The sequence below is a fragment of the Ovis canadensis genome, chromosome 13 (assembly GCF_042477335.2).
Source record: "Ovis canadensis isolate MfBH-ARS-UI-01 breed Bighorn chromosome 13, ARS-UI_OviCan_v2, whole genome shotgun sequence".
Lineage (NCBI taxonomy): Eukaryota > Metazoa > Chordata > Mammalia > Artiodactyla > Bovidae > Ovis > Ovis canadensis.
In genome coordinates this window covers 73,060,878-73,132,966 of record NC_091257.1, presented here as the reverse complement: position 1 = coordinate 73,132,966, position 72,089 = coordinate 73,060,878, and the positions used below count along the sequence as shown (strand labels likewise).

Sequence of the window (72,089 nt, the reverse complement as noted above, 5' to 3'; positions counted from 1 at the left end):
CAATATGAAAGAACATGCTTATGATCTTCCGGTAGAGGAAGACATTTTAAGGACACTTCAAAGTGCATTAAGGATAAAAGAAAACAATAAATTTAACTACATTAAAAGGAATAACCTCTGGTCACCAACAGAACACCATAATGAAAGCTAAAACACAAGTCACAGAATGAGAGAGGATGTCTGCCATACACAACTGAGAGAGGGTTGAAATCTAGAAGACACGAAAAACTCCTTTGTCCATTCACTAGATGACAGTACTATATCAAACTTAAATTTTCTGATTTTGATAACTGTCCTGGGATTATGTAAGTGAGTGATGAATGTCCGTGTTGGAAAATTCACACTGAAGGATCTAAAGGAGAAGCAACGCAAAGTGTACAACTTACTCTTACATAGCTGAGAAACAGAAAGGAAGGCTAGAGATATGCATCAAATGTGGCCAAGTGTTAACAGCTGACAAATCTGGGTAAAAGTTACACAAGAATTCTTTCTACTGTTCGTGAAACTTTCCTAAAAGTGTGAGGTTATCCTTGAAACTTTAAAAATAATCTCCTGGCAAAACAGGAATATAAAGAGACACAAATCAGAAATACAAATTTTCTTAAGCTGATGAAAGGCAGCTAATAAAGAAATAAAACAAGATAGGAAAGGAAGAAATAAAACCATCATTTTTCACAAACATCACTGTAATGTGTAAAAAACCCAGAGAATCCACAGGGAAGTTCTTAAAGTTAATAAGTGAACTTAACATAATCAACGGAGACAAAATCAGAATATAAAAATCAACTCCATGTTCATAGGTCAGCAACAAGTATATCTTCTAAGAAAGGATACAATTTATATTAGCATAAAAGACCAAACACCTAGAACTGAATTGAACAAGATATGAAAGATCTCTACAACAGAAAACTATGTATTATAGTTTTATAGTTGTTTATGTGGATGTGTTATACATATGCATATATACATGTATATACACACAGAGCAAGAGATTGAAGAAGAGCTTAAAAAATGGAAGGAATAGAAAACTAAGTATGGGAAAGATGCTAATTCTCTACATACTGATTTACAGATGCAATGCAATGAGATGAAAATTGAAGCACATTTTTTGTTTTGTTTTCTAAAATTGACAAACTGGTACTAAGATACATTTGGAGATGCCAAGGGCCAAGAGCAGTCAGGATAACCTTGTCCTTCCATGAAGCACTTCCTCTACCTGATACCAAGCCTGGGATGACACAGCTGCAGTGATGAAGGCAGAGTGCTCCCGGTGCAACCACAGATAAACGGCCCGATGCAACTGACAAGGGAGTCCAGAAAGGGACACCTGACGGAAGGCGAAGGGGGCAAGCAGCAGGGCTCAGTGAGCAAAGCACTTTCAATAAAGGGCACTGGATTAACCAGAGACTGTAGAGGGAAACGAAACTTGGCTCCCTCCTCGCATCAGACAGGAACAAGAAGAGCAACTAAAGGTGGACGGTGGATCCGGTGGTGAAAGGGAAACGATAAAATTTCAGGGTGAGAAAATACGCTAGTGCCTTACACGGGATGTGAAGAGCAGCAACGCTAAAAGAAAAAGCTGTTGAATCGTGGACCACATTTCAGTGAAGAGCGGCTCATCAAGGACACGGCTCAGAGTACCCTCATTTTCCCATCTGTAAAACTGGGATAATAATTGTGGCAATTGCTGCGAGCCTTCTATCATTTAATAGATGTAAAGCAGAGAATATAATTTTTTTAAAGAGTAGCAGAAATAAGAAAAGACACTCAGTGAACAGAGTAGGAACCAGTCTTGACAGAACCTGTCCTTCAGGGAAGATGCGGGAGGCCCAGGTGGACCCAGAGGACGGTTCCGAGTGAGAGAAGTGGAAGGAAAGGGCTGGTAGAAGGGTGAGAAGGAGGAGACAGGAGCCGGGGGACAGAGCTGATGCCAGGAACCTGAGCACACCCTCCTCTCTGAGGCAGGGGCAGTGCTGGCAGACGTAGGTTTGGGCGGACGGTGAACTGACAAGCCATGTCTCAGCTTTCTGATACAACAGTCAGGGTCAGCTGCTGAAGGGAAGAGGCATGGGCTGAGCCCGGGGGACAGTCCTGCCAGCACCATGAAGAGTGACAATGGAGCGTACAGGACAAGCAGCACGAGGGTCCCAGAAGCCTGGTGCCATCAGGACACGAGGCAGGTGAGCGGCAGGCCCACCGATGCATCCCCCTTCCTGGTTGTTTAAACCCCATTACATTCCATCACTATCTCCTTTCCTGGCTTACCGGGTGGTCAGTAAGACAGTGACAAGAATAATCAGAAAGCCTAATAACAAGAATCCCAGCATCCAGGGAAGAGCCTGTAGCCTTCTTCCTCCACATGCTCGCATGAGACTGTCACAGACACATGGCCACCAGTGGCCACCTAACCGTGCGGAGGCCGGGTGCAGCTTACCAGTTGAAGATGTGACTGCTGAAAAAGCATACTTTTGCAGATGAGCGAGGGGAAGCAGATTGTCCTGGCCTGGAATGTCCAAGAAAGCTGTCACCCTCATGCCATTGCAGTTTTTGAGGGCCATACTCCTCAAATCCATCTGGAGGAGAAGAAGGGGACCACACTGTAAGTTCGCATGACTGGACGGGTCACACCTGGGTAAGATGTGGCCACTCGCATGCCTTCTGCTCTCGCAGGTCTTTCCAGCTGAAGCTGCTGACAATTCGTTGGTGATGACATGGGCAGGTGTCTAACAAGAAGAAGGTGATAAGACCAGAGCCATGGCACAGGGCCGGACGCCACCCCTCTGGGCTGCGGGTCTGATGTCAAGTCACCTGTCACCACCGTGGAGGGGACCCTCCCCGCCATCTGGGATGCAGAGGATGTTCATTCACAAAGTATTCGCCCCCGTGAAAACTGGCCACGGAGCTCTACACAAACATGATGGTTTAAAACAGTCAAAAGAGAAAGAAGTCTGACACCTGAGCAAGAATCTGACGGCAAGTCCACAGCACCATATCTTCTCTCAGTCTGAAAGTCCCACCACGCAGCTTCTCCCACCCTGTGACGTCGATCCCCATCAAGCAAGCCCTGGCCTGGCAGCCCCCAACCAGACCCCCCTACATGGATGTCAACGGTGCCTCCAGCTCACCCTGGTCAAAAAGGAGCCTATGCATGCATGCTCAGTCGCTCAGTTGTGTCTGACTCTTTGCGACCCCATAGACTGTAGCCTGACAGGTTCCTCTGTCCACGGGGATTCTCCAGGCAAGAATACTAAAGTGGGTTGCCATACCCTCCTCCAGGAGAAGCCCACTGTCACGCTGACTCTTCCTCTTCAACCCCACTTCCCCTTGTCCCCACAGCGAGGCAGGCACCCCCTCCCTCCAATGTAGCGGGGTGGCTGAGCTCAGGGGCTCTTGAACCAAACGTTCCTGGAATGGAATGGATCCGCCAACTTCTATGCATCGGCAGTGTGACCAGAGTGACAGCCTGTCTACATTCCCATGTTCTAATATGCAGGGTGGGTGTTACACCCTACCTGGCCCTGTCCGGACGCTGGAACAAGTGAGTTCATGTGTGTCAAGATGGTGAGATCTGGCCCCTAAGGGTCCAGCCTTGAGCCTGGCCACCAACCTCTACGAACCCACGCTTCAGGGGTGGAAAGGCTTCCTTCCCTTCCCCAGTACAGCAGCAGCTAAGCAAGAAGCACCACTGGAGCAGAAAAGCAGGGGATTCCTACCCAGAAGACAGAGAAACCCTTAGGCAATAACTGATCAGACTTGAGAACAAGAAATGACAAGTTTGTGCCTAGGTGCTTACTGTTCTTTGAAACATTTTTTTTTCTTAAAGATTTTTATATGTGGACCATTTCCAAAGTCTTTAATTTGTTATAGTACTATTTCTGTTTTATGCTTTGGTTTTTTTGACGGGGAGGTACAGGGGATCTTAGCTCCCTTGACCAGGGATCAAACTCATACAACCTGCATTGGCAGGCAAAGTGCTAACCACTGGACCAACAGGGAAGTCCCTCTTTGAAACATTAATCACATTTTTTTCTGAACTAATTCTTTTAGGCTAGCAGTTAGAGCCTATTAAAAATTCACACTGTGTAACAGTGACCCTGAGCACTCTATTAAAGAATTACAGGTTTGGATAAATAATGTGTGTGACACCACCAACTCTGTCATTTCTCTGCAGGATCCCTGATGGGGAGGACCAGCCCCTCAACCTCAGGTGCTTTGCATGAGCTTTTTTCAGTGCATTTCAGGGACCAGGAGGAACATGCCAGCCTGTGTCCCGGGACACAGGCGTTTACAGAGCATTGCGGACTTGGCCTGGAGTGGGATTCAAGACACTGAGTTTAAAGCAGAAAGCTTTGGGACCGGATGATGTTCACAGACACACACACTCTTTTCAAACACAACTTTTCATAAGGATCAAGTTTCAAAAGATTCTCTAAGGCCCAATTGTGTACTTAATGGGTTAAGAACTCCTGTTTTAAAAGTAACAAACAATATCTAGGCTTTCTTCAGAAAACTCTATTTATCAGAGAACTAGAGAACCTAGCAATTAGTTCCACAAAAGAATAGTTGTTATTAGAGAATATTAATGATTCTACTAAACTAACTATATAAAACTACACAAATTATATACATGGAAGTAAAAGCCATAAGCCATAAAATATCAGATAATAACTAAACTTTATTGGTTACTTCCTGTAAGCCAGGAACTGTGCTAAGAGCTTTCTGCAGAGCAGTAGTTCACTGAACCCTGACAATACCATATTAGTTTTGTTAAGGGAACTGAAGCTCAGCGAGGCTAAGAAAGTTGCCAAAGGTCACACAGCTAGAAAGTGACAGAGTCAGAATTTGAACTCAGTCAGACCCTAGACACTGCACTGTGTTGTACTACCAGAGAGGAAACCAAAATTTTAATTTTCATTTTCAAAGAAGTCCCTCCCTTCTCCCTATTTGGGATTCAGCTAATGAGGCGTTCCCTTAGTTCTTCAAATGCACCGAAGGCTTCATCTCAATGATTTTGTCCCACTGCCTGAGAAACTATTGCTTCTTAATCCCTACGCCCTACCCAAGCCTGGGCAGTGCTGTCCAAAAGAGCCTTTCCCCGGCCTCTAGGGGAAGGCCAGTCTCTGGCATCAGCCCCTCCTGGAGCTGCAGCTCTCCTGTCCTGACCCCTCATCCCAAGAAAGCTGCTGCACCAGGATCTGTGACTGCTTGTGTTCATCCTCCAGCAGCTGTGCCCGCTCCAGGGAGGGGCTGTCAATCCGGCACCTAGTATGGGACCTGACAACTAACAGGTGCTCAATAAAAAGTACTGAAATGAAGAAACACCAAAAGAAACTTGAATGAAAACAAATATTAAATTTAAAAACAAAGAATGTTATAATATGGAATCATAAAGAAGCAAGAAGGGACCTTAGAACATACCTTGATAAATTCCCTCATTTAAGATTCAGGGCCCCCATTGCCAGCAGCAAAAACTGGGATTCTTAGAACCTAAATGTTTTCCATTCCAGCCCAGTGTTATTTCAAGAGATGAGCAGAAAAACCTACAGAGATGAAGGCTGACAGAACAACAAAGCCAAAGGGAAGGGTCACGGCTTCTGGGGAGACTGAAGCAAGGAAAGAAAAGACTTTGCTTCCAGCAGGAAGGTAAAAAGACCTGCCAGGTTAACACAAGCAGAAAGCGGGGGGGGGGGGGGGGGGGGTGATCAACGAAAGGAAAGTTTTCAGGTGCTGGACAGCAAGCAGCCCAGTTTGAGGATACCTGAGAGAAGGTCTCTCTCTCTCCTAGTTTGTGCCCGGGGCGGCAGCAGCTGACCGCCTAAAGGGTTTCCAGCCACCGAGCAGGAAGTGAGAGGAGGCTGGGGAAGGGAGGGAGCCACAGAGATCAGCAAAGCAGCCCCCTGGAAGATAACTATTTGTGTGTTGCTAGGAAACAACTGCTTAGCAGAAGCTGACACCCTACGGTCAACATTTAAGACCTACACACAGGTAGGTCTAAGGCAGTAGACTTCTGGGGATAAAAGAGAGGGGTGGTCAATTTGAAGCCAAGCCTCCTGTAGAAGACAGCTGTGGAAAGAGGATACAGTTAAGGTGGGAACAAGGTAAAGGACAGTCGCTCCTGAGAAATCAAAACCATAGCCTCGCACGACCCATGGGAGCAGAGACCAGACCGACACAGCCTACAGAGCATAGGAGCCTCTCTCACTGAGCAATTGGGAGGCTCATTGTCCAGAATTATTCCAACACCAAGTATGTCTGCAGAAGCACCCAAGCTGTTCTAAAGAGACTTTCACAATTCAGTAAGCATGTGCCTTCATCACATGATTCTTGCTGAAGATAAATATGCAATAAAAAAAAAAACCTTCAAACTATCACCCAGAGGAAGACAGAGCAGACACAACGAATGAGAACTTGCACCCCAAGATGAGAAATATGAGGAAAAAAAATCTGAAATAGACTATCAAAATAATTATGCATAGAATGAACAGAATTTTGAAGTAGATATCATAACGGAAAAAGAGGAGAGCGAGGGGTGGGAGGAGCAGGTGCGTTTGAAAAAGAACCAAGTGGAGATGAAAAATAGACAATTTAATTAAAAATTCAGTAGCTGGCTTAAATAGCAGTTTAGACACAGCTCAAGAGAGAGTTAGTGAGCTGGAAGATTGAGCTGACAAATCACCCAGAACTCTGCACAGAGAACTAAAGGCTTGGAAATCTGGGACAGCAATTAAGGCACCTGAAGAATGGAATGCTCAGGTCTAAGATAAGCCCAAGAGGAATTCCAGGAGGGATTAGTGAAAATAGGGAGAGGCAATAGTCAAAGAGGTAATGGCTAACAACCTTCCAGAATGGGGGAGGGGGGAGGGGAAGTGAATATTCAATTTGAAGAACTACAGATCCTGAACTGAATGATTAATAACAAGTCCTTATTTAGAAGCCATGTAGAACACCAATGGCCAAGAAAGCCATCTGAAGAAAACAGAGAAAAAATTAAAGATTAAATCCTGGGCCTCAATAGACATCAGAGGCATAACGTATGTTCAATAGGAGAATGAGTCAAAATACCTTATCTGAAACCCAGCTCTGCCTCTTAGAAGGTCCATACTCCAGCTAAACAGCTCACCTCTCTGATGCACAGTTTCTCACTCTAATAAAATGTATGCCTACCAGTGATGACTATTGTAGTGTAGATTAAAAGACAGTAGTAGACAGTTAGATACAGTTATATAGCATATGACATATATACACACTTTGAAAATGTCAGCTGCTATTATTACTAAATCACTGCATACGCTATATTATTGACATTGTGTATGCGTCTACCTCCACAGTTCAGGGCAACCACAGCCACCAGAAAGTGTGTGTGTGTGTGTGTGGTGGGAGTTGGGGGTGGGGAGAACCAGAAAGGAAAACATCATAAAGGGGAAGTCCTCGCATTAAACTCTGGCCTGGCCCCTAAACCATGCATTTGTGTGGCAAGCTCCAGCACAGCTAAGACTAAGGGAATCGAACTGAGATTGGGGGTACTCTCCATTACTGGAGAGGCAATGGGAACAGGTGGAACTGTCAATCTGAATGCCTAATGAAATAAAACAAAACAAAGAAATCAACACCCTTTGGAGGCATACAGCAGAATCCAGGGACCTTTTGACAGTACAGGCTATTCACTATACCTAGGGTACAATCCAAAGTTACTCAATAAAAAAAGAAAACATAAACTAGCTAACAGAGAAAAAAGTCAAAGCAGACTCAAAGGATCCAAATATTGGAATTATAAATATTTTAAAACAACTATTATAAAATGCTTATGGATGTAAAAGAAAATATGCCTTTAAGGATGTCCCTGGTGGTCCAGTGGTCAAGATTCGGGCTCCCAATGCAGCAAAACCAGGTTCAATCCCTGGTCAGGGAGCTAGATTTTGCATGCCACAACTAAAGAACGAGCCCTCGTGCCACCACTAAGACCTGAAGCAGCCAAATAAATACAATTTTTTTTTTAAATGAGAAGAAAATATGCCTATAATGACTGAAAAAGCAGTAAGTCTCAGCAAAGAAATGTCAACTATAAAAAGACACCAAATAAAATTCTTAAAATTGAAACAGTATCTCAAATTCAAAAATTCACTGAGCAGACTTAACAGGATAAAGATGACTAAATAATGTCCAAGAATTCCCCAAATTCAATGAAATAAATAAGTACATAAATTCAAGGATCTCAGCAACATCAAGAAGATAAATACAGTTGGCCCCTGAACACGTCGGGGTTAATCCAAATAGAACTTGCGAGTCTGTCCTCCAAATGAGAGGTTCCTCTGCATCCACAGATTCAACCAGCCACAGACCATGGAGCCCTGGAGTATTTACTACTGAGAAAAACCTGCCTATAAGTGCACCTGAACAGTTCCAATCCAAGTTCTTCAAGGGTCAATTGTACTCGGAAAACTCCAGCTAGACACATCACACTCAAAATGCTGATAACCAAAGAGAATCTAGAAAGCAGCCAAGAGAAAAACAAAAAATGACATACAAGGAGCAATGGTCGGGGTGTCTCCTGACTCCTCAACCAGAAATAGTGGAGGGAGAAGACCATGGAAGTAAACCGCTGAGGCACCAAGAGAGAAAACATCAATCCAGAACTCGACATCCAGTGACACGGCCTTCAGGGAGGAAGATGAAACAAAGACGCCATCAGACAAGAAACTGAAAAAAGCACACACACCAAGAATTTATTTAATACATCCTCTTAAACATTGCCAGCTAATGCAGACTGCAAGAAACACTTGAGGAAGTTCTGTAGGCTGAAGAAGAACAGGATCACCTGGAAACTTTACCTTCAGAAGGTAAAGAGTGCTGGAAACGGTATATATATGGGTAAAAGTTTTAAAAACTATTCTTCTGCCTAATTTCTTCAAAATATACATGATGGTTTAAAAGCAATACGAACCAAACCGTATAACTTGGTATTGTAGAATTTATAATTTACACAATGCTATCCTTTAAATGGATAACCAACAAGGTCCTACTGTATAGCACAGGGAACTCTGCTTAATGTCATATGGCAGCCTGGATGGGAGAGGAGTTTGAGGGAGAATGGATATATGTATGGCTGAGTCCCTTTGCTGTCCACTTGAAACTATCACAACACTGTTAGTCGGCCATACTCCAATATAAAACAAAAAGCTTTCTTTTAGAAAAGAAAGAGAAATAAAGAGATTATCAGACCAAAAAAAAAAAAAAAGACTCTGCCTTAATGCAGAGGGTGCGGGTTCAATCCCTGGTCAGGAAACTAGGATCCCGTCTCACGATATGGCAAAGAACAATTTAAAAAAAGAAAAGAAAGAAAGAAAGCTTTCTTTCACACTGGTCTGTTTTAAACTGGCTCATCTTCCTTTCGAATACAGAGCAGACCTCACACTTAGATCTTTACCAGACAACTGTGTCTATCTAGAGTTTTATCATGTCATTTTACTTCTGTCTTATTCCCTGATGGCTCAGTTGGTAAAGAATTACCTGCAGTGCAGGAGATGCAGGCTTGATCTCTGAGTAGGAAAGATCCCCTGGAGAAGAAACTGGCAACCCACTCCAGTATTCTTGCCTGGAAAATCCTGTGGACAGAGCCTGGCAGGCTACAGTCCATGGGGTCACAAAGAGTAGGACTCATACAAGTTTCTCAACATGTTTTTAAACAAAATAAATTAGTTGATATAAAGACAATTACAGGCAGTATATAGATGAAGCAGAAATAAGAAAAGTGGTACATAAATGACTGACTCCTGAAAATTACTGGATTTGTGTAATCCAGGGAAAATATTCCCACTAATAGGATCACATTAGTATGCAAACAATAGTATCTTTTATTCCAAATTCCAAATGTAGGTGAACATTTTCTTTTGTGTGGATCAACATGCTGGCCCTTTTCAAAAATCCTACTTGAAACCGTATCAATGAGAGTATTACTATTTACTTGTAAATAAAGTATTTAAATTGTTTAACTACTCCATAAAAGCAGCAGAGTTTACTGAGAAGAACATGCAAGGCCGATGTGGAACCCCTTCCCATAAAGGGAATGAAAAGAGCCAGCAAGTTCAGTGTCAACTCTGATGGCATTCTGACCAGACACTGGGATTAATAACTTCTCCCTATGACATTTTAGGGCTTCCCTGGTGGCTCAGAGGGTAAAGAATCTGCCTACAATGCAGGAAACCTGGGTTTGATCCCTGGGTTGGGAAGATGCCCTGGAGAAGGAAATGGCTACCCACTCCAGTATTCTGGCCTGAAGAATTCCATGGACAGAGGAGCCTGGTGGGCTACAGTGCATGGGGTCGCAAAGAGTCAAACATGACTGAGTGACCTTCACACTAAGACATTTTAATTTTTTTCTAATTAAGTCTTCAAAGACAAACAAAATCAACCAATAGCGGATGACCTATGTGATAACAGAGCAGGGTTTCTCAGCCCCGGCAGGAGTTGGCGTGGTCAGTCTCGGTTGTGGGGCTACTCTGTACGTCACAGGACACCCCGCAGCTTTCCTGGCCTCAACTCACAGGTGCCCAGGAGCACCCTGTCCCCACTCTGAAAATAAGAACATCTCCAGACATTGCCACAGGTCCCTAGTTAAGAACCACTTTGAAAAAGAAAGACGTGTCAGGTGTCGTTACCTGGGCAGCCCCTGGTTGAGTGGATGGTCCCATAAGGGAAGCGGCTTCAGGTCAGCAGGAATGCCCCCTTGGCTCTCCTTGGCCTCTCAGACCTCACCTCCCACTACTCCTGCCCCCACCCCCACGCACCCTGTCCTCCAACCACGCAGCTCCTCACTGTTCCCCAACTCTGGTCACTTCCCTGGTGTGGGGGGGTCGTTACACGCCCTGGGGCTTCCCTCTGCCCAGAGGTCTGCTTCCCAAGGTGTCCTCTTTGATAAAGTCCTTCTTCTCAGTTAAATCTCTGCTCCCTCATCTTCTCACTGGGGTCCGCCCTGACCACCTGATTTTGAAACTGCACGCCTCCCGCCTATGCCCCACCCTACCCCGATCCACTTCTCTATTTTTTCAGGGACTGGATCATCTCCTGACACAGAGAACATTCTCCTCCTACATCTGCTGCTTACGGCGGGTCCACCCCCACACCCCCGCCGCTGCACCCAGGGCAAAAGTCTGTCACTGACTCTTTGACATGCCTGGCACACAGCTGGCAATCGGTAGAAGCTGCTGAATGAACGAATGGATACATGGTAAAGAACTGTCGAGCTAACCTGCTGTGCCTTCCTGACAGTGCCAGTAACACACAAAATGGCCCCTGCTCAGAAAGAATTTTCTAGGATGTACATTTCTAGCCACTGCCCATGGAGCAAACTGTCTGGCAACTGTTCACGGGAATAAGAAGTAAAGGTCTAATGGACACGGTGACACCAGGAGCAGCTGATTATTCTGAAGCTCCACGAGTCCAGGTCACCCAGAAACATCAGGAATCTCAAGCATTCAAGCTAGAAATGAAATATGAAGTCGGGTATGAATTTGTTCAAATTTATACTTTCTCACATTTGAAAAAAAAAAAAAATTACCTACCCCATTCATGAGAGCTTAAAATAGTATGGAAAAGCAAAGACTTCTTAAGAAAATAGACTCTAATAACTTCAAGGCTTCTTGGTCCCATGTAAAACATTTAAAAAACAATACTGATCATGACTGGCTTCATTTGCCATCTATGCAATGACTTTCAAGCAGCAGCTGCTAAGTTTGTGCCATGTGTTAGATTCATTGGCAAGTCTACACAGGACCACATTGACTTCTTGGGCTCTGATTCCTGGTGGCTCAGACAGAAAAGAGTCTGCTGCAATGCAGGAGACGCAGGTTCAATCCCTGGGTCAGGAAGATCCCCTGGAGGGATTGGCAACCCGCTCCAGTATTCCTGACTGCAGAATCCCATGGACAGAGGAGCCTGGTGGGCTACAGTCCACAGGGGTTACACGGAGTTGGACACAACTGAGCGGCTAACACCTTCACCTTCACTGATTTCTTACCAAAAAATGACAAATAATGACAAAGGCTGAAGAGCTAAGAAGTGGCTCTTTGCCTTGTAGGGGTGAGGGCCCCCTCCCACCACACCTTCTGCTCAGCACCCTGTCCCCCACTGCACATCTCCATATCCACATGGTTCCTGAACTATAGGGTCCTTGTTCCCATGACTGGTGCATATCAGGCAGTAGCTGTGGTGGCTACCTGCCCTCCAGTGGAATGGTCCAAGTTTGAAAACCCAGCTGACCAACTAAGAGATATAATGCTCATCCAACCAAAGCCAGAGTGGCTGTGGAGCAGTAGTCTTAAGCTCACAACAACCAAAGATGAGGTTGGCTTCTCTTCAGTGAGGTCCCGGTCAGTTCACGAATTATAATAGCACTATTACCCTTTGACCCTGATGCTAGGTGGCTAAGTAGAAATAACAAACAAAACTCTTTTCTCATTAACTATATTTCTGAAAGTTATAAACCTGGGGGGTGGGGTGGGAAAAGGGGTTTATAGCCTCTTCTATACTAACTGGTTACTCAAGGGTCATCTACCAAAAATAATGCACACTGTCAGTATATTCATCTTTTAAAACAGGCTGGGGCAAAGAATACATTGGATGAGGCTGCTCTGGCCAAAACACACAGTGGACATCTGCGTGTGCATCAGTGCTTTTCATAAGACACGAATCTGTCTTAAAACAGGCTGAGTGTGAACTAACACCTCACATATAATGTTAGGTGGATATGACGTACAGGTTCAAAGTACATTAGATACAAGCTAATAAAAAGAGAGAAAGAAAAGCAATGTTACACATCATTTCCCATCAAGAAAAGGATTAGAGGATCTAGTACAAAAAAAACAGAAGGTGTATTCACAGCAGACCCATTGCAAGCACCCTGTTCTCTATCCACTGTGGTTGACTTCAGGAGACGACAGTAAACCATAATTCAACAGAGTACTGGAGATTCAGAGATGGCAAAGGCATGGTCCCCAGACTCCAGAGGCCCCCCAGGGAACAAAGACCTTCCCACACATAACAACACACAATCCCCCTGTGACAAGAGCCATGGAGTCCAGGTATAAACAAAGCAGGGAGGAGACTGGTTCTGCTTACAGAAGGAGGTGGAAGGAAGTGTTTCCCTAGGACAGAAGGGTATTTGAGTTGGACTTTGAAGATTCAGTATGAGTCCACCACAGAGGAAGAGAGAGGGGATCTGGGAAAGGGAAAGAGATGATTCTGGATGAACGGAAGAGCACAGCAGGGGGAAAAGGAAGGCTGCTGCTGCCTCGGAGTGGCTTGGGAAGCCAGAGACCTCCCTCGAAGCCACCAAACCCTGGCTGAGCAGCTACCCCAGAACTGGTTGGAAGCAGAAAGGTGAGAAAAAATAAAGACAGTAAAACATGCCCAGAGAGATAACTTTATTGGCCCAGAAAGGAACAGGAGTAGAAATGGAGGCAGGATATTAGAGCATGACTAGCCCAGTAAGTGTTTTCATTAAGCGTTCCTTCTCCAGACATGCCCAGAATTTAGGGTTCTCCATTCAGCATGCCATCTTGTCACTATGACTCAGTGAGACAGGCCACCCTGGGCCAGCCCAATTAGCCACCCAATCTCAATTTTCCATTCTTTAACACAGCACTCGGGGACACTGGTTGAGAGAAGATGACAGATGGGCCCCCATCGGTGTCCATTTCAAAATGTGAGAAGACTGGTTGATGACAGCCGACAAGGAGTCTAGCCTTATTTGCCAAATGTGCACTTAAAAAAAAGGGGGGAGAGAGTGATAAAACTGAATTAATGTAGAACTTACATAATTGATAATTCTTGTGCTTCTCATTAGCCACTCTTCAATGAACAATAACTAAGTCTCTGCAAGGCCTTAAATGATTTGGGGGGAGACAAGAGTAAACCATCCATTAATGTATTATTTAAAGTGGCTTCATCCTTCTTGCTAACAGGCTTATAAATACTAATGCGAATTCTTAAATTGGGACTATTTCTAAAAGCTAGACTAGACAAACCCAACCCATCTGAAAAAGAAAGAGCATTCTTGATTCTTCACTGGCTTTGGGGGAGGCGGGAGAAGGATCGACCCCTGAACACTGCAGGTCCTTGTTGACTTAACTAAATTTCAACAGCAAGTTGCTCAGGCAAACTTTCTCTGTATAAATGCCATTCTCTAACAAGACCCACACAGATTTATTAGCTCCTGTACGAGCAGATCCGTCTAATGCATAATATTCTCAATCACAAATCTTGGAGGGCTACTGATGGTTGTTACTACTAGCACTATGGGTTGGCTGAACAGACCAACCCAATTCACAAGACGCTGGCCTTTCTACACCTTGCATACATGGAAATTCCTCTTTGATTTGTGGCTTTAATCACAGCTTCCAAAACTTGGCCATTATTTATGAGTCTGACTTTTACAGTGACGGTCAAGGGGACACACTGACTCAGGTTACCTGACAGGCAAGCCCTCTTTAGCTCCCAGCTGCCATGGGCTCTACGGTGATATTACACATCTCAATTTTCCTGCCGACCCACCTGGCTGGGGATAGAACTGGAGGAGGTGGGGGTGAGGGGGCCAGAGTCTACACAGCGTTAATGAGTGCAAGAGTGCTGCTATAAAATGCAGTGATTTTCCCCCCAGACATGAGGCAGATTCAAAAAGGAAAAAAGGTTGGAAAAGAAAACCAACAACCTCAGGGGTGAGTGTTATGGGTGGGTGCATGTGTGTGCCGAGTTAGTTCAGTCATGTCCAACTCTTTGTGACTCTATGAACTGCAGCCCGCCGGGCTCCTCTGTCCATGGGATTCTCCAGGCAAGAACACCAGAGAGGGTTGCCATGCCCTCCCCCAGGGGATCTTCCTGATCCAGGGATCCAACCCGATTCTCTTATGTCTCCTGCACTGGCAGGTGGAGTCTTGGCTCTATTTTCTTGCTGCTCAAGATACTTGATGCAATCAAGCAATGCAGGCCGACATTATACCACTTTCCTAACGGTCACCTTGGCCAAGTTGCCAGGAGGGTCACCTTCCTCCTTGTGGAAAGAAGCACACTCCTCTGAGGATGTGCTACTTTGGATGCGCGTTTGGATGCACGAGTTCCATGCCCAGCTCACGCATCCTGCCCTGCCCTCACCTGCCCCGCTTGCTCTCCACCATCTTCCTCTTTGCACTGACCCCCTCCCCCCAACCCATGGCTATGCTCTCCCCTGTGCCTTTCATTAAAAAGCAATGCTTTTCAGAAAAGTGTAGAGCTAGTAAGTGATCCACATGACAAACTTTTAAACTGAATATACTCAGCTCAAGAAAGAATCCTTCCAGCTTCTCCAACCTGCCCTCCCCATCCCATTCTCCCTCCCACTTTCTGCCTTACGTGTGTTGGGGGGTGGGGGCACACTCTCCTGCCTTCTTCATCAGATTACAGAGATTGCCGTGCCATTTCTGTGCTCTGTGTAAATAGTCACGCAGTCTCTACCTTTTGTGTATGGCTTCCTTCACCGACCACTATATGATGTTCATCCATCTTACTGGGTGGAGCTGGAGATCACTCTCTTACAGCGGCATTGTTTCCATCGTGTGAACATAACTACACTTTATAATCCATTGTACTCAATGAGGACATGTGGATGGGTTCTAGTTTTTAACTACTAAGAACAGTGCAACTATGACCCTGTCTTCTTTCCTTTATTGGCTGTGCTGGGTCATTTTGGCATGTAGAATCTTGTTTCAGCATGTGAACTCTTAGCTGTGGCATGTGGGATCTAGGTCCCTGATTAGGGATTGAACAGGGATCCCCTGCATTGGGAAAGCGGAGTCTTAGCCATTGGACCACCAGGGAAGTTCTGACAGTGACTTTTTGAAAACGTGTTCACATTTTGTTGGGCAAATAACCAGGCATGGAACTGTTGATTTTTTTTTTTTTTTTAAGATTCTCAGAATAGATACAAATAACACAAATCTGTTCTGGGCTCTTCTATCTAAGAAGAAAAGCAAATAATTTCAACCTCTCTAACCTCTCCAACTGCTTCTTCTGGAAAGGGTCTGTTTTCCCTGCTAGACTGGGAGCTCTCCAAAGCAGTGACTATTCCTCAAAATGCCCAAAGGCCAGCCAGCATCTGGAATACAGTGGGTGCTCAATGCATGATCACTGAGCTACAGGACTGCAGGCCAACACTGCCTCAACCCCTGGAGCCTTCCCAACTCATTCTGGCCTGGCTTCTGCTCCTTGGCTTCATTGGGAAGTTCTCACTGAGGTCATTTGCCCATGGCCCTCCTGGGCTTGAGCCAAATCAACCGGCACCTCCCGTCTGCGCCATCGCTACTCTTGCCTGCCCTCTAGGTGGGAGCAGCTCTGGGATGGAGCCCAGGGATACTTTATCCCTCTTCCCCCAGCACCTCCCGCAGGCTGGTGCCTGGGAGGCGCTGGAGGAACTCTATTACCCAGATGATTTTCCACACAGGGAAAGTGAGCACCTGCCCTCATCTCTGATTTTTTTTTCCCCTGATTGGTTAAGGCTAAGTGATGTTCTGAAGCTCAGAATTGCTTCCTCTTTCATTAGCTAGACTTTGTTGCAGAAATTTCTGCTTTAAAAAAAATCTTAATTTGCGGTGTAGAAAGCCATATAAAACTCTCTTTTTAAACAGAGACGATTCCAGGGAATCTCTGGGGTTCATCTGTTTTTCTCACAGGAAATGGAAAATACAACTGGAGTAAAATGCATTATGATTATCAGACAGGAAGCAAGGCTGACTTGGCTCCCACCACACTGACTCTTACAATAGCCTATGACGGGAAAGAATCTGAAAAAGAATATCTATAAGATAAATATATAAAAGATTTATATACATACATAATATATATATAAAACTGAATCACTTTGCTGTACACCTGAACCTAAGGCAACATTGTAAATTACACTTCAATTAAACCACCCCCTCAAAAAAGGGGGGTAAAAATAGAATCAAGTTTGATTTAGAGCAGAAGGCCAAATCCAGCCCACTGCCTGTGTTTGTAAATAAAACTTTATTAGCAAACAACTATGTCCATTACTGAACTGAACTGTGGGTGCTACTTGGAGAAGGAAATGGCAACCCACTCCAGTATTCTTGCCTAGAGAACCCCATGGACAGAGGAGCTTGGTGGGCTGCTGTCCATAGGGTCGCACAGAGTCAGACACGACTGAAGTGACTTAGAAGCAGCAGCAGCAGCAGTGGGTGCTACTAGACTACAATGGCAGACTTGAGTGATTGCATTAGGACTTCAGGCCAGCAAAGTCTAAAATGTTTACTGTCTGATCCTTTATGGGAAAAAAAGTGCCCATCTCTGATTTAGAGAACAATCTAATGCTTGGATTTCATTCTATTTCCCAACTGTTAATACACTCGAGTTCCTATTCAAACTAGTTCACTCAACAGGGAGGTTTTTACTTAAAAAAATTTTTGACAATCTTTTATTCAAGTTTATGTAATAGTTCGAGAAAAAGTTCAGTGGTTTGGTTTGGGGCTCAAATTAATATAGTTTCTCCGCCTGGTTGTGGTCCTTGAGCACAACGTTGTTACAAACCTGACCAAAGTGGGCAGGTGAAACAGAATGCTTCCTTCCTGCTCTAGAGGGTGTCTTTTATTCAAGCTTGAACATACTCCACTCCTTCTATTCCAAGAGTCTACCTGTATTCCTCAAACTTAGCTAATCCTATTTCCAACAAAGAAACACACACCATTTGTTGGCATCTAGTTTTCTTCATCAATAGGAGTATACCTTTTTCCAACTTCTTTCATAGCTACCTCTTAAAACCTGAACATTGGGAAAGAAATACACTGTCCTGCAAATACTAATACATTTTCCAAGTCTGTCTTTTGAAGCTAAATATATCTTACAATAACATGGCAGGTGACTTCAGAACTGAAATCCAGCATTAAACTCTTCATATAGATGTTTGATCATGTATGAAACTTTCACCTAATTTTTTTAAACTTTTTATTAAGAAAGTTTTCAAACATATGCAAAAATATACTAATATAATAAATCCCCACACCCTTAACCAGCCAGTTTCAACAAGATAAATAGTCTGCCTATTTTTCCCACTCATCTTTCTTTCCAACTTGTTGATTATTTATTGTTTGCTGCAGTATTTTAAAGCAGACCTCACAGATCATATTGTTTTACCCACAAATGCCTATTTGCTTCTGTTAAATAAGGTCTTTCTCCTTCAAACAAAACTATGACACCACTATCACATTTGACAAGATTAATAATAATTCTTAATATAACCTAATACCTGGGTCAAGTTTAATTTTCCCCACTGTCTCAATAATGTCTTTGTATAGCTCATTTGTTCGACTAAGGATCCAAATATGACCATATATTATATTTTATTGATAGGTCTCTTTATATCTACAATAGAGTCCCCTCACTTTTTTTCACCCACCACCAGTACACATTTAAATTCTAGTTGTTCGAGCAAGCCTTACCTGGAGTGACACCTCTTTAGTCCCCACATGCTTTAATCAACCCAGCCGCTGACAGGCTATAAGCCCTTGAGGGAGAGATGCGTCCAGCTCCACCTTCCACGTGCAATCTACCACCAGGACCACTGTGTCTGGCCATCTCACACATTTTTTGCTCTCAAGAGAAGGAATTTGGGTTGCTTCAGCAGGCTAATTCATTAAAATTAAGTCTTTTTTGTGCTCCAATGGCCTGGAGACTGAATGATTTTGAAAAAACATGGCAACCTTTCCTGATGGCTTCTTTTTGAAGTGAGCCAATTTAATCAAGAAATCACAAAGTAAATCAGACAAGCCTTGTAATCCATCTTGGTTACCAGTAATGACATTAATTGAACGCCTAGATCATGGAGGACACTAGGTTATAAAAAGGATGAGCAGTGTCCCTGCCCAAGGAGACTTACAGCCTAGATGGAACGGCTATCCCATCATTTAGACCCAAAAAAGTCCAAGGAGGACAACAGATGCAGAACCCACCCAAACCAACAAACTGCGCCCTACCATTAGCTTAAGAATATTTGTGAGATTGATATCTGTGATGGAATAAAAAAAGGAAGAGTCAGGACTAGTCAAAGCAGTCTGATTGCTAGTTTTGCTAGTTCTATCATTTATGACCTATGCCGTACTGAATAAGTTACTTAACCTCTCTGATTCTGTTTCATCATTTATAAAACAGGAACAATCCCGCCTACCACACAGTAGCAACCCTTAACAAAGGAACAGAAAATCTTACATGAATGCCTAGCAGTAAATGATGACAGTTAAAATAATAACAGTAATAATCACTGAATGTAATACTCTATGCCAGGCACAGGGCTGTCTTTTTTTTTTTAAATACTTAATTAATTAATTATTTATCTGCTGGGTCTTAGTTGCAGCTCTTGGGATCTTCAATCTTTGAGGCATGTGTGATTTTTTTAGGTGCAGCATACAAACTCTTAGTTGGGTAATGTGAGACCTAGTTCCCTGACCAAGGATGGAACCCAGGCCCTCTGCTTTGGGGGTGTGAGTCTTAGCCACTGGACCACCAAGGAAGTCCCTAAAACATTTTGTGTCTTCTGTTTCATCTAATCCTCGTATCAGTCCTATGAAGCATTTCCAGTTGTCACGTCTTCCAGATGAAGAAAGTGAACAAAGGTGAGTGATCGGCTTATGCTGACTCAGCTAAAGACAGGAATGGGTCACTGGACCTCAGGGGTTTTGCCGTAATCACAGTGTAATAATGCCTCCCTAATACCACCACAGTAAAGTGTAAAGGTGGGACCTAGGGCAGCGTAAGTTACTGGGGGGAAAAGGCCCTCTTATTACGGCTATTAATTAGACCAATTATATTGTAATTTCATAGACACAGCATCCTGAAGCCTCCACCTCTGCACAATAAGGAAGCCTCGGGAGGCGCCCCGAGTGGCCCTACCCATGGGCTGGGTGTGTTCAGAGCCACGATGCTGGTTTCCTTCCTTACCAGGACAAGTCTTCAGCAGTCTCCTAAACAGTATTGAATGCATTCTTTATTACAAGTGTCACCTAAGATATGTACAAACAGAGCCAAAATCAGAGTTATTTTCCTATATAATCTCTTAATCCCTTTCTGTACACATATACAGAAAAGACAAAAGGAAGTTAGCTGCCAGAAGAGATCCAATTGCCTGCCACCATCACCCTTTGGGCTGGAAGAAGCACAAGCTGGAATCAAGATTGCTGGGAGAAATATCAATAACCTCAGATATGCAGATAACACCACCCTTATGGTGGAAAGTGAAGAGGAACTAAAAAGCCTCTTGATGAAAGGGAAAGAGGAGAGCGAAAAAGTTGGCTTAAAGCTCAACATTCAGAAAACTAACATCATGGCATCTGGTCCCATCACTTCATGGGAAATACATGGGGAAACAGTAGAAACAGTGTCAGACTTTATTTTTTGGGCTCCAAAATCACTGTAGATGGTGAATGCAGCCATGAGATTAAAAGACACTCCTTGGAAGGAAAGTTATGACCAACCTAGATGGCATATTGAAAAGCAGAGACATTACTTTGCCAAAAGGTCCGTCTAGTCAAGGCTATGGTTTTTCCAGTGGTCATGTATGGATGTGAGAGTTGGACTATGAAGAAAGCTGAGCACCGAAGAAGTGATGCTTTTGAAGTGTGGTGTTGGAGAAGACTCTTGAGTCCCTTGGACTGCAAGGAGATCCAACCAGTCCATTCTAAAGGAGATCAGCCCTGGGATTTCTTTGGAAGGAATGATGCTAAAGCTGAAACTCCAGTACTTTAGCCACCTCATGCAAAGAGTTGACTCCTTGGAAAAAACTCTGATGCTGGGAGGGATTGGGGGCAGGAGGAAAAGGGGACGACAGAGGATGAGATGGCTGGATGGCATCACTGACTCGATGGACGTGAGTTTGAGTGAACCCCGGGAGTTGGTGATGGACAGGGAGGCCTCGCGTGCTGCAATTCATGAGGTCACAAAGAGTCCGACACGACTGAGCAACTAAACTGAACTGAACTGAACTGAACTGAACCACCCTTTGAAAGCCCAAGCTAGCCAAGTGGAAGAAGCAACTGTGGAACTGAGGCCCCGATCTACAGTTCCAGCAGATATCCTTGCCAACAGCCAGGTGAGGAAAGCCATTTTGAACCCTCCTATCTCCCCAGAGTTCCAGAGAACACATGAGGCTTCTATATCACCCAGTCAATGCACAGAATTGTTATGCTGTTGATTTAAACCACTAAGTGTTCAGGTAGTTTGTTAGATAACTGAAATAGCCTAAAACCAGCTTTCCCAGCCAGGCCAAATGTTAAATCTGTGAATGAGAGGTGCCTTAATAGCACCTTCTGTTGCTTATCAAGAGCAATGCTACATTCCTTTCATTCAAAGACACCCATTGGCTGAAACATTTTGTAAACCCACAGCCCACATTGTACCTGGCTCCACAGTAGTCAATAATTATGAATAACGATCACATCAATAATAATGGCAGGTAATATTTACTGTTTCTTATGAACAAGACTTCATGTTAAACCTTTTATTTTTTATGTATTTATTTGGCTGTGCCAGATCTTAGCTGCAGCACACAGGATCTCTGATATTCATCAAGGCATGCAGGACCCTGTAATTGCAGTATGTAGGATCTTGAGTTACGGCATGCAAACTCTCAGTTGTGGCATGTGAGATCTAGTTCCCCCACCAGGGATTGAACCTGGGCCTCCTGCATTAGAAGCACAGAGTCTTAGCCACTGGACCACCAAAGAAGTTCCTAAACCTTTTATTAGTTAACCTCTACTAAAGCCCTCTGAGGTGGACCATTATTACGCCCATTCTACAGATGAAGCCAGTGAAGCTCAGAGAGGTACAGTAACTTGGCCAGGAACACACAGCCCGTAAAGAGTGGCTCAGGACTTCACCCTCTGGCCATCTGACTCCAGAACCCACAACCACTGGCCCCTTCAAGGGTCATTTTACTTTAATAAAGTTGCCTCCTTCTGAAAGAAATGATGTGTATAAATTACACGTTTCTGAAAGAATAAAATACACATATTTCTGAAAGAAATGTGCCTGACCTATGGTATTTTCCGTAAACCCCAGTTCTTGTTAGTAGGAAACTTGTAGATGCAGAAGGAAAGAGCACAGTAAGCCCCATTGATGTTGGTTACTGTGATGGTCTGTACAGGCTTCCTTCATCAGCAAGCACCCAGGGTTTGGTAATTATCTGTTTACAAGTTGGCTCTCTCCCTGGCCTGTGAGAGCCATCACAGTCTCAGGTTCATCTTTGTAGCTTCTGGGATCGGCACATGGCCTGGCCCACAAACAGGAGGTCCTCAAGAAAAGTTTGCTGAGTAGAAAAGAAATGCTTCATTCACCACCAGTGCGAACTTGCCTTAACAGGTACATCTTCTCCACCCATCAGTCCTTAAAGTGAGTCTAAAGGAGAGGGCAGGAAGGTGTAGGAGGGAGACCCATCCGAGAAAGGCGGGTACCAGTGGGCTCCTCAGGATGAAACAGGGCTGGGCTTGTGGCCAAGACACTGGAGAAGTCTGTGCGAGTCTGTGGCCGGCCACATGGAGAGCTGGACCTCCCAAACTCCCTGGCATTCTGAAAAGTCCTGGGGGACAACTGGAGACCCTGGCTGGAAGCCCCCCGACCCCGGAGGGGACCACGCCTCCTCCCACCCGGAATCGCCAGGATGAACGAAGGACTAGCTCTCCCGGGCCACAGCAGGAGGAGGAGGAGGAAGAGAAACAAAGTAACAGGAAGTCAGAAGTTTTCCAACAACAAAAATCCTCCCCACCGCGGAGAGGGCTCCCCGTCCTCGGCCGCCCCGCCCAGTGAGGAGGGACCGCCACAAGTGATCAAGGCAATTGGGGGTCCCCCTAGTCTGGTTCCAACAGGAAGAGCCCAGCCTGTAGATCCCACACCCGGCTTCTGAGCACCCCTAATTCTGCGAGAAGTTCCCAGGGAGGGGCGGGATGCCCCAACTGTTACTTACAATCGTCTAAGTCATCCTGCAAGTCCACAAAGTACAGGGGCATCTCTGAAAACCAAGAGACACACAAGGAGTTACGAGGGGGCTGCGGCAGGTGGGCTCAGGGACGGGCGGGGGGCGGGGTCCTCGGGCCTCGTGGGGTGGTTCCGGCTGAAGGGGAGGGGGGTGCCCCAGGAGCTAGACCCCATTCACCCGCCATCTTGGGATGACCTGGAGGCGGGGCCGGCGCCCGAGGGGCGGGGCCTGAGGGGATAAGGGCGGGGCATATGGCCTAGTGTCCCGCCCCCTCACTGCCAGCCCCGCCCCCGAGCCCGGGCCTCCCCGCGAGCCTCGCTGCGCCGGCCGGCCCCGCCCTCTCGGCGAAGGTGGCTGCCGAAGTGGGCGGGGAGGTCAGGTGACCCGGCCGGCGTCCCAAGATGGCGGCTGCGGTGGCGCCCGGGAACCCGCGGCACCGTCCGGGCTGCTAAGACGGGCCCCGCGCGGCTGGAGACGGACGGCCCGGGCCGAGGGCCAGCGAACGGGCGGCCGCCGCCTCTGCGCGCCCCGCGGCCGGGGCTAGGCCGTGTGGCGGCGGCGCCGGGGGATGCTCGTGCTGGGCCGGGCCTCTCCCTTCTCAACTTAGGGCGGCGGCGGGCCCGCGCCCCTGGCTCCCAGGCCATGGCGCTGAGGGAGCTCAAAGTGTGTCTGCTGGGGGTGAGTGGCGGCGGGCCGACCGGGAGGGCCGCGGGAGGCCGGGCGGGCCGCAGACCCGGGCGTGCCCATGTCCCCTCCGCCCCTTCCCCCAGACTGGGTGCGGGACACCGCCTACCTGCCCAGACCCTCGCTTCGGTCCCCTGGGCCGTCCCGCCCACCTGGCCGCACCCTCCTGAAGGATTTGCTGTCGGTAGGGTTCACCCTTGTCCCTCCCTGGTGCCCAGGGACTCTTCCTGCCCCCCAAAGGGTGAAGAGTCCTCCCTGCCCTTCCATTGCTTCTGGGTTAAGAGCAGTCTTAAATAGTTTCCCCAGGTACTGGTTAGGAGTTGGCCAAGGCTTGCAGAGTAAGACTAGGAACAGGTCTTTATGTTTTACAAGCAGCATTAGTCTGCTTTCCTGTCTGCTTGGCGTTTTTGAACTTGTGGAATATCCCTGATACTTCATGCAGATTTACCTTTCTGGGGCGGGAGTGGGGACATTCAAATCAGAAAGCCCCCCAAACTGGTTTGAAGCTTCAGCTTCCTAACTTGTCAAGGCAACTTTGCGATTTCAGAGCATACTTTCTGAAGTTGATGCTCTCTTACCAGAGTTGCTGCTTTAAAGACTGAGAAAGATTTCAATAACTAGTCTTACCCCTTCCCAGATTGGGTGGGGCTGGGATGTATCAGGAATTACTCAGAAGTAGTTCAAGAGTTCATTCTTAACATAGACTTGTTAGAGAGCAATTGAGTTTGTCACTTTGCACACTACGCAGAAACTTGGGGTCTTTCAGAAGATCCTCACATCTTTTGTAAACTCAGATGTCCTCTCCTACAATACGTTTTGTAATCTTTATTATTACTCCACTGAATTTTTATGAAAACCTCCTTTATGTTTCTTTAAAATTCACCTATCCAGGATGATGCTTCCAAAATCCTGAACTTAGGGCACAAGGCAGGTTTTGGTAAGTGCCAGCAAGTAACTTTTTCTTCTTCACCTCACTCATTGTATTTCAGGATACAGGTGTGGGTAAATCAAGTATTGTGTGGCGGTTCGTGGAAGACAGTTTTGATCCGAACATCAACCCAACAATAGGGTAAGAGATTATGTTTACTGAATATGCATCTAAAGGTGTACTGAAAAGTCCTTTCAAACAAAGATGTGTTACAAGGGTAGGCATCCCCATTCTAAAAGCTAGTGAATTTGGAGACACTGATTACCATCATCTCTAGAAGAACTTGAAACAGTAGAGCAAGGATTGATGTGTTTTAGGAGAATCGTCTTTTAACTTGTGAGGAGTGAAAACTTGAAAGTGAAAGTATGGAATTAAAGTTTTACTTACTAGAATATACTTAGAGCCTTCGATCTGTGAATAGGAACAGCAAATTGCACCTTAAAGTAAGGCAGAAGAAAAGAGGTCTTAATGCTTTTTTTCCCCTGGCATGTCAACTAAAAAATACTTTAGATGGCTTTAGCTCTTCCTGAAAAATAGTTTGGAGTCTGAACCCTTCTCACACATTTCAGCAGTATGGCTGCACATTCCAGTAGCAGTGATGAATTAACAGAGTAATATCAAAATGTAAGCCTTTTGGAGGTATCTGGTTCATAGGAAAAGTGAAACTGACTGGCTATAGGTTTTTGACTCTAAACTTTTCAGGGTGTTTAAATATCATACTGTTAATACTTCCTCTGTGAGAAGTTGTGTTTTGTGTCTTTTAATACTCTTGTTAAGCTTATAAAACTAGGTAGCTGCTGTGCAAAGCCTCACCCAATTGGTTGTTTCCACTTAAAGAAAAATTCTGTTCTGCCTAATTGGGAAATAATTCACAGCGTGCACGTCCACATTTGAAGGCGTCAAGATGAAACAACCACTGACTGACTCTCTGAAATTCAAGTGACTTTGAATGTTCTTCAGGAAAGGACTGGGCGTGTCTGCACGTGTAATGTGTGAACTCATCCTCCTCTAGGCCTGCCTGTCACTACCTGCGTGGGAAAGTGAAGGGACAGGAAGTGACAGGCCCTGCTGCTGCCTCAGGGAGTGACACACCTCATGCTAATCAGCGCCCCAGACCCCACCGCCAGCTTGGTTAGAGGTGCTGCCTCACCAGAGAAGAGGGGGTGCTGAGGGTCTCTCTGGTGCTCACACGGAGGTCCGTGGCCCTGTTCTGGGCGGCCAGTCCTCCCCGTTTGACTGCGCACCCAGTCCCCAAGCCCAGCTGTCTTCCCTGTTTAGTCTGGGTGAACGTCTCACAGGCAAGAGTGATGTGAGGCTTTCCCGTCATCTCCTCCACCCTTCCCTGTTTCTCTGTCCTTGGCATGTGTCTTCCTCCTTCATGATCAACCCCATGCACGCCTGAGCTCAGGAGCAACCCCTGACTCCTTCCCCAGCCCTGCCTACAGACCTGCTCCCCTGAGACAGGGCCATTCCCCAGGCCTGCTGGGCAAATTGGGGGCTCTGGAACAAGAGCTTACTGCTTCTTCAGCCCTCTGCCAACCATCCCACCCCCCTGCTCTGCTGAAATCACCTTCCCTCAGGACCTGCTTCTGTCTCACTGACAAAGCCAAGGGCTGTTTCCTTTCATTATTGCTCATCCAGTGCCGGCTGTATGCCAGATGCTAGCCTGGGTGCTGGCGATTTAGAGCAGGGCTCAGCAGACCCTGGCCTTTTGGCCCACTTCTCGATTCAAAGATAAAGCCTTACACAGCATACCTGTTCATTTATATGTGGTCTCCACTGCTTTCCGGCTCCAGGGCAGAGTTGAATAGCTGTGACTGAGACCCCATGGTCCACAAAGCCCAGAGTATTTATTATTTAGAGCTTTTCAGGAAAAGTTGACCAGTCCCTCCTGCCCTCAGGTACCTGCCAAGAAGGAGAGAGACATACTGTGTAAGCAAAGCACAGGAAGTGAGTTCTTTGGCCATTTTCTGTGCTCTGAAGGAGGAATGTGGAGGCCCGGCGAGAGCATGTAGCCAGGGCCTGACCCTGGCCCAGGGCTCTGCCAGTTCCCAAGGTGCCTTGCGGTGAAAGTATGAGGCACTTAGAAGCCCTGACATCTCAATATTGATAAATGAGTAGATTATATTTCAAAAGATAGTTTAGAGATAAAAGTTTCTGAAGAGTGGAAGGTAGCTGTTGGTGGTGTTGAGGGCGGTGAGTAGCATGGGGGACAGGGCATGTTGGACGGGCGGCCCAGAGGCTGGACAGGCTGCAGGCCCAGGCCACGGGTGTTCTTTCTCTCCCTGTGTGCTTGCGTGCTCTTCAGTCTTCTGCCTGCCCCTCCTCCTCTGCTGAGTTCACACCTGTAGGTCTTCCTCACGCATCCTGCCTGACTCCTCTGTGCTTTTCCCAAACATGTAGGGGCTCTGCATATGCGTGACTAAGCTCAGGAGCTCCCCATCATAGGCCTGGCCCTCTGCACCTCTTTCCATGGACCTTGTGGTAGAGAAAAGGACCAACATGTCCTCAGGTACTCAAGCCAGAACCATGGGCATCCTTTCTAGATCCCCTCCTACTGTCGCTTCTCCTCCCTGAGAGAGGGACAGTATACAGTATGTGCATGTTAACAAGCATATACTGCTAATTCTTGATCCCTTCTCTTCTCCCCTACCCCACCCCCCAGTTTTAGGCATTTTCTAGTGCTTGTTTTCTTGGGAGATGGAAACTTAGTAATCCTGCTTCTCTTACCTCTCCTGCTTTATTTGCCCTCCTCCTTCCGTGTTTCCATTACAGCTCTAGCACTGAGCGGCAGTGTAGCGTTTAGACTGCAAGGTCTCGAGCCGGTCTAGCTGCCTTCACATCCCAGGTCTAACACATAGTTGCTCTGTGGCCTTGAGCAAAGTACTTAACCTCTTTGTGACTAAATTTGCACATTGGGGATAATTAGTTGCCTCTGATTATAGAGTTGTGAAAATCAAGTTAAAATAGGTAAAAATTGCTTAGAATGGTACTTTCATATGGTAAGCATTTGTTATTTCTTAGCAACTGATATTTTTTGATAAACTTCTAACACTCCAGTACTCTTGCCTGGAAAATCCCATGGACAGAGAAGCATGGTAGGCTGCAGTCCATGGGGTCACTAACAGTCGAACACGACTGAGCAACTTCACTTTCACTTTTCACTTTCATGCATTGGAGAAGGAAATGGCAACGCACTCCAGTGTTCTTGCCTGGAGAATCCCAGGGACGGGGGAGCCTGGTGGGCTGCCGTCTCCGGGGTCGCACAGAGTCGGACACGACTGAAGCAACTTAGCAGCAGCAACAGCAACTGATATTTTTTGATAAACTTCTAACACTATAGTTTTTTTAAACTGTATTTAAATGGAATTAGTAGATATTGTTTTGTATCTGCTTATTTTATTCATACTTTGTAAGGTTCATCTGTGTCGTTTCATGTAATGATACTTTTGTTCTTTTTCATCTCTGTACAGTAAGTATCCCATTGGATAAATACACTAAATGCACCAGTTCATTCTACTGTCAGAATTGTGGTTGTTTCTAGTCAGGGTTTGGGAATTGGCGGGGGAATTCCGGGCTCAGAAGGAATGTGTATCTTAACTCTAGTAGATGTCTTCTGAAGTATTGTGTCAGTTTATGTTCCTGCCAGCAGTGTTTGGGAGTTCCGGTTGCTTCATGTCCCCTACAACATTAGCTGTCATCAGTCTCAATTTAGCTGTGTTGGAGGATTGGTGGTACTGCCTTATTCTGGTTTTAATTCCTGTTTCACATAAGACTACAGCTACTGAACACTTTTTCATGTCTTCATTGGTCACCTGGATACGTTGCCTGTTTGAGAATCTTGTTCATTTTTCTGAGTTGTTAGTCATATTCTCATTGACTTATGGGTGTGATGTATTCTGGATATTGTAGATTCTTTGGTCATTTGTTGCATCTGACTGTTGCAGATACTTTCTCGCACTCTGTGACTATCCTTTTCACCCTCTGCATCTTTTAATGAAGGGTTGTTACTTTTAATATATCCGTTTGATCAGTCTTTCAGTGAAAGATATTATGTTAGTGCTTTTTATGTCCTTTTAATAAACTTTGATTTACCAAAGTCATGAAAATACACTCCTGTTATCCTATAGAAATTTTGTTTTGCTTCTCAGATTTAGATTTAATTTTTACCTAGGATTAATTTCTGTATGAGATGTAAAATTAGGTTGTGAGGGATTGTCTTTTTTTTTTTTCCTTTTAATTCTAGCAGAGATTTACATCTCCCCTTTTCTTTTAAAGATTATCCATAATTCACTGTTGTGTACCGAGAGCTGTGATTGTCATAAATTGATCATCTGTATTTCTAGTGCACTTTTTATGGATTTTTTTTATTGTATCCCATTGATCTGTGTTTTAGTTTTTTTTGTAATTTTATTTATTTGTTTTTATTTCTGACTATGCTGGATCTTGGTTGCCGCCTGGGCTTTTCTCTAGTTCCGGCAGGCAAGGACTGCTCTCCAGTTGCGATGCCCAGGCTCTCGTTGCAGTGGCTTCCCTTGTTGTGGAGCACAGGCTCCGGGGTGTGTGGGCTTCAGTAGTTGCAGTGCATGGGCTCATTAGTTGCGGTTCCCTGGCTGTAGAGCACAGGCTCAGTAGTTGTGGTGCATGGGCTTAGTTGCTCTGCGGCATGTGGGATCTTCCCTGACCAGGGATTGAACTCTTATCTCCTGCATTGGCTGGCAGAGTCTTAGCTGCTGAGCCACCAGGTAAGCCCTGATCTGTGTTTTTAATTGACTTACTCAAGTATAGTTTACATACAATAAAATGCACCCATTTTTAGTGAACATTTTGATGAATTCTGACAAATTGGGGAAGGAAATGGCAACCCACTCCAGTACTCTTGCCTGGAAAATCCCATGGACGGAGGAGCCTGGTAGGCTGCAGTCCATGGGATTGCTGAGAGTCGGACACGACTGAGCAACTTCACTTTCACTTTTCACTTTCATGCATTGGAGAAGGAAATGGCAACCCACTCCAGTGTTCTTGCCTGGAAAATCCCATGGACTGAGGAGCCTGGTGAGCTGCAGTCCATGGGATCGCTAAGAGTCAGACACGACTGAGCGACTTCACTTTCAGTTCCTTTAATAGTTATGGGCCTATTCATTTCTTCCTGAGTAAGTTTTGGTATTAATAGTTTGTGTCTTGCAAAGAATTTGTCCATTGTTTTGGTCTTTTAATTTATTGGCATAAAGTTGTTCATAATATTCCTCTACTATCATTTTAATGTCATTAGAATCTGTCTAGCTATTTTAATGGTTTTCTCAAAGAACCAGTTTTTTATTATGTTAATATTTCACAGTTTTTCCCCACTTTTCTTTTCATTGATCTTTACTTTTATCTTCATTTTTTCCCTTCCTTTTCTTATTTTGATTTAATTTCTTCTTTTTTAGTTTTTTCAAGTGGAAGCTTAGAATATTGACTTTTAAGGCTTTTTACATGTATGCAATTAGAACTATAAATTTGTCTGTAAGTACTGGTTTGGGTGAAATATCATAGATTTTGATGATTGTATTTTCATTTTCATTTAGTTCAAAGTATTTCTTTCCCTTGTGACTTTTTAGTTGTTTGGAAGTATGTTTTCTAACTTCCAATTATTTGGGGATTTTCCATAAATTTTCAACTACTGTGATTTGTGGTTTAAATCCACTGGATCAGAGGACGTAACTCATTAATTTATTTCACACCTTTTTACATTTAATGCTTATTTTATGGCCTAGCATGTGATCTTCATGAATGTTCCATGTTTAGCAGAAAAGAATATGTTCTGTTGCTGTAAATGTGTTCTGTAAATGTTAAACAATCAGCTTGACTAATAGCACTGTTCCTTTCCTCTGTATACTTAACTCATTCTTTTCCCCCTCATTTGCAGGGAAAGGAGTGTTTAAAATCCAACCCGAATTGAAGATTTGTCTAGTTCTGGTTTTAGTTTAATCAGTTTTGGTTGATATGTTTTGAAGCTTTTACTATTGAGCATATCTATTAATACATTTTATTTATTTTTTTAATTTTTATTTTTACTTTATTTTGCTTTACAATTCTGTATTGGTCTTGCCACAAACATTTTATTGTTTTTATTCTTGATAGCATGACCCTTTTGCTATCATGAAATGTCCCTGCTTTTCCCTGGCAACAGTCCTGAGTCTGAATTCTTCTCGGTCTTATATGAATACACACTCTTCAGCTCCGTGTTGATTAGTGTTTGCATATCTTTTCCCATCCATTTACATTCAGCCTATTTCTATCTTTGTATCTAAAGTGAGTTTTTGCAGATAGACAGCATTATGGGTCTCACGTTTTAATTGGAGTAGTTGCACCAGCCGTCTAATAACAGTTGTAGGTAGCTGCATGTGACTATCTGAACTTAAGTAAAAATTTTAACTTGAGTTCCTTGGTCACACTAGCTACCATCCAGGTTCTCCTTGTGGAAGGCTCTGTTGTACAGTACTGGTTTAGACCATTTTTATTTTTTACAGCTATCAATATGGCTTGGCTTAAATCTGCCATCTTGCTGTATTTTTCTACTTGCCCCTTATTAATGGTTCCATTTTCTCTCTGCTACTGGCTTCTTAGCCCTACCTCTTCTGTTGTTTTAGCGGTTGTGCTTTGATTTGCAATATACTTCTTTATCATTCTTCCTTCAAATAATAGACAGTTTCACATACAGTATAGGAACCTTACAGGAGTATGCTTTCATTTCTCCTCGATGATCCATAGTGTTTTTATTGTCATATATTTTGCTTCTGCATCTTATAAAATCCACAGTACAGTTGTTGTTTTGTTTTGGGGTGTTTTTTTGCCTTAGTCAGTGATCTTTGAAAGAAACTATTAGTCCTTTTTTTTGGTCCTTGTCCCAGTGTCACGGTTTAATTCCTCTATCTGTGTAATAAGTCTCTCTGTCCAGTGGAGTGAGTACTTCTGTGTTGTTCTTCAATAATTTCTTGGCTATTCTTGGCCTGTTACATTTCCATGTGAACAGTAGTGTTCTCTTTTTTCATACCAACACACTAATTCCCATTGTGTTTTTGATTGACATTTCATTGAATTTATAGATTGGTTTGGAGAGAAATGACATCTATATGATATTGCATCTCTAATATATGAAATGTATTCTTCCATTTGTTAGGCTTTTTTAATTTTTCCTGAGCATTTTTTCTGCTTTTCTGTTTAGTGGCCTGGTACATCTTTTGTCAGATTTTATCCAACTGGTTTGATGTTTCAATGTAGTTTTCTGCTGTTTTTGTGCTAAGTGGTATTGCTTTGAAGTCTTTATTTCTAATCCTTAAACTTTTTGTATCTTTTAATGAGTTGAGTAGGATCTCTAGTTCAGTTTTGAATAGAAATGATCATACTGGATATTCTAATCTTAGCAGGTAAGCTTTCACTATTATGCCACTAAATATGTTTGCTGTAGGGTTTTTATACACACACCTTAGCATATTACAGAGTGTCTTTTTTTAATCATATGCTGGAGTTTTTTTTTTTTTAAGTGTGAAGTGTGGATGGAGATTTTTATTCATTTATTGGCTTGATTGTGTAATTTTTTATGCTATTAATGTGGTAAATTGTTGAATTTTCATGGAATAAATCCACTTATATTGTGATATATTATTCTTTTTACATATCACTGGCTTTAATTTACTGTCTTTTAGAACTTCCATGTATGTTTATGAGTAAGATTGTCATGAAGTATCCCTTTCTGTAATGTACATGTCAGGTTTGGTATGAAAGTTTTGCTTCCCTGCTGAAACTATTAATAGTTGAGAAGCTCTTTTATGAAAGAGTTTGTAAAAAAAAAAATGCTGCTGTGACTTTTAAATGATTAGCAAAATGCATGTGGGCTTTGAGTTGTCCTTGTGTAATAGGGTTTAAGAAGTCAATTTCGTTCATAGTTGTAAGGTTATTCATTTTCAGGTTTTCTATTTCTTGCTTTGATTTTGATAGATTGTGGTTTGTTTAAAGGATTTTGACTATTTTCATATACTTCTCTCAATTTATTGGCAAAAAGATGTTAATATTTTATTCTGTTTACATTTTACACATATCCCTTTTACATTTCTGATACTGGTTTTGCCTTTGATGAGCTCTACAGTCTTTCTTCTTTATTTCATTAATCCATGCTCCTATTCTTTATAGTTTCTGTCCTGTTCAACATGCTAATTTTTTCTAAATTCTTGAGATAGATAGTTATATAATTGATTTTCACTCCTTATTTTCAGTTGCATTCCTTGTTTTAAAACTGTAGTCATCGCTTTTACCAGATCAGACTAGTTTTTATAAAATATCATCTCAGTCATTCATTTCGGAATATTTTCAAGTTTCTATTATGATTTCATCTTTGATCCAAACATCATTTAGATGTGTTTGTTGAATCCCAAATATAGGGAAATTTTCTAGTTAATATTTTTAGTGATTACTGCATAAGTGCATTGAAATTAGCGAACATATTTAAATCCTTTATTACTGATATAATTTGCAATTTGCCTGGCATATGTTGATTTTGGTAAGTGTTTCCTATGTGTTTGAAAAGATGGCATACTTTATCGGTTTTGCAGCTGCATTAAGTACTTAACAAATCTAGAATCCTATATCTTACTACAATACAAACCTTCTACCATCTGAGCTGTTCTCTTTAGCTCTGGCAATGCACTTTGCCTTGAGGTCTAATTGTGACTGTTAATATAACAGCACTATTTCCTGCGGTCAATATTTGCATGGCGCATCTTTGTCTCTTTTTTGTTTTTTAACCTTTCTGTATCTTTTTACTTAAGGTGGGTTTCTTGTAAGCAGCTTATGATTTGAATTTTATAATATTATATATATTCCATATAACCACCCCTAATCAAGATCCAGAGATTTCCATCATCTCAGAAGTTTGTTTCTGTGAGTCCCACTCCCCATAAGTGGCATCTGTGCTAACTTCAGTCACTGTGGATTAATTTGGCTGTTCTTGAATTTTACGTAAGTGAAATAATACAGAATGCACTCTTTGGTGTCCTATTTCTTCCCCATAAAACAATGTTTCAGAGATTCAACCATATTGTTGTATGTATCATAATCTTTTTTTTTAATTGGTGACTGATACTCTCCTATGTGAATAGGTAACTGTTTGTTTACCCATTTTCCTGGTTATGGACATCCAGGTTGTTTTCAGTTTGGGGCTGTTCTGAATATAGTACTGTGATCATTCTTTTACAACGCTTTTTGTAGTCATAGGTTTTCATTTCCTTTGGGTAAATAACTAAGAGTAGAATTTCTAGTTCATAGGAAAGATGCATTTATAGAACTTAGTATGAAGTTGTCAACTTGGATGTATCATTTTACCCTCCCACCTGCAGTGTACAGAAGTCCAGTTGCCCTACATCCTCACCAGTTGTCTTTTTAACTTCAGTTTTTCTAGTGGATTTAAAATGGTATCTCATTCTGCTTTTAATCTGCATTTCCCAGATGACTAGTAATATTAAGCATCTTTGCATGTGTTTCTTTGTCATTCACTATGAAGTCACTACTCAAGTCTTTTGCCCATTTTTTCTTACTTTTTGCCTTATCTCTTACAGACGTGTAGAAATTCTTTACATATTACAAATAGAACTCTTGTCAGATATATTTATTGTGAATATTTTCCTGCATTCTGTGGCTTGCCTTTTCATTTTCTTAATGATGTCTTCTAATGAGGAGTTTTAATTTTAATGAAGTCCATATTAGCAATTGGTCTTCCTGGGTTCATGCTTTTTTTGGTCCTCTAAACAAACACTGCTTGCCCTAAGTTCTCAAAGATGTTCTCCTATGTTTCATCATAGTTTTAGCTTTACTTTTAGTTGTTTTAGCTTTAGTTTTAGTTCTTTGATCCATCTCAGATTAATTTTTCTGTATTCTGTGAAGTAGAGGTAAGATTCATTATTTTCTGATGTAATTATCCAGTTGTCCCAGCATCATTTGTTGAAAGCCTTTCTATCCCCATTGAGTAGCCTTGGCATCTTAATAAATCATAATATTGAGTCTTCTGATCCGTGAACATGGTGTCTTTCTCCATTTACTTAGGTCTCCTTTAGTTTGTCTCTGCATCATTTTGTATTCAGTGCAGGAGTCTTAAAAAAGTGTTTTTGTTGAAAAATCTTGCCTAAGTATTAATGTTTTTTAAGCTACTGTGAATGGAATTGTAGTATTTTTATCTGCAGTTTTTTGTAGAAACACCATTGAATTTCACATGTTTACCTTGTATACTTTAATACTGTTAAATTCACCTTTTTTTGATAACTGTTTTGTAGAGTCCTTATAATTTTTTACATCCATGATTATGTTGTCTGAGAATAAAGTCAGTTTGCCTTCTTTTCCTTTTAATTTTTTCAATACCATGCTGCATTGTCTAGAACAACCATATTGAATAAAACTAGTGAACAATATCCTTGCCTTTTCCCAGTCTTAGTGGGAGAGCATTTAACATTGTACCCTTAAGTATGATGCCCACTGTAGGGTGCTCATTGTTAAGAAAATTTCTTCTTTTTCTGGTTTGCTGAAAGTTTCTTTTTTTTTTTAAATCAAGAATGGGTCTTAAATTTTGTCTTAATACTTTTATGCATCTTTTTAGATGATACTATGGCTTCTTGCCACCATTTTTGTGTGAATGTGGTGGATAACTGTGGTCATTATCAATTGCTAAGTAACTAATTATCCCAATACTTAGATTATCCCAATACTTAGCCACTTGAAACAACAAACTTTATTCCACATTTTCTGTGGATCAGGAATCAGAGTGGCTTATCTGGCATGGTTCTGACTCAGGGCCTTTTGTGGTGGTGCAGTCAAGATGTCCCAATCAAATCAGAGCTGCAGTCATTTGAAAGCTTGGCTGGGGTTCAGGATCTGCTTCCAAGATGGCGCACTCACATGGCTGTTGGCTGGAGGCCTCAGTTTCTGAAATCTTCACCATGTAGGCCTCTCCCGTGGGCTGCATGAGTGTCTTCACAACAGGGTAGCTAACTTTCCCCAGGACAAGTGACCCAGGAGAGAGCAAAGAAGAATCTGAAGTATTTTTATGACCCCTTGGAAGGAAGTTACTAATAAGCCCATTCCAGACTCACAGGGTACGGAATTAAGCTCCAGTCTAGAAGGAGTATCAAAAGGCAAAAAATGAACATACTTTATTATAATTAACAGAATCACATTAATTTGATTTACATTAATTTAATCATTATTACTGTATAATCATATCATGTGTAAACATTAGACAAACTCAGATTGAGAAACTGTTCACAAAATGACAGGTGTATAATCCTCAAAAGTCTCAAAGTTTAAAAAGCCAAGGAAAGACTGAAAAGCGGACCCAGACTGAAGGAGCCTCAAGAGTCATGACAACTAAATACAGCATGTGTTTTGAACCACAAAGGATATTATTGGAACAGTTGGTAAAACTCAAATGGGCTCTGAGGACTAGATGGTAGTAATGTGCTGGTGTTAATTTCACAGTTTTGATTATCTTATTCTGCTTATGTTTGTAGGAAAGATAATCTTGTTTGTAGGAAATGTCCACTAATGTTCAGAGGTAATGAGGCAACTTACTCTCAAATGGCTCAAGATAAGTAAATTCTGTATTTGTAACTTTTCTCTAAATTAGAGACTGTTTCAGTGTTTTTTAATGATGGCTATTTTACTGTAAATAAAGGCATTAAGAGACAACCAACTGTTATCTCCCTAGTGTCATGAAAAGACAACTGATTGCTCAGTATGAAAGAGTATAACGTTGAGCTGCTGATGCCCTCATGCCTGCTCCATGAGCCTGGGCCACCCCAGCCCTTGGCCACATACCTCCCTGCTTGGCCCACCTTACAGGGACTCTGAGATTGAGTAATTATTCAGGGTAGGGAAAAGAAGGAAATGCAAAACTCTTTTCATTTTATTTGACACACATGTTACCTGTGTCCATGTCCCTTCATTCCTTCCTAGAGTTGACTTTTTATCTGATGTCATTTCCCTTCTGCCTAAAGAACTGTTTCAGCAATTCATGTATTCTCAGGGATACTGGTAATAGATCCCTCAGTTTTTGTTGCTCTAAAAAAGTCTGTATTGCATCCTCACTTTTAAAGGATATTTTTGCTAGGTAAAGATTTCTGAAATGTTCCCCCTTTTTGTATTTTGTTTTGTACAGCATAATGATTTGATACTGGAAGGTACTGTGAAATGGTAACATAATAACTTTAGTTTAAACATCCAGTCACCACACATTGTTAGAAATTTTTTTCTTGGGATGAGAACATTCAAGATTTACTCAGCAACTTTCAAATACACAGTATGGTATTATTAGCTGTAGTCACCATGTTGTATGTTACGTGCGTGAAGTGAGTGAAGGTGTCAGAGGTACCTACTTCCAGTTATACGGTAAATAGGTCCTGGAGGTATAATGTACAGGTTTTTTTCTTCTAGCATTTTGAAAATGGTATTCTGCTGTGTTATGGCCTCAATGGTTTGTGCTGAGTGGCTTGTCACCATCCTTAGCATCATTCCTCTGTATGTAACATCTTTTTATTACCTGGCTGCTTTAAGATCTCTGTTTTTTTTAATTAATTTTTGATGCAGTGTAGTTGATTTATAATGTGTTATTTTCTGCTTTACAGCAAAGTGAATCAGTTATACGTATGCATATATCCATTCTTCTAGGTTCTTTTCCCATGTAGCTCACAGGAGAATGTTGAACAGAGTCCTCTGTGCTCTACAGTGGATCTCTATATGCTCTAGGATCTCACTGTCTTTTGTCTTCCGTTGTTTACTGTTGTGTACTAGGTGCTTGTTGTCCTCTGGGGTGACTGAGTTGCTTGGATTAGAAATACGATGGCTTGGGACATTTTCAACCATCATTTCTTTAAATATTTTGTCTACCCCATTCTCTTGCTCTGCCTGTAGGATTCCAGTTATTCGTGTGTTAAACCATTCAATATTATTCAAACAGGTGACTAGGTTTTGTTTCACTTTGTTCCTCCACCTTTTTCTCTCTATTCTTAGGATCACATTGTTTCTGTTGATCTGTCTTTAAGTTCAGTTGATCCTTCTACTGCCTTTTAAGCACATCCTGTATATTTTTTTCACTTCAGATACTGTCTTTAATTCTAGAATCTTTATTTGGTGGTTTTTTTTAATATTTTGTAAGCTTCTCTGTTCACTCAATATGACTCCTTTTCTTTAAATCCTGATTATAACAGCTTTTAGAGCATTTGTCTACTAGTGCCAACATCTGGATCAGCTCATGATCTGTTGGTGTTTACTCTTTTTTTTCCTTTTGACCTTGGATCGCATTTCTTTGCAATTGTAGTAGTTTTTCTTTAATTATTGTTGTATGCTGACTGCTGCAGAAGATATGTTGTTATGGGGATTTTATATTATCTTTTGCTAAGGAGTGCTGAGTATCCCTTTGAACTTGTTCAGGTTTGGTTTTACACTCTGTTAGGATGGTTCCATTGGAGTATTTAGCCTCATGGCACATCCTTATTCTGGGGGCATGGTCTTTACTTCTGAAATGTGGCCTGTCTGGGTTTTGATCCTTAGCAGGATCAAAACTGCCAACTCTTCCTGTCCTGCAGTTGGCAGCCACTGAAATCTCTGCCTGGCTTTTACAGTATTCCAGTCTTGCTGTCCTTTCAGCCCACCCCTCGCTCCCAAACCCCCCCCCGCCCCCCCCCTCAACCGCCATGTGTGAGTGGTTTAAAGTGACTCTGGATTTGAGCGGATTTGATGTGTGCATCTGAGGCTTCCTCTGCAGCATCTTCCTCCCAGGGCACCCCCTCTCCCTCTCCAGCACAATGGTAGCCCCGGACCCCGTCATCTAGCCAGCAGTTTTCTGCTTGATCAGTTGGGGAGGGTCCTCCCCATGCAGGTACCACCACCAGTCTGGACTCCAGAGCTCTCAACTTTGACTTTTCATTTGAATCTTTAATTAATTTTGCTTTTAAGATAATTACTGGTGTTTAAATACAGCAGTTTTACACTTTGCTTCTTATTTACCTGGTCCTGTGTTCTTTGGACTGAATTTTGTTTTGGTTTTAATGCCATGTTTCTGAACCCTTAGTTATCTCGGTACTTACACATTCTTCTTGGTCAGTCTCTCAGTCATGTCTGACTCTTTGCAACCACATGGACTGCAGCACACCAGACTTCCCTGTCTTTCATGGTCTCTGAGTTTTCTCAGACTCATGTCCATTGAGTCAATGATGCTATTAAATGGTGATGCCATTTAGTTGTTAAAGAACAACTAAATAATTCATTAGTTATTCTTTAACTCTTTACTCTCACCATCATCTTATGTATCCTAGCCTTATTCCAGTCTAATGTAAGTTACTTTCACCGCATTCCAACAACGCAAGAATCTCAAATCTAATTTCTCTATCTCCTGGATTGTATGCTCTTACCTTGTATTGTAATTCCAGACCTCACAGGACCTTTATTATTGCTACACAGTCACCATTCCTGTCCCTTTTTTCCACATGTTACTTTTACTGTTGCTTTACATTCCTGCCTGCATTTCTGTCCTTCCATCTGGGTTATTTACTTCATTCTGAAGAAACACCATTTCATATCTCCTTTACTGTACTCGTCTGGTGCTGGTTTTTTTTGTTTGAAAATGTCTTTATGTCATCTTTTTTAAATTGAGCTTTTATTTACATACAATAAAATGTATAATTTACCTAGTCTTTATGTTGTGCTTAAGTGCCGCCAAGCTATAGGACATTTCTATTACCCCAGAAAGCTCCCTTCCTGCTGTATCCACCTTTGCCTCGCCAAGCTAACCGCCATCTGACTTCTATCATGGTAGAGTAAATATATGTTTTTAAACTTTATATAAGTGGAATCTTACTATATGTACTCATTTGTGCTGCCTTCTTTTGCTCACAATACTGTTTTTGAGAGTCATCCATGTTTTTGCATGTATCAGAAGTTTGTTCCTTTTTATTGCTCAGTAATGTTGTATGAATATACCACAATTTGTTTATCCGGTCTCCTGTTGATGGGCATTTAAGTGGAGTCCAGTTTTAAGCTCTTATAAATAAAGATGCTTTGAATAATTGTATACATTTTTGTGTGTGGAGTAAACTCCCGGAGTTTACTCAAACTCTTGTCCCTTCTCCTCCCGCCTTCAATCTTTCCCAGCAGCAGGGTCTTTTCAAATGAGTCAGTTCTTCCCATCAGGTGGCCAAAGTAGTGGAGTTTCCGCTTCAGCATCAATCCTTCCAATGAATACTCAGGACTGATTTCCTTTAGGATGGACTGGTTGGATCTCCTTGCAGTCCAAGGGATGCTCAAGAGTCTTCTCCAGCACGACAGTTCAAAAGTTATCAGTTCTTTGGTGCTCATCTTTCTCTATAGTCCAACTCTCACATCCATATGTGACTACTGGAAAAACCATAGCTTTGACTAGACGGACCTTTGTTGGCAAAGTAATGTCTCTTCTTTTTAATATGCTGTCTAGGTTGGTTGTAACTTTGCTTCCAAGGAGAAAGCATCTTTTAATTTCGTGGCTGCAGTCACCATTTGCAGTGATTTTGGAGCCCCCCAAAATAAAGTCTGTCACTGTTTCCACTGTTTCTATCTATTTTCCATGAAGTGAAGGGACCAGATGCCATGATCTTAGTTTTTTGAATGTTGAGCTTTAAGCCAACTTTTTCACTCTCCTCTTTCACTTTCATCAAGAGGTTCTGTAGTTCTTTTTTGCTTTCTGCCATAAGGATGGTGTCATCTACATATCTGAGGTTATTGATATTTCTCCCAACAATCTTGATTCCAGCTTGTGCTTCATCCAGCCTAGCATTTGTCATGATGTATTCTGCATCATGACAGAGTACATAAGTTAAATAAGCAGGGTGACAATATACAGCCTTGATGTACTCCTTTTCCTATTTGGAACCAGTCTGTTGTTCCATGTTCAGTTCTAACTGTTGCTTCCTGACCTGCATACAGATTTCTCAAGAGGCACGTCAGGTGGTCTGGTATTCCCATCTCTTTCAGAATTTTCCAGCGTTTGTTGTGATCCATACAGTCAAAGGCTTTGGCATAGTCATTAAAGCAGAAGTAGATGTTTTTCTGGAACTCTCTTGCTTTTTTGATGATCTAGCGTATGTTGGCAATTTGATCTCTGGTTCCTCTGCCTTTTCTAAATCCAGCTTGAATATCTGGAAGTACATGATTTACGTATTGTTGAAGCCTGGCTTGGAGAATATTGAGCATTACTTTGCTAACGTGTGAGATGAGTGCAATTGTGTGGTTGTTTGAGCATTCTTTGGCATTGCCTTTCTATGGGATTAGAATGAAAACTGACCTTTTCCAGTCATGTGGCCACTGCTGAGTTTTCCAAATTTGCTGGCATATTGTCTATAGCACTTTCACAGCATCATCTTTCAGGATTTGAAATAGCTCAACTGGAGTTCCAACACTTCCACTAGCTTTGTTTGTAGTGATGCTTCCTAAGGCCCACTTGACTTCGTATTCAAGGATGTCTGGCTCTAGGTGAGTGATCACACCATCGTGATTATCTTGGTCGTGAAGATCTTTTTTGTACAGTTCTTCTGTGTATTCTTGCACCTCTTCTTAATATCTTCTGCTTCTGTTAGGTCCATACCACTTCCTTCCTTTATTGTGCCCATCTTTGCATGAAATGTTCCCTTGGTATCTCTGATTTTCTTGAAGAGATCTCTAGTCTTTCCCATTCTGTTGTTTTCCTCTATTGCTTTGCATTGTACATGTTAATTTTGAGCATATACCTGAAAAGTATACTTTTGAGCATATTTTTTATCATTGTGTATAACAGATTAACCTAAGCTTAGCAGCTTAAAACAACAATGAATATGTATTGTCTCTCAGATTTTGAAGGTTAAAAATCGGGAGCAGCTTAGCTGGCTATTCTGCTGACCCCTCTATAGGGCTGCCTGAGTGTCCTCCCAACACTGGAGCCCAAGATGGAAGCCACAATGTCTGTGTGACCTCACCTTCATTTCCATGACATCCTCCTGGTTACATGGGACAGCTTCACTCACTGTGGGTGGGGACTACACAAGGACATCCATACCATGAATACCCTTAGGGCCGTCTTGAATGCTGGCACCACAGTAGGTTTTAAGGCATGTTTATAAGAACTTGCTGTTTTCCAGAGTGCTTACATACTCTTCTCCGTTCCTGCCGACACTACCTGAAAAGTCCGTTTGCTCCACATTTTCATCAGTTGTTTTTAATTTTAGCTCTTTTGGCAGATTGCAATCATTTTTTGAGGCCTGTTTTCATTAGATACAAAGTTCTCAGTTTTCAGTTATTGCCTCTCAGGCCTTTGACTATAATGTATCCCATTTTCATATGACTTCATCTGTCTTGATTGAAGTCAGGTGTTAGTCTTGTTGCTGTCTCAATATTAATGTGTCATTTTCTTCTTCTGGGAGCCTTTGAGATTTCCTTTTCGTCTTTAGGTTCCAGCAGTCTATCTTAGATATGCTTAGGTGAGATTTTTGGTTTATTCATTCTGCTTGGGTTCATAGGATGTCTTGCGCCTGTGGTTTGATGCCTTTCAAGTTGGAAAATTCTCAACCATTATCTCTTCAGTATTGCTCCATTTTCTCTCCTCACATTCTCAGACTGCTATTACATATAGTTTAGAATTTGTGTGTGCGCCTCTTCCACTCTTCTATATTTTCCTTTTTTTTCCTCCATGCTTTAGACTAGGTATTTTCTCCTAGCCCTTCATCCAGTTTATTAATCACTTTTTCAACTAATTCTAATCTCATTTTAAACCTATCTATGAAGGTCTTCATTTCAGTTATTATTTTTCTAAAGTTCTAGAATACTGTTGATTTTTTTTAGCATACCTTTTGTTTGTTTGTTTGTTTTTGCTGAAATTACCGTACTAATCACTGTTATGATACAATCTTTTGTTATCTTCTTAGTAAATATTGAAAACTATAGTCATTTTTCTATTTATTTACTTACTTTTTGTCTGACCCCACCACTCCATAGTTCTATGAGAAAGGGAACCTTATCCAAAATAACCACTGATGTATCCTCAGTGCCTAGCCCTTAGTTATTTGCTCAGTAAAAAAAAAAAATTCTTTAATTAAAAGATTTTTATAGTTGAATACAGCCATTATTTCTCTTTACCAGTCTGATTCATTTCAGATCCTCCTCTTACCGTCTTCTGCCCTGTTATTTCACTGAAACCACTGTTTCAGAGTTTAACATCAACTCATGAATGGCCATTTGATTGTATTTGTCCTCTCTAGAAGTATCTGATATTCTTTTTTCCCTGCAGAGCCTCTTGTTACCTGGCATACAGTTCTGATTCTCCTCCCTCCTACCTCATGGGATGGTCCTCTTTTTTCTGTTTCTTGGCCTTGGCATCCACTCCTAAAATGTGGGAGCAGGGAGGGTTTCTGCCATGGTCCTGGGTCTTCCAGGTGACTTCATTCACACTCACAGCCTTAAGAAGATCCCCTTTCTCCAGTGACTCTGTATGCCTGCTGTGTCGCTACAGACACACTCTGGACACCACATGTCCGCCTCTGACCTCCTCTCCCCACCCTCTCATCCCAGAGGCCTCAGCCTGCCTTGTCAGTGAGTCCACCACAGAGTGGAAATTGGTACAAGCACTCCATGCTGCAAGTAATAGTGATAATGTTCATCATATTCCATTCTTCAAATGTGGTCACTTAACCCTTAAAACAGCCCTGTGCACTCACAGTTCAGATATAAGAAGTCAGAAGATTCTCGTCCAAAAAATAAGCAAAATTAATTTTTAAAAGCCCACTAGACATCTGAGCTCACAAAGAAACCTAAATGAACGCAACTTCAGACAGTGACAAGCCACTCAAAAGAGAGAAGTGACCCCTGGCTGCTGTCCATCTCTACAGAGACAGAAGTTGTGGGAGCTGCTGGAGACGGGCCCATGGGCTCTCAGCTGTGGAGGCTTGAGGCCACGGGCAAATCCAGAGAAACCTCTCTGAGGGAGTCCCCATCTTCGCTGGACATTGGGTGACTGGAGCCAGGGCACAGGCATCCAGGCGGGGAACTGGAGCGCCAAGATAACTCCTCAGAATTGTGATCGCATTTACTGATCCTTCCTCCACTGCATCCAGTTAGCCATTAAGCTCATCTAGTGAAATTTATATTTAAAGTCAGGTCAGGAGAAGACTTCCCTGGTGGTCCATTTATAGGAAACCAAAGGCCAATCAAAACTCATCTGTGAAGTAGAGGTCAAAAATGGTTTGCCTGAGGTAGGTATAAGACTTAGCTAGAAATGGGCATAAGGAAACTTTCTGGGCTTACGGAAATGTTCTGTATCTTGTTTCAGAGAGTAATTACACACAGAGTGGGTAGTCTGTCTAAAAAGCCTGCATGCTTAGTGAGAATGCTGTTGCCTCATATCCTTGCCCAGAAATTCTATTTCTAGGACTTTATCTTTCAGATAAACTTAGTCACGTAAGTTTTAGACAACAAGGGCAGTGACTGTCCAAGGTTAGTAATTGCAGCACTGTTGATTAGCAGGGATCTGATTATATAATTTATAGTATAATCACTCAATAAAATGTGATACAGGGGGAAAGGCCAGCTTGAGAAAACTTCCTGTGCTTACATTGGATGACCTCCTAGGTTGTAGCACAGGGTGAAAGAATCAAAAGTGTGTTTTATGTTCTACCCTCTGTGTTAATAAAGAAGGTTTCAGGGGAAACTGCATGTACATATACTGTGTAAATCATGGGTGTATTGGAAAGGCGACCTGAGAAGCAGATGAGATAGTTTCCAGGGCGAGGAGTTGAGTGGCTGGAGAGGGGGGTGTGCAGGAGAGTTCAGTCCAGTGCACCCGCTCTGTGCGCTGTGGGTCATGAAGCCCGTGAGCATGTTGCCTGTTCTGAAAATCAAGGTGCAGAGTACAGTTTGGAAGTACTTGAATAGCTCATCTCACACACTGCTGCCTGAACCAGCAGAAGCCTGCCTCAGACTTCTTAGACTGTCCCTCTCAGCAGCCCACACCTTGTGGCCTTAGGGGGTCAGCCTCATGGGAGGTGTGAAGCCTCCCTTCACACCCATCAAGCCAACCCCATCTTTCTGCAGGACCCTCTCATGGCCTCGGAGCTCACCTCCTTTTCCCTCCGTCTTGTTTGAGCACTCAGCAATACTCAGTTTCCCTGGGTTTTGCCTAGAATTCCATCTCCACTTCTGCCCCATAAGTTCCTTAAAAATCGCCATCCATCTCACTCACCCATGGATTATTAAGGGCTTGGTATCTGGCTGAAGGACGAGAGGCCTATTGTGCGCTTCCAGAATTCAGCTTTCAAATAGATCTGATGACACCATCCCTTTCTCCCCTTGGGGCTCCTCGCACTCTCAGCTGTCTCTCCCAGAACATCACCCTTCAGATAAGTACACAGGTGGAAGTTTTAAATTTATACTGTGAAGTATTTCATTGTGTATTAGAAAATACAAAACTAGTCCCTGAGTCCTGTGGGATTTTAATTTTACCGGTATTAATGCTCAGACAAGTTTAAGTTAAAAAAAATAGAAGAATCAACTTTCTTACACCATTCAGCAGTAAGTAATAGCACAGGAGCACGAGTGTGGCAGAAATGGTGATGGTGACGCCCTGGCCTTTGGGAGATCCTGATGAACAGGAAACAGGGCCTCACAGAGCCGAGGCTCATCAGTGTGAAGTGTAGCGTCTTGCCGACCTTCACCCCACATCTGCCCCCACCCTTCCCAGAGCCTTTCATGTGGTTACCACCCCAGCCCTGCCTCACCAGGCTCACTCTGCAGAACCACTGGCATTCTTCTTGCACATTTTCATCATTCTCTGCTTCTCTTCCTGCTTTTTCTGTTGTAGAATGTGTCCCCACCCCCTCTCAGGTCTTGTTGCTGGGCAGACACCCCCCTTAAACTTCTGGCTTCATGAAGTCCTCCCTGGTGTAGTAGTTTCCATTTGCTGCTGTCACAAAATATAGCAAATTTATCATCTTACAGTTCTGGAAGTCCAAAATCAGTTTCTCTGGCTAAAGCCGGGGTCTTGACAGAGCTGGTTACCCTGAGGCTGTGAGGAGGGAACTGGCTTCCTTGACCTCCAACTTCCAGGGGCGTCCTGTCGTCCAGCCTCTGTCCGCATGGGCAGTGTTTATTGTTAGGTGTTAAGAGTTCAGAATAGTAACAGATCAGAAGGCTGGGGGAAGAAGCAGGGCATGGCTCTCCTCCCCCCATGCCAGGGCCCTGAAACCAGGCCAGGTGCTGGGCCCCTGGTCACTTCAGGCCCAGCACCCTCTGAAGAACAAGCTCCAGTGCAAGAGAGCTCCTCACAACACAGGGGAAGGGAGCAGCACCCCGGAAGATGCCCTTCACCCATCTTCAGGGCACACAGCCCTGCTCTCTACTCCATGTTACATCACCATCTCTGGCTCCAACTTCTGGTCTCCTTCTAAGGACTGTTGTGATTATGTTGGACTGTCTGATTAATCCAGGATCCTTACCCCAACATGAGATTTTTAACCTAATTGTATCTGTAAGGGCCCTTTTGCAGTGGGAAGTAACATATTCACAGGTTCTAGGGTTGGAATGTGGCCATCCTCTAGGGTGGGAGTGGGGGGTGGGGCAGGGCGGTCATCTAGCCTCCCACACCTTGAGTCGCCGCTCCCCTAGGGACTCAGGTGTGGCTTTACCTGTGAGCCTCCTGGGGATGGGGGTGAGGTTGCACTCACTCTGCCTGCCTGGAGTTCCTGCTCAACAAGAGGAGGCATGTGTTTGAGGGAGTCACCCCCCTCTCCCCCAGCGCACTACAGTCCTGTGGTGCTGTGGTTCCAAGACCAGGCTCAAGGTCTTACCTGATGAGGGTCCTAGCTGCGCTGCTGTCCTCCTCCATCCCCTCCACACCTTGTCTGCAAACTGGTGCTGACGAATCAGATCCACCCCAGAGGCTCACACGAAGGACTCAGTGGGGCCACATGTATGATGGACGAGAAGAGCACTCACCATGATGACCACTCAAACGGGGCAGCTCATTCCTTCCCTGTTACTGTTGATTTTACTGTATATGATGCAAACGGTTTTCCTATTGGGTTAAGTTATTCTTAACAAACTTAGGAAAAGAGATGCTAAACTCTTCATCATTAAATTTAATTGTCTTTAGGTTTAGAGTAATGTCTTCATTGAGTTTAAATATTTTCACAAACAGTCTTAGAATGACAACAGTGTAGAAGGTCCTGGAGAATTTGCTCAGGGTGACCCATGAATGAGCCTGCAGATTCAGCCATCTCATGTGCACCCACAGCTCTGGTGCAGGTGGGCAGAGCCACCTAGGAGTGGCCCCTCTGCAGGGTGGTACGAAATGGCACATCAGCCCTTAGATCTCATGAGTCTGAGAAATGGTAGAGTTTAAAGGTACATGAGATTCTGGAACCTGCATACAGAGCTGAGGTTATGGACACTCATTAAAAGGCACCACGTACCATTATGAGGGGGTTTCCCTGGTGGCTTAGCTGGTAAAGAATCCACCTGTAATGCAGGAGACCTGGGTTCAATCCCTGGGTTTGGGAAGATCCCCTAGAGAAGGGAACGGCTACCCACTCCAGTATTCTGGCTTGGAGAATCTCATGGACTGTAGAGTCCATAGAGTCGCAAAGAGCGGCACACGTCTGAGCACCTTTCACTTTCACCATTATGAGGATGACAGCATCTGTGTATCATTCCAAGAAAGGGCTCAGAGGTACTGGACTGTGAGGCAGGGCACACCTGTGTTTTGAAGGAGCCCAGCGAGTCCACTGCAGGTAAAGGAAAGGTGTTTTTAAAACCCCTTGTAGCAAGTACTTCCATTGGGAACTCATGCTCCCACCAGAGATTGTGGTGACGTGGAATGTCTGGAAAAATGGAGAAGTTTATGAAAGGCAGCCTGCTTTAGGAAATAATGCTAGTAGGGATTTTAGATTAAAGAGGTAATAAGATCTGCCTAGGCAGAGTGAAGAGAGATGGTTTAGTAGTGAAAAATAAGGGTATCATACAAGTAAATGGCAGGCTGGAAAATAAAAATGTATCATTTGGATGGCAGGAAGCCATTGCCTGTTTTTCAGGATGCCAGATATGAGCTTATCCTACCATCCGTGTCATTTAACTTGAACATTAAAGGAATGATCCTGGGATGGAGTGATGCTGGGAGGGAGAAATTGTGATCCCACTTGAAGATGAGGGTCCAATTTATGAATTTACCTCAGGGACTGAAGTTCAAGTGTAGATTAAATATGAAGTAGAGAGCCAGACAGTTCTCTCAGAGTGGATGGAAGTAACAAAGAAGAGCTGCAGACCACCGTTTGCATGGAAGGCCGACACCACGTTCTGATTGAGAACTCAGAACTGCAGACAGACTGCGGTGAGGGTGGAGTAGAATTAAGCCCTGTCTTCACTGCCTTTAGTGTGGGGACAGGGATGAAGTGTCCCGACGGTGGAGCAGAGCTGCAGTCAGTCAGATTCAGGAGAGCACGTCCTCCACAGATGAAACCCTGAAGCGGGGGCCATGCAGGAGGCCTTCTGCCTAGTGCGTCCCTGCGCCCCATGCCCACCCTGAGCCCCAGCGTCATCACTCTAGATCAGTCCAGCCAAATCCAGGTGCCAACGGGGAGGAAGTGGTCCTTACTGGTGTGACAGGCCAAGACCTCTGGTTCTCAGAAATCCACAGAGATGCCTGTTGGAGTGAGAGGCTTCGGGGGCACGGGGAGGAGGGGTGTGGTCGTCCCATCACCACCACCTGCGCTGGGCCCCGTCCAGCATCGCAGCTGCTTCCTTAGCAGGGTTCCAGGAACCCATCTCTGGCAAGATGCCTGGCTGATGCCCAGCAATTGGCCTAACAGCTGAGCGGGAGCAGGTCATGAGGACGTCCCTGGGCATGGTCAGCCCTGCTGGTGGCACCCCACCCCACCCTCTAGAGGCCACACTCCTGGCTCAAGAGCCCCCCGAGTCACCTCTAATCTCAGCTCTCTCTGCGCTTCAAAAGTACTTCTCACTGTGTACTCTGGGGAGCGCTTGGCTGAGACTCCCTGAAACTGTGGACATCATGGAAGGCCAGGTGGCTTATAGCAACATAGTAGATGTTTTGTCAGAATTCCAGGGTAGCCAGTGGGGAGGTGAGGAAGATGCCCCTGTTACAGAGGAAGATGTGAACCGCAAGCTCCATACTTCCTGGCACTGAACAGATAAATTTAAAAATAGACAAATAAGCCAGGCAGACATTGTACAGGCCTTGTGGCAGACACTCTGAGGACAAAATGGAATGGTGTGTGTTGCAGGGTGAAGTTGAGATGCAAAGCCACCTGGCTTAGGTGGACCACACACATTTCTGTGACTGTCGGCAGCTGAGCTCAGACCTAAAGCCTGAGGAGCGTTTGGCCAGAGGGAAAAGCATTCATGGAAAAGGAACCGTCATCGTGAAGTCAGAAGCAGGAACAATTAGAAGGATTCAAGTCTGGGGGAAGGAGACCAGCTTGATGTCTGCAGTGGCCTAGGCAGGTTGTGCTGGGCTCATGGTCAGGGCAGAGGTGGTAGGTGAATAAAGACAAGCAGAATCAGAAAAGTGGGGATTACAGCTGGTGTGAATGAAATGAGTGCATGGTCAAGTGGGAGGGTTGACTGGGGACCATGTTGGGGAGCTTGGGCATATAACAAGGGACCCTTGGGAACAAGGGTGGCAGGCAGTGACTGGGGGCTGGAAAACAGTCAGTCATAGGGTTGTGGGGTTGTTGCTGGGTGGAGTGAGAGGCCTGGGATAGGCCCAGCTAACGTAGGATCATCCCTACACCGGTCCTCATGGCTTGGGGACTTTCCTCCAGCGAGACAGCCACTCCATCTGTGTGCAGAATAACCAGGGAGAGAGGCTGTCCTGGGTGGTTGAGACAGAAGGACAGATAAGACCCCTAAAAATTGGCAGTTTGGCCAGTGACACTGGCAGTGCAAGGACAAGAGACCAGTAGATGTGGAGGCATAACAAGGAGTTGTGAAGGAGTTGTGTTCAGAGCATCCACGGGAGAGAAGGGGATGGATGGTCTAAGGTCACAGACCGGAAGTTGGGTTTAATCCCATAACATCCTTACATTACATAGCAGCTGCTATTTTGTCTGTCTCCTCTTGTCTGAGTCATGAATCTATACTCTCAGTAAAAGGGAGATGGTTGGCAGGTAGTTTGGACCTCAGTGAATTCTGATCCCAGTAGCGAAACACTACCTTTTAACATTGCGTGTAACTTTCTCAGCTTTTCTCTCCTTGAAGCATATTTCTCCTCTTGTCCTTTGAGCAGTTAGTTTGGGCATGTTGTATGCTCTGGCTCCGTTTAAAGGCCCGGTGCCTGTTGTACTTCTGACAGCACAGCCATAATTGATGGAGGACTGAGTTGCAGCCTCTTAGGACTAATACAGCAAAGTCTAAACTAAGACATTTCCTGGTGCTGCCTTTAAATAGTAATAATAACAATAATAATACCTTGTTTAGAGACACTACTTTATAATTTGTAGAGCATTTTCAGTATATCATATCATTTCATCTTCACAATAACTAAGGCTTTCTGAAGGCTTCAGTTCAGTTCAGGCGCTCAGTCGTGTCTGACTCTTTGTGACCCCATGAATCGCAGCACGCCAGGCCTCCCTGTCCATAATCAACTCCCGGAGTTTACTCAAACTCATGTCGATCGAGTCGGTGATGCCATCCAGTCATCTCATCCTCTGTCGTCCCCCTCTCCTCCTGCCCCCAATCTCTCCCAGCATCAGTCTTTTTCAATGAGTCGACTCTTAGCATGAGGTAGCCAAAGTATTGGAGTTTCAGCTTTAGCATCAGTCCTTCCAGTGAACACCCAGGACTGATCTCCTTTAGAATGAACTGGTTGGATCTCCTTGCAGTCCAAGGGACTCTCAAGGGTCTTCTCCAACACCACAGTTCAAAAGCATCAATTCTTTGGCACTCAGCTTTCTGCACAGTCCAACTCTCACATCCGTACATGACCACTGGAAAAACCATAGCCTTGACTAGATGGACCTTTGTTGGCAAAGTAATGTCTCTGTTTTTTAATATGCTATCTAGGTTGGTTATAACTTTTCTTCCAAGGAGTAAGCGGCTTTTAATTTCATGGCTGCAATCACCATCTACAGTGATTTTGGAGCCCCCAAAAATAAAGTCTGACACTGTTTCCACTGTTTCCCCATCTATTTCCCATGAAGTGATGGGACTGGATGCCATGATCTTCGTTTTCTGAATGTTGAGCTTTAAGCCAACTTTTTCACTCTCCTCTTTCACTTTCATCAAGAGGCTTTTTGCTTCACTTTCTGCCATAAGGGTGGTGTCATCTGCATATCTGAGGTTATTGATATTTCTCCCAGCAGTCTTGATTCCAGCTCGTGTTTCTTCCAGCCCTGCATTTCTCATGATGTACTCTGCATATAAGTTAAATAAGCAGGATGACAATATACAGCCTTGACATACTCCTTTTCCTATTTGGAACCAGTCTGTTGCTCCATGTTCAGTTCTGACTGTTGCTTCCTGACCTGCATATAGGTTTCTCAAGAGGCAGATCAGGTGGTCTGGTATTCCCATCTCTTCCAGAGTTTTCCACAATTTATTGTGATCCACATAGTCAAAGGCTTTGGCATAGTCAAAGCAGAAATAGATGTTTTTCTGGAACTCTCTTGCTTTTTCCATGATCCAGCGGATGTTGGCAATTTGATCTCTGGTTCCTCTGCCTTTTCTAAATCCAACTTAAACATCTGGAAGTTCACAGTTCACGTATTGTTGAAGCCTGACTTGGAGAATTTTGAGCATTACTTTACTAGCATGTGAGATGAGTGCAATTGTGCAGTAGTTTGAACATCCTTTGGCATTGCCTTTCTTTGAGACTGGAATGAAAACTGACCTTTTCCAGTCCTGTGGCCACTGCTGAGTTTTCCAAATTTGCTGGCATATTGAGTATAGCACTTTCACAGCACCATCTTTCAGGATTTGAAATAGCTCAACTGGAATTCCATCACCTCCCCTAGCTTTGTTTGTAGTGATGCTTCCTAAGGCCGACTTGACTTCACATTCCAGGATGTCTGGCTCTAGGTGAGTGATCACACCATCGTGATTATCTGGGTCATGAAGATCTTTTTTGTACAGTTCTTCCGTGTATTCTTGCCACCTCTTCTTAATATCTTCTGCTTCTGTTAGGTCCATACCATTTCTGTCCTTTATCAAGCCTATCTTTGCATGAAATGTTCCACTGGTGTCTCTAATTTTCTTGAAGAGATCTCTAGTCTTTTCCATTCTATTGTTTTCCTCTATTTCTTTGCATTGATCGCTGAAGAAGGCTTTCTTATCTCTTCTTGCTGTTCTTTGGAACTCTGCATTCAGATGCTTATATCTTTCCTTTTCTCCTTTGCTTTTCGCTTCTCTTCTTTTCACTTCTCTTCTTTTCACAGCTATTTGTAAAGCCTCCCCAGACAGCCATTTAGCTTTTTTGCATTTCTTTTCCATGGGGATGGTCTTGATCCCTGTCTCCTGTACAGTGTCAGGAACCTCAGTCCAAAGTTCATCAGGCACTCTCTCTATCAGATCTAGGCCCTTAAATCTATTTCTCACTTCCACTGTATAATCATAAGGGATTTGATTTAGGTCGTACCTGAATGTCTAGTGGTTTTCCCTACTTTCTTCAATTTAAGTCTGAATTTGGCCATAAGGAGTTCATGATCTGACCCACAGTCAGCTCCCAGTTTTGTTTTTGCTGATTGTATAGAGCTTCTCCATCTTTGGCTGCAAAGAATATAATCAGTCTGATTTCGATGTTGACCGTCTGGTGATGTCCATGTGTAGAGTCTTCTCTTGTGTTGTTGGAAGAGGGTGTTTGCTATGACCAGTGCATTCTCTTGGCAAAACTCTATTAGCCTTTGCCCTGCTTCATTCTGTATTCCAAAGCCATATTTGCCTGTTACCCTAGGTGTTTCTTGACTTCCTATTTTTGCATTCCAGTCCCCTCTAATGAAAAGGACATCTTTTGGGGGTGTTAGTTCTAAAAGGTCTTGTAGGTCTTCATAGAACCATTCACCTTCAGCTTCTTCAGCGTTACTGGTTGGGGCATAGACTTGGATTACTGTGATATTGAATGGTATGCCTTGGAAACAAACAGAGATCATTCTGTCATTTTTTAGATTGCATCCAAGTACTGCATTTCAGACTCTTTTGTTGACCATGATGGCTACTCCATTTCTTCTAAGGGATTCCTGCCCACAGTAGTAGATATAATGGTCATCTGAGTTAAATTCACCCATTCCAGTCCATTTTAGTTTGCTGATTCCTGGAATGTCAACGTTCACTCTTGCCATCTCCTGTTTGACCACTTCCAATTTGCCTTGATTCATGGACCTCACATTCCAGGTTCCTATGCAATATTGCTCTTTATAGCATTGGACCTTGCTTCTATCACCAGTCACATCCACAACTGGGTATTGTTTTTGCTTTGGCTCCATCCGTTCATTCTTTCTCGAGTTATTTCTCCACTGGTCTTGCGTAGCATATTGGGCACCTACCGACCTGGGGAGTTCCTCTTTCAGTATCCTATCATTTTGCCTTTTTATACTGTTTATAGGGTTCTCAAGGCAAGAATACTGATGTGGTTTGCCTTTCCCTTCTCCAGTGGACCACATTCTGTCAGACCTTTCCACCATGACCCGCCTGTCTAGGGTGGCCCCACAGGGCATGCCTTAGTGTCATTGAGTTAGACAAGGCTGTGGTCCGTGTGAAGGCTTAGATCTTCCTTAAAGTGAGAAGTCCTGGTGCACATTCTGATTTAACCATGGCAAGTGTAAAAAGTTTTTAAAAGTAAGGATTCTGATACTTACGTAAGCTCAGTAATGCTTCAGAAAGTCATTCTATCGATTTCAGCTTGCACTTTCTTGAAAATTATGTAACTGCTACTTGAATGTCTTCAAAAATATTTCAGATTTAGAATATGTGAAAATGTCTAGCCATTGAGTTCATTGTCCTGATTAGGATGATGAGGGTGTGATTCCAAGAGCACAGCTTGACCCTCAGCCCCAGAAGTTTTATTCAGTGGGAAAGAAGACATAATCATCTCTGGGTTCTTTAGCCAGACTGGGATGCCCGGAGGAGGCTGGGAGACAAAGGACTTCCCAGCAGGGAGCTTTCTGGTGGGTTGGGAGGGTAAAAGGTAGCATTGGAGCTAGTGCTGGCCTGGGACAGGCCTCTAGAATCTTCGGCCAGGAGCCTCCAGAGGGTCTAGGCATGTGTTCCACAGCTCCTCACAGGTTCTCCCAAAAGCACAAGCCCCTGGCCCTACCTTCAGAAGCCCCTGCATGGAGCAGTCCCTCACAGAGAGCAGGAAGACCTGCACAGGAGCATTCCTTCTCCACCCAGGACTGGGGTGGCCCCAAGGCCCTACATGGCCCAGCAGGACAACCAGTGGGGGGCCAATCTGTTACTGAAACACAGAAGTGGTGATTGGGAGTCTTCCTGCTTCTTGTTGGCATTTTAGTTTTATTAACCCTGGTCTAACTCTAGCTCTTCACATGATCCTTTGGTTTAGGAATGGGCTGAGGACAAAGCCAAATGACCTCCTGCTCATTACTAGTGCACTCATTTCCTGGACACACAGGTTTGCACGAAAGTTTTCCCATGGTGCCATCTTTCTGAAGAACAGCTTGAATATATTACAAGGGAGGCTAATGTCTGGATTATCAAATTATCTCATGGTTCTTTTGATGTGAAGGTTAGGCAGCCACAAGCCAAAGAACCCTTCCGTCTTAGAGCGTGCAGCCAGCATCTGAGTGTCTCATCAGTACTCCCAAGCGGACCAGAGTCAGAATGTAGTGTGGAGCAGCAGTGTGAGAATTGTGGAGTCTAAGCGATGTTGCCAGCTGGGGCTGGTGACATCCTTTAAATAACTGTGTTCTGATCGTTTAGGTCTCTCTTTGTAGGGCATCTTTTATGACCAAGACTGTCCAGTACCAAAATGAACTACATAAATTCCTCATCTGGGACACAGCTGGACAAGAACGAGTAAGTCACTCTTTACATTACTATGTGTTTTTCTGAGGCCCAGATGAAAGCACCAGTGCAACCGCTGGGTCCCATCACTTCACGTCACTCACTTCCCTTCTCTGCACCAGAGACACACACATTCCCATTTGCGCGGCCAGCCCTTTCCTTCTCAGTTGGAACCACGAAGTCCACGGATGGAGAAAGTGCTCATGGGCACTGAGGGCGTTTTTATACATTTTAGTGTCTTCAAGTAAATTCTGACTAACAGGCCTGATGAAACCCCACTCAGAGCATGGTGTGTAATTTTGGGGCTCCATCCTCGAGCAGAGATATAAAAGAATTAGTGGTAGGAAGCGAGAGTGAAGCACATCTCATAGCCGCCTTTTAAGAGCTAAAGAGGGAACTTTAACAGCGTACAAAGTTTGAGACTAAGTGAAATGGATGAGCTAACACAGTGCTATGCAATAGTGCTTAATAAACGCCTAATGATAAAGGTGTCCTGGATGGCTGTCTGCCTCGGGAGGGCCTGGGCCAGAAGTGGGGCGAGGGCCATGGGACTGCGGTACAGAAGATTTGACAAAGCCCACCCAAATGGGACGGGACTGGAAGGGAAGGTGGGGAAGGGTCTGGCTGCTGCTGCTGCCCCATTCTTCCCTGTGTTGAGTTCCCTGTTGAGGTGTGTCTGGCAGCTGCCCTATTATTCAGCTCCTGTTTAATTTTGTTTTCAAACAGTGTTATCAAAACAGAACATGTGATGGATGCACTGTGCTATCTTAAAGCTCTTAAAAGTATAGCAGAAGTAATCAGGAGAAATAGTCTGTCCTCACAGTCTTATCTGAGACAGCGTAGATGCTTCGAATGGTGTAAAACCCGACAAGCATCATCACAGACAAATGGAGGAAAACACAACAAGCCGTTACTGTTGTCCTGGATGTAGACATCGCACATTTGTACAGATTTCATGTCTCAAGTTCGCTCTGTTTGGTTTCTTTTGTTTTGTGTTATTTTGTTAAACCACTGGATGTCACACCTTGTGTCCACTTCCTCATCCGAGATGTGTCTGCTTGGTCTCCAGTCCCCACTGCTCCTGCGTTGTCTGGGCCATGTGTTCTGAGGTGGCTGGGCCTTGGCCAAGCATCACTCACCCATCTTTCAGAAGGGCCGCCTCCCACAGAGCCTCCCTGAGTATGTCCGCAGACATAGCCCTGGCATCCAGCCTATTAGACACAAACTCATGGCTTTTCATACCAGTAATATATGTACCCTTTCAGTGAATCCCACATCTCAGTTACCCCTCCCATATATTTAATGAGACAGCAAAGCCCTCATCATAAAGCATCCTACTATAATATAGATTCCATTATGCCTTGAATCAGAGCCTGTCCTCATAGACACAGTGACGTATAACATCTCTTTTTTTTTCTCAGAACGTAAAAAAAGAATAACAGGAGGGTTTATGCGTCTCTCTTGCTGTTGCTATGATAGCAGGATTCTGTTAAGTTTTGTAATTAGCTGGTCTGCCTGCCTCTTGTTTCCCCACCTCTAATTGATTCTGCACCAGGAGTCATTGCTCTGAGATGCAAATGTCCCTCACCCCTACCTGGAGCTTGATCACTGAGCCAGCCAAGGGCTCGCGCTGGGAATACAGATGAGGCAGCCAGGCCCGGGAGGCCTGCCCAGCAGAGCCCCGTGCCATGGAGACTGTCAGGAGAGGGACGCTGGCCGTGCGCCGCCGCTCCAGCTGGTCGTTGCCAAATCATAGGGTTTAAGAAGAGCTCAACATCAACAGCGAATCAGAGACTGTTTGAAATGCAATGAAAATCCTCCAGGGCGCCTCTGTGAGCCTTTCCTGCTTGTTTGTCCCAGACAACAGCCTTTTGGGCCTGGATGGTGCCAGCCTCCGCCCGACTCTCCATCGTCACCTCCTCCCACCAGTTCATCCTCCAAGACCAACCAAACCTTTCAGATCTGCCGTCGCCAGGCCAGTGCCTGCTTTTACACCCACGTCCCGTCGTTCCCTCTGCTTGGACCACCCTCCCTCCTGGTGTTAGCCTGGAGAACACAAGTTCAGCCTTCAAAACTCTCATCCCATGTCGCCTTGAGGGGGCTTTCCCCACCACCCCTGCCTTCCTCAGTTTGCCACAGGCCCGCCTCGTTCACGCTTGAGTCTGGAGGTGCTCCCTCCCCGTTAGCTGTCCTGACAGCTGCAGCTTCTGAGTCTACTCACTTCTCCCTGTGCCCACTGTCAGCGGCCTGCCGCCTCTCACTCCCACCCAAGAGCCCTCTCCTGGTCACTGCTCTCCCTGCCTTCCCTCCTCCCAGCCCCGTCACCCTGTGTCCATTCTCCTCACAGGACTAGAGTTCCCTTGTGAAAACCTGAATCAGACCCTGTTACCCTCCTGCTCACCTCCTCAGGAACTGCCGGCTGCCCCTGTCCAGGGGTGTGCAGAGCCCTCAGGGCCTCCGGTCCAGCCTCCTGTCACCTGCTGAGTTCCAGCCCAGGGCCTCCGTTCACTTCCTCAGACGCACCAAAGTCGGCCTGCACATATAGTATTCCTTGCACCAGAAGGCTGTCCCCCTTCACGCAGAGCATGGCTGTCTGGCTCCTTAGCAGCCTCTCCGTCCCAGCTTCAGTGCCACACCCTCCCAGTTCCCCTCATCCCTCGGCCCCTCAGCACCACCCCAGCTCCTCGTACATGACTGTGCTCTATTTATTTCCCTCAGGACCCTCATTCCAAGTTGTAAGTAGATGCTTGTCCACAGCCTCTTCCGACAGGCTCTCCCCACAGATGAGAAACTGAGAACCGGGCCCACGGGGTTATGTTCCCAGGGCCCAGCACGGGGCCTGACCTGGTGCTCCGGTATCAGGTAGACCAGTTAGCAGGTAGACTGTTCAGAGTATTTCTTTATATCCTGAACCATCCTTGTGATTGCCTACAACCCCCAGGTTGTACCCCCCGTCTCCTTGCCTGTTTATCTTCTGTTAGCTCCTTGGGGGCAGGGCCTGTCCTCACATCTGTGTGCTCAGCCCCTGATGCTCAGCACTGATACCCATGGATTTATGTCATTTAATTGCGAGCCCTACTCTGGCACAGGGAAACAGGCCCAGATCCTCCCCCTACTTTTGTCATGTGAGTAGCGCGTGCCTCAAATTAGGCATTTCTGCTATCTATGTGTTTGTTATTCAGTTCTCTGTAATGAGATTTATCATGGAATCAGAAGTCATCCTAAGATGCAGCCATTCATGATGAACTGACCATTCGGACAGCCTTCCCATTTGACCCTCACGTCTTCACAGATGGATTATCCTTGATGGTCCAGTCACAACTGATTGCAAAGTAATTTCATTAAGTCAGTGAAAGTGATTTGGAGAATTCCGCAGATGTTATACAAAGCCATTGATGGTAGGGAGCTTGTTAAATTAAGTGAAGAGAAAGCTCCTGATCAAAATGATGGCATAAGTGCCCCAGAAGATAATGATTTGTGTATCAGAAGGCCTAGAGAAAACCGATGGGAGTCCTCACATACTTTGTAAAAGTTCCCTTCCTATGACAGGACTAGGAAAGGCAAACACAAAATGAAAAATGATACCATATTGTGCCAGCATATGGTTCAGGGGAGCTTGGTGTGCTGCAGTTCATGGGGTTGCAGAGAGTCGGACGTGGCTTAGTGACTGAACAAGAACAACATGGTTCTATCAGAAGAATCATGGTCCAGTTATCAGTCAACTTGGACTCAGTGTTCATTCAAGAAACTGGTTGCAATAATAAACCAAAGTTTTTTCTAATATCAGATAAAATGAAACTTGTTTTCATAATTTTTTTCCTCAAGACAGAGCCTTTTCAGACCTTTTCATCCCTAAATGAATTCATTTTAAATGATCTTTTCCCACCAATCTTCCTTCACCAACAGGGTCTCCTCCAGAAGCATAGCGACAGACCTAGCTGCTGCGCAAACATACACCTCACATCCATGTCAGAAGTGCTCCATAATTGTAGCAGCAGTAGTTCAAATACTTGCCATTTGCGTGTGATCATGTAAAAAAAAGTTTCTTAACCGAAGTCTAATAGACACTGCAGCCAGTCTTGAAGATTTATATCCTGAATCTTAATGTGGTTTCTCCTGATGACCATTTCTAAAGGTCAGAGCACCAGGAAGACTTGGAGTCATTTGTTGTCACAGGAGTCACATAAGGGATAGACTCAAGTTTGAAATCAGGAAAATGTGTACACATTGCTTAACATCTATGACCAAGGTCCACACTGTGGCTCTCAGGCCAGATCCAGCTTACTTCCTATTTTTTCAGAGCACAGCTGTGCTTATTGGTTAACTTGCTGTCTGTGGCTGCTCTCTTGCTTCCATGGTAGAGTTGAGGAGTTATGGCAGAGATCACGTGATCCACAAAGCCTAACGTGTTTACCACTGGCCTCTTCCAGAAAAAGCTGGCCAGCCCCTGATCTAGGGCCTGATTGGGAGCAGAACTATGCACACATCCTTTGAGTCTCTTTGTAAGCTGCTGCCTTCTTTTTTTATACCACAAGTACAGTATATAGAAAGTTTCAATGTCAGTCATGGAGGAGTAGCTTGTAACAGGCTAACCCTCACACAGAAAACAGTTACGTATAAACACTGGGCAAAGCATTAAAAAACAACTCTCTGAAGGTCCTGTGGAGCCGCCAGATACAGTCAGGGACTAAAAGGGGAATGGCATCAAATGAGACTCCTGTTTTCATGGCTTTTCCCCCAGAGGGCACACCCACGACCATGCAGCACAGGGTAGCTAGAACTCACGTGGGGCGCTGTCTTTATATTTGAGGGCAGAGGTTAAGGTTGCTAGAGCAGCTGGGAAAAGAGGAGGCACATCCCAGAAAAGATGAATCCCGCAAGGCAGGAAGCCCTGAAAATCAGCTTATAAATCCCTTTCCTGGCTTTGCTCAACCCTCAAATTGTGAAAGCATGGGAGCGACAATAAGGGACTCAACAGAAACCAACAGCTGGAGAGGCGACAGGACTGAGCAGAGATCCTGCTGCTGCTCGTGAGAGTAAGCAGGGTTTAGAGTCCAGTCCTGCCTGTTATGTAAGGCTTAATCAATACCCTAAGGTCCCCCAGAAACTGCCAGAGGGCCATGTCTTAGGAGTAGAGACCCACATAGACCCACCCTAACCACGTGTAAAACCATCTTAGCGTGATAAGCCAGTGTTTTAACACTTCAGAGAAGATAACGGAAACCAGATATTTTAAATATGTAACTACAGATGGGGAGTCTCCCACAAAATGGCAACTGATAAATGAAAATGCTAAAACTGAAAACTGTAAGATCTAAAATGAAAAATCCACCAGATAAGTGACAAATTAACCAATCAGAAGAACAGAGAGTAGAAATATAGGAACATGGTACCCTAGGGACAAATTCAAATGATCAAACATATGTGTGACTGGAGACCCAGAGTTGTTAAAAAGAAAAAAAAAGTGGGGGGACAGAAAGAAAAGATGTTTCGAGAAATAGTGGCTAAAATTTTTCCATATTTTGGTGGAATTAACTCACAAATCCAAAAGTTTAGCAGACTCATAGATATCAAGAAATCTATGTCTATCATAGTCAAATTGCTAAAAATCAAAGTTAAAGAGGAAAATCTTAAAAGCAGCCAGAGGTGATAACATAGGCACATGCAGGACACACTAAGAAAGAGGACTAGCCTTCCACCATCAGTGGAGGCCAGAAGGCAGTGGAGCCATTTTAGAGAGTCAGAATCATCCACTTACCAAAATTATCTTTCAGATATGAAGTCAAAGTCATGACATGTTTAGAAGAAGAAAAGCAGAGAGGATTTAGCAGCAGTGGCCTCAGAAATGTTCTTAGGCTAGAGATGCACCACCTCTAGCCTAAGTAATCGAGATCCAAGGAAGGAACAAGAAGCACTCGGAATGGTTAATATAAAAATCTGGGGATTTTTCTTTTTATTAAAAAGAAATTATTGGTAATTTAATGTAAAAATTATAATATTGAATTATGTGTGTTATATAGATTTAAAATATTTGACAGCAGCACAAAGGACAGTGGGATAAGAAATCTTGCATGGTTCTGATCTTTCACATAAGGTGGTGCATTTTAAAATCTAAGTCAGCTATGAGAGACATATTGTAGTTACGAGAGCAACCACTTAAAAGAGTAATACAGGGAGGTATAACTAAAAAACCAATGGACTAATTAAATACGTTAAAAGTAAATAGTAAAAAATAGTTAATGCAAAAGAAGGGAGGAAAGGAAGAACAGGGCTTTATTTTGTTTTAATGTAACAAAATTTAAAGCAAATAGCAAAATGGTAGTCCTAATATCAGTAAAAAACAAATATATCAGGAAGTACATTAAGTGTAAAGGAACTAAATATTCCACTTAAAAGACAAAGGTTTTCAGATTGGATCAAAAGTCAAAATCAAACAATATGCTGGTTATAGAAGGGATTACCTTACATAGAAACCTAGACATCACATGAAAATAAAGAGAATGGAAGTGGATATTCTGTGCAGACCATAAGCAAGAGAAAACTGTAGTTTTTATATCAATAAATAGACTTGAAGAGAAAGGTTACCATCGAGAACAAAGAAGGGGTGTAAAAAGAGTAGCATTGGGGAACTTTTTGTGTTGATGAAGACATTTTCTGTCTTGGGATGGGACAGGATGAACGTATACATACACACTTGTCATTTTATCAAAAGTAAGACCTTTTATCAGCCTCAAAGTCTTTACACTTCTCTAAATGAATCTTACTTTACAAATTTAAATACCACACACACAAAATCCAACAACCTTGTAAAGGAAGTTGCTGGGGCAGTGCATCACGAGTGAGAGCTAGTACCATAGCCTTTGCGCCGTCTGTGTGCTTCTCTGACTGTCATCCCAGGGAGGGCAGTTCAGAGTCTCCCACCTAATCATCTGGTTTCCTTAGTTTCTTACAAGTTTTATTGTGTTTTTCTCTCTCTAAAACTGAACATTTTATTGGAAGTTTTCCGACTCTGACCCCAGAGGCAGGGATCTTTCCCCCTGAGACTAGTAACGCTTAACCTGGATGGTATCACCAACTCGATGGACATGGGTTTGGGTAGATTCCAGGAGTTGGTGATGGACAGGGAGGCCTGGCATACTGTGGTTCATGGGGTCACAAAGAGTCGGACACAACTGAGCGACTGAACTGAACTGAACCTGGATGGATGTTTGAGGCTGGCATTTATTTTGACATTGCCCTGCACCTAAACAGTTCTTAGGTACTCACTTCTGATAACGGTGTCTTCTTTTGTTTTGGAGGGAAGCCACAGAACAGAGAGCAGGAGGGGAGTCCCGTAGTACCTCTCACATCACGTGTAGGGGTCAGGTTTCAAAGTCAGGGGATACGACAAAGATCAAGCACAAGTCAGTGTCTTGTCTTGTACGCTGACCTCACATTCACTGAGTGGGAGGCTTGACCCAACACACACACATGCCCAGAAACCAGGGTTGACTGGGGTGGGCACATCCCATTTTCCATCTCACACCCTATCAAAACAAATGGCCCGCTAAATCAGCCTCACTATTTAGATTGTCCTTCCTTCTCTTCCCTATTGTGTTGGGGGGAGGGGGAGAGCTGGAGGGTGATTGGTGGGAAGAAGCCCTGTACACAGAGTTAAATGCATGTAAATGGAATGAGATATGTACCCGCTTTGGGGAATTGCCACGTATGTGGACGATATAAAAAAAGCGAGTTACAAGCTCATCCAGGTCATGAATGTAAATGTATACTCATTTCTGTACCACAATCAGCATTTAGATTGCAGGTTATCTTTATGACACCCAAATGCAGGCGCTTCTCTGGAGAACTATTTACAGCATTATTTTTATCTCCTTGTTAGTTTGGGGAGCCAAAGTTTAAAGGACTACTGAACAAATAAATTTGGAAATTATAACATTGAGTTCAATTAGCCTTTTCAGCTGAAACAGTTGTTTATAGCACGTATTTAATTCCCATAAAACTGTATTCTAAACTACCTTCTGAGCGGCATTTCAGTGTTAGATTTGAAGTTTTTGCCTTTGGTAATTACTGGTTCATTTGCTTTAAAGCACCATGTCATCTTTCTTGGCTTAAGAGAAAGATTACCTTTTGTGTGGGGATAATGGGCTTCAAAGTCTAGTAAGAAGCATATTTAACCAGTTTTCCCGATTTTGTTGTTTATTTTTCCCTCTTCTCTGCAGTTTCGTGCCTTAGCGCCAATGTACTACCGAGGCTCGGCTGCAGCTATAATTGTTTACGACATCACGAAAGAAGTAAGGCCTGACATACCATCTTCTTGAGACTATTCTGAAAACTCTGTTTAGGTCGCTTCAGTCTCCAGTTGCTTTCCTCCTTTGTGTTACAGGAGACATTTTCAACATTAAAGAATTGGGTAAAAGAGCTTCGGCAGCACGGCCCACCCAATATTGTAGTTGCCATTGCAGGAAATAAGTGTGACCTAATTGATGTAAGGTAAGTTATTAGTGCAGGAGATACCAGTGCTGATTGTGTGTTCTTCTGACAGAGCACTATCCAGTAGAAGAATCTAGTTTCTGTTTTATCTCTAACATTGAAAAATTCCTATTTGTTGTTTGGTTGGGGTCCTGAAGTTTCAAACTAAAATTAAGAGTTCAGACACTTGGAGCTCATTAGATTATGTATCAAGACAGGTGTGTAATTTATTTAAACATCAGTTGCAGTACACTTGAACATGATCTGAGATTGATGTAGCCTCAGCTCCCGTAGCACAGGGTACTCGAATGGGGAAAGGATATTTTAAGGAAAGCACGTCGATTGGCAGTTTCTCTGGACCACTTCCATGATCTTCCAAGCAAGGGCTCTACTGGGGGAGGGGGGAGGGGAGAAACCATGGTGATTCTCTGACTGTTCCATTAGACACATTGATAGTGGTTCCAGGTTCCGTTCTGATCATCATAAATCTGGTTAATTACTGGGTAGATGGGGATCACATTAAGCTCCTGACAGGTAGAGTTTGTGATCTACAGTTTATTGTTTTCCAGAGAGGTCATGGAGAGAGATGCCAAGGACTACGCCGACTCCATCCATGCAGTCTTTGTAGAGACAAGTGCGAAGAATGCGATAAACATAAATGAACTCTTTATAGAAATTAGTGAGTATCCCTACCTCACGCATTTCTTCTGTGCGGAGCAACTTAATGCAGCTTTATCTGGTCAGGGGGAGTTTCCTCCCTACACAGACCAGTCTAGCCTGGTGGTGTTCTCAGTGGAATGAGATTTGAGAATTGAAGAGTGACGACGGGTTTTCATGTTGGGACGTAATTGCTGGAGAGCTGCTGCCTGACGACTGGCCCTGCTTTCTAGGAGGAGTGTTGCTCCTGAATCAGTAATGTGCAAGGCCTTGGGGTCCTGGAAGCTGTCATCGTCCTCTCTCTCTTTAAATGTGTTTCAGTTAGTCATCCAAAGTCATGGAGCGTGAATAAGATAAAAAAAGGGACATGGACTGTGTGTGTAATTCCCCTGTAAAAAAGTCCTCAGAAATTAATATGAGGCTCTTGCCAGTGAGAGGTTGAGACATTCTTCCCCTCCTCTCCTCTTTCCCTTTTCAGAAATGTTACAGTGATGACACTCAGTGGGAGAGTCTGCCACATACCTCTGGGACCATCCATGAATTGTATCTGTTCATTCATTTCATTCCAATTCATCAGAATGTTCACTGAGACCTGTTTCAGACTCGGGGGAGACAGCAGCAAGCGTGACGGGGCGGCCTCTGCAGTCCACTGGGGGAGAGAGAGCACACAGGGAAGCGAGACCCTTTCTGATGATGAGCAGGAATACAAAGTACATAAGATAGACTGAAAGGAAAGAGTTTCTGCAGATGGTCAGGGAAGGCTTCTCTGAGGAGGCACTATTGGAGCCAGACCCTGACACAGCAAATGTGCAGAGCCCTAAGGTTCATGTTAACTGAACAGGTCAGACTTGCACAAGAAGGATAGGAGTAAGCCACACTGAGATCTATCCTTCGGGGAGATCTGAAAGTGGAAGGGCGCTTGGCCAGCATGTAGAGGAAGAGCCAGCAGGGCCAGGCTGGGACGGCCCCCAGGGGAGCAGACCTCGGGGCGCCAGGGCCCAGGGGCTGCAGGAAGCCCCGGTGACCCCGGCAAGTGGACAGCAGCGGCAGGCGGGCCCCTGGCTACATGGCCACCCCATTACTGGGGTTACTTCTGGTTTTATTTTTAATTTTTGATGTTTTTAGTTTGTTCAGAGATCTGAAATTTATGTAACATGTCACACTTTTTAAATCTGGCCACTTACTGAAATATTTTCAGAGTACCATGCAGGCCTGCTGGGCCTATCTGCCACCTGGAACAGCTGGTAGACACTGGTGTGTGAGCTCTAGTCCAGCCCCTTCCTTCCAACATTAAACAGCAACAATATTTTTCGTCTTCCTAGATTGTAAATAGCAGTTACTCAGATGCATTCCTAAAAGGCAGTGTGTAAAGGTAGTCGGGAATTTTTCACAGTTTAGTTCAAGCTAAAATATCTAGGTATGTGGTATCATAATTATCACTGTTTTTGTAAAGTGTTCTATAGCAATATTAAGAATAGGAAGGTAGTGAAGCCTACCAACAGTGAAAATTCCTATATAAAAACTAGCCTGTACATACTGATTTTAACTGTGAAGAATTAAAAAAAAAAAATGTTTGTTCCAAAAGATTAGAAAAACTTAGATGTAAATTGAGTTTATTATTTACTGGGCATTGTAAAATTGAGTTAGCATGGGGCCTGGGTTTGCTGGCTTTTTATCGGAGTCTAATATACATGCTGCAGAGTGCTCCCATCAGAAGTATAATGCTCCAGGGGTGTTCATGGACTGAGTAGCCTCCTGGGTCAGCACGCATGTGAACCTCACTCCTCCCCCTCCCACAGGGAACCCCCATCCTGACCACCAGCTCTTCTTGTTTTACCTGTTTATAGACTTTATGCTTTTTAAAACGAACTGGGTTTGCTTACGTGTGTCTGGTGTGTTTGACTCTACATCACATCTGGTAGATAGGTCCCCATGAGCATGTGACTCATTGTCATCACTGTGGAGTGTGTGTCAGGGCGGGCCACCTCCACAGGGCAGTTACCCGCCATGTGGATAGGCATCTGGTAGTTGTCCCCAGTTTCAAGCTATGATAAGTAGAACCTCTGTGAGCATTCTGCTTCATGTCCAGTGTGTGCACGATGTGGACGCTTTCTGTTAGGGGTCTGTTTACACCCAGGAGAAGATTTGCCGAGTCATCAGGTATGCGCACATTGAGTGCAGGTTTACTGCCCAGCAGCCTTCAGGGTGATCACACCCGTCAACGCGGACAGCAGTGGGATCTGAGAACCCCAGTCACTCCATGTAGGGCCACCAGGGTCGTGACCCACCACTTCGGACAGTGAATGAAGTCAAGCACCTTTCCGGCATTTGTTTACATTTTTATGGTATTTAGATAGCCTCTTCTGTGTAGTTTTGCCTGTATTCCTGTTGGATTTATCTGCCTTTGTCTTAATGTTTATAGTTTATTTTGGCTGTGAGTCCATTGTTGATTATGTCTATTGGAAAGCTCTACTCTGCGCCTTGACTTTCATTTTTGGATCAATTCCTTCGGTGAACTGGAGCTTTAAATCTTAATTGTATCCACTTTGTCCTTACTTTCGCTTGCAGTTAGCTCCTGCTTAAGAAATCCTTCCCTATTCCCAGGTCACGAAGGTGTTCTCCTCTGCTTTCTTCTAAAAGTATTTCAGAGATGGCTCTGTAATACCAGCTGTGTTTCCAGCATTCATTTATTGAGAAATAAATGATGACAAGAGTCAGTAGAACTTTTAAATAAATTTGTGTTGTGGTCATAACAGTGCATGCAGGCATTTCAAAGTGCTTGTAGGACTTACTAGGGGTGCTTCCTCGCCTTGTAGGCACCACGCTATGTACTGCCCTCTCCCCACCCCGCCCCCCAGTTTGGAGGCTGCTGGACATGCTGGAGGCTCCAGTCTAGGCACCTGAGGACTTGGGAGTTGGAAGATTGCTGCTCTGCCTCGTTAATGCCAAACGTGGGTGTCAGTTCGTCCCATGGTTTCAAAGTACCTCAGCACCAGGTGCTGTGCTGAATGGACACTGGGAACATAGAGCCAGAGGCATGCTGCTTTCCTCCAAGAGCATGGGGCCCCATTCAAGGGGTGAGGAGATCGCTGCCTGAGCAAACGCGGGATAATGGGCTTCTGGCTCCTGACTAATGTGAGCGTCCAAGGTGCTAGACAGAGTTAGGAACTGCTCCTTGTACCGGGAGCAGCCCTGAAGTTATCAGGGAGGGTGGGTGACTGGGTGATTTAAGGCTTCTCTCGAACACACTATGCTTCACAGAGCAGTAAAGTGAAACCCGTTCATTCTCATGCACTGTTGGTAGGAGAATAAAGTGGTGCAGCCTCTTCAGAGAGCAATTTGGCAGCATCTGTCAAAATTTAAATTGCACGTCCTTCCTGCATTTGTGCTGGATAGACCCTGGGAGTGCAGTGTCTGTATCAGACGAACACCCAGGAGTGGAACTGCGTGACCCAGCTCTTCCCAGCCAGTCCATTTATCCTATACCAAGATAGTCTTTGCATTGCTGTTAAAGACATGAGAATACTGGAAACAAGCTAACTATCTGTGAATTGGGGATCAATGGCAGGACATCCACAGACTCAGCATCACAGAGCCTTGTAGACGAACTCTGCTTGAGCACTGCCCAGATGCATGACATGATAAGAGTCTGTGCTCCTGCCTGGGTTTTAAGAACAGGGATGGGTGCATGTGTGTTCCATGCACGTCTGCGCACACCTCTCTCTGGAAGGTGGCCTCTGCTACAAGACAGGACAGCAACGTTCTGATGCAGTTTTTTTTTTAACATGTTAAATCTTTTTACACATTTAAAAAATGTGTACTAAATGCCAGGTGATACTCCTCTTTGGACCCTGGGACCAAAAAAAATGACAGGATATTAGTGGGAAAACTGATGGCAACAGAAAGTCTGGAGTTGAGTGAATAGTGATGTTCCAGCGTCAAGTTCTTCCTTTTTGCCGAATCCCACGGTCATCCCATGAAGTCCCAAAACCGGGGGAGGCTGGGTGAGGTGACCCAGCTGCATGTCACCTTTGCAGCTCTTCTGTACATGTAAACACCTTCCAAAGTTAGAGATTTATTACCTTTTTTAAATTTTAGTGAGACCTGTCAAACTGCAAGTGTAGAATGGTCATGTATGAGAATGAAGCCTGAGAAAGTGAATGCTCACTGCCCTCCCTCCTGTCCTCTTGGTTTAGGTCGAAGAATTCCCTCCACTGACGCTAGCCCACCTTCTGGAGGAAAGGGCTTCAAACTCCGCAGACAGCCTTCGGAGCCAAAGCGGAGCTGCTGCTGACCGGGCCTCGGCCCCCCGGGCTTCCTGATGAAGTAGGTGGTCCTGACAGGTCTCGGGAGGGCTGGGCCCCGCCTCCGGGGGTCACCTGCCAGTCTTGGATCTTCTTCGGGCAACAAGGATTCACAGGAATTGACCGGTTTCATCTCCTCTTGGGAGACTGCAGCAATAATACGTCAGTCTGTGGACTTCCGTCCTGTAAAGAATCTCTGTACACAGGGACTGCATCGTTGGCTCCTGATCTTGCTGAGAAGGAATGTACAGTTGTGTGGATGGTAGAATGAGATCATTGAGTAGCTTTGTAGTCAAGATTCTATGTCACATTTGTAAAGGGAAAATTAGCACTTTTGTGGTTCTTGAGGGAAAAAAAAAACGGCCTTGTGGAGACATTCCTTTCCTTGGTTTCCTATTGCCACTGTTAGAGGGAGTGGTAGCATTTAGAATGTGTGCAGTTACCACCGTGGAGAGATGGCAGTTATGATCGTCGGAAGCTAACGTGGGTGGTTTCCGGGGCTGATGGAGAGGCATCCACTCCTGCCGTCTCTGACGCACTTTCCATTGGGCGCAGCAGCCCAGGACCCTGTCGCACGCGTGTCCCCAGGCACATCACTGGCACCTTTTTAGGTAAGCTCTGTTGATCAAGATGGTGGTGGTAGAGAGGCTGCCTGGAACATGTTGAATTGCAGATTCAGTTTAAACTGACTAGCCATGTTTTCCAAAGGAAGAGAGGAAGCCCAGAAAGTGGAATAAATGCTGTCCGTTTTTTATTTAACCGAGTTGTCTTGGTGGGGGAAACAGTTATCTGCCGCTTGCTCAGCACATGTAAAGTTGTAGTCATATATTTATGAGACCACTGCTTACAGATTATAAATTATGTAAATACATTAATAAATTCTATGTTTCGTTTACCACTCCATTTACTCTTGCACCGGCCTGGCGCGCGCCCCCCATTTCTCAGTTCGTGCACGGAAGTTCTTTGAAGCACATTTTATGCGGTGCAGAAGCATCGAGCATGTGGCTCTAGGTTGTCAAGGGTTTCTCTGCCTTCCTTCCCACCACCCCTCCCCTGCAGTCCCATCTGGAAGCCACAGTGCAGACAGATGCCACTTGGAGAAGCCTGACGAGTCCCTCCTAGCCTCGGGGTGCAAGACCAAGCTCCTGAGCCCATGTCATTTACCTGGTCTTGGAAATAAAAGCTGCTGCTAGTTTTCACAGCAGCCTCAGACCAACTGTTTGAAGAGCGCTTCTTCTCTTGTTAACAGTTCCACGTCTCTTTCCCTTATTTTCCCCTGCCTCTCTTAGTGGTTAACACTCTTTTCCCTCAGGGAGCCTAATGAGCTTTTTAATATAATCTAAAAGCACTGAAGTGAAGTTGGTGAAAATTTGTTCCTGGTCTAATCTGGCACCCTTCCAACCTGAGTATTGTAAGGGAAGGAAATTTACAAGATTAAATAGGAAATGAAACAGCTTGAATTTCAAACCAAATTGTGTTTTCAGAGCTATCCTTAAACTGAACAGTCAAAACTTTTAAAAATAATGGTTATTTCTTCATGCCCCCCACTTGATACAGTTAGATTTTAATGGGAAAATTATAACTCAGATTAAGTGAAAAACAGTTCCCTTCCCCATAGTGTATATATCTTGAGCACTTGGAATTGTTTATTCTCTTACTGAAATCGTATAGAAGGAATGTAGGTAGTGAACACTCTCATGTTGCTTTGTGTAAAGTGCGCGTGGACTCTCTCCTCCCCTGGCATCTAGCTTTCTTCCCCAGCGTGAGATTAGCAAGATTTGGACAGCATGCGTGATTCCAGGGCCAGGCAGTTCACACCTGAGGGTGGTTAGGCTTTACTTCACATACATCCAAACGGACTGGCCGTCAGGCCACTGCCCTGGTTGGTCCCTGACGTTCCCCCCACTGGGCCTCCGTCTCCATGACAACAAAATAAAAACACTCGACTTACCAAGAGGTCAGGTGTGTGTGGCCCTTTCTTATTTCACCAAAAGATGACACAGCTCTGATCTATGACCTTCACAGTTTTTCCACCACAGCTGTCCATCAGCATGGCTGGTTTCATGGTGTCTGGGTGCACAGGGAAGGGCGGGCAGAGCACTTCCATGCCTCTCTGGTGGGTGAGGCCTCCCCTCCAAGTGTCTTTCACCTCATTGTGATGTAGGCTGCACAGAGCCCAGCACAGTCCATCCTTCAGCCCCTGTAGCCGCCTTCTCCTCCTAATCCTCGTGGTCCTCTCCACATGCTCCCCACACAGTTCGGGGCCCTCTCTTGCCCTCATTTTCCTCAATCTGTCTCAGAAATCAATGTGGCTCTGTACCTCACATGATGTTTTCTTAATATTCAACAGTAACAACTGCACCTTGCTCTCTCAGAGTCCCTAATCCATACTCGATGAGAACAGGGCAAAGGATGTTTTCCGTTACCTTGTTTGCTTCTAAAGCACAAAGATGGATATTAACGTCAGAAGCAGTGTTTTATTTTGAGCCCACTTTGGATTATTCACCTGAGTAAACAGTGATTTAATACATGTTTCATACATCCTTTATTCTTAGTTCTTATCATGAGAAAAAGCTAGCTTGTGAAGAAATTGAGACACAGCCCATCTATAAAAATCTGCTTTCGGTTCTCTTATGACGCAGGGCCATCTTTAAGAACTTGGGGGACTGAAAAGAGAAAAGCCATTCATTAGCTCTGAGTGTCTGTTGATTCCTCTCAGAGAAATGAAAATCAGGTCTTTGCTGGCGTCCAGTCCTAGGAACCAGTGATCTCCAGAACTCTCCTTTCACACAAGTGTTTTTCTGATTCTGTAATAACTCATTAATTAACATTTGGTGATTAAAAGAACATAAAGGGGGAGTATGATTAAGTGTCCTTCATCTTAAACTCCTTTTAAGAAGTGATTAGGGAGAAGTACCTACTGCAAGTCCTTCTGGTTCTAAATGAAACCTCCATCACCTGCTCTTCAGCCACAGTCAGGCCCAAGTGCTACACGTTGCAACAGAAAGGTTCGGTTCCTTTACAATAACTCACTTCCTTGTCGCCCATGTATGATTTTGTGGGAAGTGCCTGCCCCCCATGATATACACACTTCCTGGGTGCCTCCTCGCATCTGAGAGGACTGGACCCTTTGTGCCAGAGGCTCCATGTCTTAAGTGGGTCAGTGTCCTTCTTGAGGCTATCAGGTTTTGTTATTTCTAAATGTGTAGAAAGGTAAAGAAAACCATATTTACTTCCAGAACTTCTCTTTACGTTTTTGTATTTATTTCTTTTCTGTTCTCAAGAAGGAACATAGGTCTGCAAGACCTTCTAAATTAAACCTGACAGAGTAATGAAAACATCCTCAGATGACATTCCATGGCTTTCCTGGAGACGTCAGACCAGTGTATCCAAACTTTTACGGCATCACATTAAAATGGGGAAGTTTAATTGAGACAGCAATACACTAATTGGCATGTCAGCCTCAGAGCTTGAAAAGGCATTTGTTCACTGTTAAATGCATCCTTAATGGTCTGAAAGTATGTTTCAAAAGAGGTTATATAAATTCTTACAACCATCTTTTCACTGTTGTTGGTTTTTTTGTTTTGTTTTGTTTTTTTTCAGAACACGCTGAGAACGTGATTCATGGCCCCTTAGTGTATAAGAAATAACGTGTGCAGCATGTTACATATGTGACAGATGAGACCCCCACCCCATACATTCAGATGTCTCTGCAAGAACCTGTATAAGCAGTGAGGAAACTTTTCCCTTCTAGGGAAAAGTGACTGGAATTCCTTTCACTGTCATCTGTACCAGGGACCCGCTATAGAACATCTGGGGGTAATGACAGCCCACAGACTCAGGCTGCCTTTCCTCTCTCAAGTCATTAGGCTGCAGATGTTCTCCCCCATCTCCGTAATGAAAGTTAAACGACAGTGATAAGCTGGCGAGTGGAGACCTGTGAAAATCCTTCCTTATTTAAATTTGTTGTAAAGGGGCCAGCAGCATGACTTGTTTGTCTGCG

General features: G+C 44.0%; 1 protein-coding gene across 1 annotated transcript; it reads left to right on the top strand.

Annotated features, from left to right (window-relative positions):
• The first annotated feature begins 23,294 nt into the window (after positions 1-23,294).
• On the top strand, positions 23,295-68,989 carry RAB22A (RAB22A, member RAS oncogene family). Its single transcript, XM_069548222.1, has 7 exons — positions 23,295-23,680; positions 24,676-24,755; positions 54,587-54,668; positions 62,876-62,947; positions 63,040-63,146; positions 63,695-63,804; positions 67,979-68,989. The coding sequence occupies exons 1-7, from the start codon at positions 23,645-23,647 to the stop codon at positions 68,074-68,076; spliced, it is 585 nt and encodes a 194-aa protein (XP_069404323.1). The 5' UTR covers positions 23,295-23,644; the 3' UTR covers positions 68,077-68,989.
• Positions 68,990-72,089: the final 3,100 nt, after the last annotated feature.

What these genes read in the sequence shown, in the direction of transcription:
- RAB22A (XM_069548222.1), top strand. Translation starts at nt 23,645, where the DNA reads ATGGCGCTGAGGGAGCTCAAAGTGTGTCTGCTGGGG. An exon ending in TCAAAGTGTGTCTGCTGGGG is followed by an intron (nt 23,681 to 24,675) that starts GTGAGTGGCGGC and finishes ATTGTATTTCAG; the next exon opens with GATACAGGTGTGGGTAAATC. An exon ending in AACATCAACCCAACAATAGG is followed by an intron (nt 24,756 to 54,586) that starts GTAAGAGATTAT and finishes CTCTCTTTGTAG; the next exon opens with GGCATCTTTTATGACCAAGA.